The following is a 72,089-nucleotide window of genomic DNA, read 5'->3' as shown; positions in this document are numbered from 1 at the left end:
TAATAGTTGACCCAAAACATGACAGTTTATTTGGTCTTAAGTTAGTAATGTGTGCTTGTACATTATTCCGAAAAGTGCCAAAGGAGGGGGGATGAAAAGATTGGAATCAAATAATCAGTAGGTAGAGGTTGTATTTCAGGTGGTATTCCCTCCCTTATTAGTTGCATCAGTGTTATGTACAGTGTCTTTTCGTTTCTCTATGGTAGTCAGTGCAACAAACCGAAATTTTTGGATGTAGAGATTAATTGGGAGTCCACACTTCTAAATTTTCATTTCTGTAATTATGGAAATTGCCAGTATCAAATTTTCCACTTTTATGTAAAATGTCAATCATTCTAAATAGCCTCCATTATGGAATTTGCCAGTATCAAATTCCACACTTAACTTCATTCTAAATGGCCTCCATTCATTCTAAATAGCCTCCATTATGTAAAATGTCAATCATTCATTTCTGTAATTATGGAATTTGCCAGTATCAAATTTTCATTTCTGTAAAATGTCAATCATTCATTCTAAATAGCCTCCATTAGTCCGATTGTGAGGGTTAATGGAGCCACTGTTACATGAGCTATTCTTTTGTGTCAGGAAAGTCGGATGTGAAGTTAAGTTACACTGGCATAGAATGCTATTTGCACTGCTCTACACTGTATTTATGATTTGGCTATGTTGCTTTTCTGTGATAAGAACAGTGAATGTCTTGTTGACAGGGGTTAAGAATTGCAGAAAGCATTTTTCTTGGATGATTGGCTTGCAATTAATGAAATGAAGTAACTTAAATATACTCCATACCGTACAAAGTTTAAAAACTACATTTGAGAAAGAACCTGTTTATGCTATGCTGCAGGTGCATTAATATCAGTCACATGTTAAAGTTAAAGCAAGACAGATGCATGACATAAGTGAAGCTAGCTCTAATTTGCTTAATACATTGTAAAATGCAATTGATTGAGAAATTGCCCACCATCCTAATATATATTTTTGTTAAAATTAATGAATTTCATTGACATACATTACGAGTCTTAATTGGTAGTCATATTTCTAGCACACTATAAAAATGAAATGTTTTTAGCAGATTGTTATACAAATTCACGTCATTCCTTTGATTGTAAAACCACTGAGTAGCTTTATCTTTACTAAGTATGGGTTTGGAGATCATGGTTTTTGACTGGATATTGTAGTTTAGATTGTGAGTAGAGCATGTTAGATCTGAAAATGAAAGCATGCCTGCTTTTATTTCTTCACGTACAAACCCAAAAAAGTTAGTAGTGCAATCATTACTTCTCGCTGATGCATGGGCACAGAGATTTTCTTACCATCTGGAAGAGGAAATTCAGTGTAACACTATGATAACATTCATTGTACCATCCTTAAATTTTCGTTCTGTATCTGTCATCTTAATCAAATATCTAAATGCCTATTTCCTGAACCACTACTAATCACAAGATAATATTGGATGTAGATTCATGGCAAATCAATCAGAGAAAGGATTGAGAAATTGACACAGCAGTCATTGACTAATAGATATACAAGACGATCAGATAGCTCAAAAATAGAAATACTCAAAGAAATGCTTCAAGATGTGTGTCGTAAGATACGACACATAAGGGGTGAGGCGATGCTTTCAGAAAAGGTAAAAGTAATCATCAGAATCATGGTACTATACTCTTTATTGAGTACTGTCATCAGTATTGGCTATTATTACTGGACAACTTATTCTTTTCAGATTGAGATATGATTTACCATTCTGGTGTTTTTGGTTTAAACTTTGCAAGTAAAGTTCATGAATAAAAAGGGATTTTCTTCAGTTACTGGCAAATCATAGAACGTCCAAAGATTCTTGTCAAGATTCATGTTCTGCTTTAGTGTTTAACGTCTGTGGAACTGCAAAAATTGATTGTTGATATTGCTTTCTGGCTAATGTGGATAGCTTTGTGATTGCTTCTGCTATTTCCTATATTTTATACTGCACGTTCCATGAGTGGCTTGAGGAGAAGATTGCTCATTGTGAAATTATGAGAAACTAAAAAAATGTTCTCCATGATACACAGCAACGGCTTTTTTTATTTTCTTATTATTATTATTTTTTTCAACTGTCTGGGAAAACTATTTGGTGGTGCAATTTCCCAAACACCTTCGGCTAAAACATTCCCTTGCCAGGAGGCAGATCGAAGCCTAAAAATTCCTAATTATCAAGATGACCTATCCTAGATTACAAGTTAGAAACTACATTGCATGCTCTTACTCTATACTGAACGTTGCAGCTAGCAAAGCTTTACAGTCCCCGATGATTGCTAGAGCTGGGTGATGTGAATTGTTTCTTGGTCAAAAGTTCTACTGACAATTAGGAATCAGTTTAAAATTCAAGATTTTCACATCCATGTGCCATGCATGTTCTAGGCTTCGTCTGATGCCCCACATTCATGTAACATCCATCACTGAGCATATCAGTTATGCTCCCAGTTTATCCCAAAGTTTGTTGGACGAAATAAATTAGTTTGTCAAGAATTTTTTATATTCAGATTTCTATTGTCATGCTTCATTTGTGTAGGAGTTGCCTGTTGCATTTGTTACGTTCAGGTCTCGCTTGGGTGCTGCATTAGCTGCCCAATCTCAACAGCACTCAAATCCTCTAGTATGGATCACAGGAATAGCCCCAGAACCAAGGGATGTTCTCTGGAGTAATTTGGCGATTCCTTATCGACATCTGCCGCTGCATGAAATTGTTGTCTTCTTGTTAGCATCACTTCTCACAATATTCTTTGCCATCCCTGTCACAGCTATTCAAGGAATTGCAAAATTTGAAAAATTACGAAAATGGTTTCCACCTGCAATGGCAGTGCAATTAATGTAAGATTTCTCATCTTTGATATTTGTGATTGAGAATCCTGCTTGAAAATGGTTTTCAGAATTAGCTGATACAGTTAACCTAGAACTGCACATAGCAGACAGCTTAAGTTTGCAGCAAAACTTCTCTATCGCTACCCATAAAAGAAACTATGTGCTTCATTAATTGCTATGCCAGTATCTTATTCTCTGTGCACTATCATGTTGCTCTTCCTCTTTTAAGTGCAGGACAGGATAATGTACAAAATGCTGTCTCACCAAAATTGTTCTGCTCTTTTATTCTTTAATGATTACCAGGATCTGTTGCATGATAGAAGCAGGAAACAATGTTTTTAGATCACAATCAGAGAGGTTCAACTCTTACAAAATTGGGTGCAAATAGAATATCATTGGAACTTTAAATCTGTATAAATTTCTTTTCATTTGTCTGCATGAGAAAATTGAGATAGTAAAAGGGGTTTCAAAAGCTATACTTGTTTACAGAATAATCCTTGATGGGCTGAGCTGAAAGGAAGCTATTACTGCTATATGCTAAGTTTAATAAAGTAGAAAGAATGAAGAAATAATTTCACCTGTTCCTATATGCCCTGTGTTTCTTTTATAGTTATTCCTGCAGTATTTTCCTTAGCCTGCTGAAATATGTTTTTCCTATGTTGTTTAACATACTAAGGCACATGGACTTCGGCGATTCTCTAATTTCAGAACCTATCGCTAAAGAATCTATTGGCTTTTGTTTGTATGTGTTTTTCCTTTTTTTACTGTCTTATGCGCTAGATTCACCTGTTCCTATATGCCCTGTGTTTCTTTTATAGTTATTCCTGCAGTATTTTCCTTAGCCTGCTGAAATATGTTTTTCCTATGTTGTTTAACATACTAAGGCACATGGACTTCGGCGATTCTCTAATTTCAGAACCTATCGCTAAAGAATCTATTGGCTTTTGTTTGTATGTGTTTTTCCTTTTTTTACTGTCTTATGCGCTAGAGCCTCTTGTTTTCAAGAAATTGTGGCTTTGGTTTCTACCCTCATAAGAAAGGAGTTTGTAAAAATTTAGAATCTGGAATGACAATGAAAAGCATTAGCAGTTTGTATGTTGCAGTTGGATAAGCCCTACTCTCCTATATGTAATGATATCCTCGGAGAATACTCTGTCCTTTGCCTAAAAGAGAACTCATGTCACAAGAGGACTTGACAAGAAAAAAAATATTTACTGCATCAGGAATTCAATGAAAGGAAAGATCAAGGAAAGAAAAAAGAATACACCAAAATGCAGGTCCTGAACCTAAGCTGGTCCTTGTTATAAGTGAATACATTGAAAGAACAGCAAATGATGAATCACGAGATAATTTGTGACTTAATATGTTCATTTAAAAGTTTGTGCTTTCTAATTATGATTGTTTTCTCTTTTTAATCTTCGTAAAATTTTGTTAGGAAGGGGGGAGGTGACTGGACATCTTCCTAGGGACTCAGTCTTTTTTTTTTTTGTTGGGGGGGGGGGGGGTGTTTAAAGTTGATATCCATATTCTACTTTTGGCATTTCCATCCAATGTGATTGCATGATTTGAGTTTTTGGTAAGACCAGCAAAACTGATCTCTTTTTTTTTTTTTTTTTTTTTTTGTTTCTCTGACATGTACAATTTTCTCCAGACCAGGACTAAGATCCATTGTGACAGGCTATCTTCCAAGTGTGATTCTGAATTTTTTTATTTACATTGTTCCCTTTTGCATGATTGCTATGGCACAAATGGCGGGTTATATTTCAAGGAGTAAGAAGGATATAAAAGCTTGTAATATGGTCTTCTATTTTCTTGTGAGAAATGCATTCTTCTTGAGCTTATTATCTGGATCCTTACTAGACCAAATTGGGGAATCTTTCACTCATCCTAAAGATTTTCCCAGTCATCTAGCCAGTGCTGTTTCTGCCCAAGTAAGAGCAACTTTCTGGATATTTGCTTTCTATTTCCATCTCTTGTATGGATTGAACATGAGACAATACAAAAAAAGACCCTTACACTTGAATTGGTGGTTGTAAACATTGTTTGATTTAAAGAATTGTCTTGTTTAATCCTTGCTATACTTCTTTTGGTGTTTTGTTTCAGGCAGACTTTTTCATGACATACATCTTGACAAATGGGCTGTTTGGATTTTCTTTAGAGATTCTCCAACCAGGATTATTCATGTGGAACTACATAAAATCCCACACATGGCACCGCGGAAAGAGGAAAACTGCATATCTTAACTCAATACCTTATTACCGAATTATTCCTTTTGTTGCTCTCTCTATACTGATTGGCATGGTATATGCAATTATCTCGCCCTTGCTTCTGCCATTTCTAGTTGGCTACTTCCTGCTAGGCTATGTTGTTTTCATTAACCAGGTTATCTCTATATCCTTCAAGAAATCATTGAGAATCTCATACTTCTGAAATTTATCACAATTTGCATTCCTGTCAATTTTCAAATCATGTGATGGTCTATTTGTTACCACTGTTATAAACAGTTCTGATAATGCTTCTCAGTGCATTTGAAGTTGGAACAAAATCTTTTTGTGGAGTCTTGCATATGTGTGCACTCACAGACATGCTAAAAGTTGTGCCATGACATGCTATGATGAGTCTATGCATTACATGAATTCAATAGGTTGTTTTGCTGTAATAAATCTAGAATCAGATATGCTCAAAAAACCTGTTATGCACCAATGTTTTAAAAGGTAAGGAGGGCTGGGCATTTAATGTCTGGCTAGACAAGGCGAAAGCCATGCCCCACAAATTTTGACTTTTTTTATACATTTAAAAAGATAAAAATATAAGAATACTAATATATATATATATATATATATATATATATATGTATATATGTATAATAGTTACTAATAGAAACAAAATATTGATAAAGTTAAAGAAAACTACAAAACATTATAAGAAAAATCACAAACCTAAATTTAATACACTTTTGTTAGAAATTATGAGATTTCATGACTGCAAAGTGTTCAATTTATAAGGCTAATGCTCAATTGCTTGAACCTACAACCTATGTTCCTTCAGAAACAAAATCATTAAGTATCAAAATTTAAAGTCTAAACCATACATTAGTCATCTAGTCTTATTAGTAGAAGATAATAATAACTTGGCATCAACAACAAGGAAAAACAGTGTTAAAAACAAAGTCATAAATGCTTCTACATTGTATTTTTTTCAAAAATTTTGAAAGAGAAAACAGATGAAATCCATTTTTGAAGATCACTAAAGAAAAATAATGAGTTAGGAAACTAAGATAGGACGAAAGAAAAACAAATTCAAAGTTCAAACTTAAAATAAAAAGAAAAGAAAAAGAAAAAGCACCAAATGCCCAAACACCTAACGCCCTAAACACCAGGGTGTACGCCCTGTAGCATGGGGCAAATGCCCAGTAACACTTATGCCCCATTCAATCGCCTTGGGGCATTTGAGGGTCGCCCCACCCCAAGGACTCGCCCAGAAAACATCTTTGAAAACACCTATGCACAAAAAAGATGCATAGGTTGCTCTTGGTTTTACGATGTGGGCAACTGTGGCAAGAGTGCAACGGGCTGCTTCCTCTAAAGTAAGCAAAACTTTATGCAAATACCTTAAATCACTATTGTTCACAAGTTGACAACACTACATAGGCACTGCTTTGATTCATCGATGGTGGTTGTATTTACAAAATGTACCTTGAATTGAATAAACATTAATTATTTGTTAAAACATGGGTTGTGGGGTAAACATTAGGTACTATGTCAAATTGTCATCCATGAATTTAGTTGTATTGGACTTACTCGACATCCATGAATAGCATGTCAAAGACATACACTTTGATTCATCGATGGTGGTTGTATTTACAAAATGTACCTTGAATTGAATAAACATTAATTATTTGTTAAAACATGGGTTGTGGGGTAAACATTAGGTACTATGTCAAATTGTCGTCCATGAATTTAGTTGTATTGGACTTACTCGACATCCAAGAATAGCATGTCAAAGACATACATTAATTTCCTGCCTTTAGTCTACACAATGAAGCTATTTAGCACCTGTTTTGCTACCTTTATAAGCTTTCCTCGAGTGAGGAACATTTGTCTAATATGAATAGTTTGCTGGTGAATGGAGAATCTTTTTATCCTGAGGTAGCTTTCATCTATTGCTTACCGATGTCTCCTGCTTGTTTTCATTCTCATGGTGATACGTCCACTTTATACAACTAGCACAGTGACTATAATCTTGGAGTCAAAATATATTCATAACAGATGTCCTGCATTTTATGGCAGATTGAAGATGTTTATATAACTTATTATGAGACATGTGGTCAATATTGGCCATGCATTTATCTGTACATTCTTGTTGCTCTCATCCTAATGCAAATAACTATGGTTGGTGTCTTTGGACTGAAGTCAAAGCCCTCCGCATCCATTTCTACAATTCCTCTACTTCTTCTCACTTTCAGTTTTAATGAATACTGCAAGAGGCGGTTTGTTCCAACATTTCACAAATACTCTATGCAGGTAAGTTTGTTTTTCCAATGCTTGTGGTAAACTATTTGCTCTTCTTTCTTAATTTTCATTCTTAACTGACACGGCAACCTCCCATTTCTTTTAAGATTTCACCACTATACTGCTGCCACAATTTAATTTTTTTTTTTAGGCTAATGTAGAAATGCCTCTCATGTGAAATTTATATCTGCGAGGGACTTGAATGTAAGACTGTTACTTCAGTCATGGACATCAATTTATTGCAACACTCTTAAGAAAGACCTACCTATCCTTAATACAGGATATCCAGTACAGAGGATTATAATGAGGTTTGTTTGAGAACCACTATATAAATGGAAGTTGTTGCTTTCAATAACAGGCATGAGGTTGTCTTCGGTCATGTTTCTATGTCACCATAAATATTTCCCAGGTTGATAATCAGCCTGATAAAAGATTTCATGGATAACTTTCCTGCAATTGTTACGATATTTTATACATCTAAAGTTTTGTGTAAGAAAAAACTATCCTTGATCGATTAAGTTTGTCTTACATCTTAAGCAACAGTGTTTCTGTCACAGATTGCTAGATTGATACAAAAGAAGAAATGTGATGAGAGAAGAAGAGAATAGAATTAGACAGAGACAGAGAGGAGAGGATTTTTGTGTAAAATAAACATAAAGAAGTGTGCTGTCACTTACTTTAAATGTTATTAAAAGATATCAAGCATAACACTGTAGTACCTGAAAAAATATGGTAACACCCCTAACTCAATACCCTGGAATTAATGGACTTACTATCAGAAGCTGCAATAATTTTATGCCAACTCAAGCTCCTCTATATGTATTATGTACCTATTGTTTTATGCTTCGTTCTGTCATGTAAGACTGGGTTTTGAGCAATTTTCATTTATATTGGAAAGCTTATGGTCACAATTCAGACCTTGTCCGATAAACCTTGGCCATATTTTTAACAAATTTGGAAACGCAGGACAAGAAGCCCATGAGTCATAACCATTGTCTGCATCATTGATAGATTGAACTCTTAGGTGGCGTTTGGTTCGCACATCGGTATTGGATTCGGATTCGGAATCGGATATCTTGGGTTTGGAATGAGGTCATTCATTCCAATACATTTGTTTGGTTCAAGTACCTGGAATGCGTATCATTACTATAGTTGATGTTTGGTTCGTCGACTCTTTCGGAATGGAATATAATAAATATATTATAAACCCCATTGTAAATGATAGTTATTGGCTCTTTGTAAATGGGATATAAGAAATCTTCACTAATTAAATATATTAGTATAAATATATTAGTAAATTTAGTCTAACTAATTAATAATTTCTATTAGTAAACATGTATAATTATTAGTAGAATGGATAATATTAATTATATTACATAAATTAATATACATTATATAATACATATAAATAATAATATTATTATTATAAGTTTGTAACTAATTAAATTAAATATTATATATATAATTAAATATAAATATACAAATGTTATAATATAAATATATAAATATATAATTATATAATATATACAAATATTAATTATAATAATATTTTATATAAATATAATATATATTACATATTAAATATAGTTATTATTATATATTATTATATTTAAAATAATAATTATTATAATTATATAACTTATTAATATTACATACATGTATATATTATAATTATATGCACATATAATATACATTTATAAATATACATATATATTATAAATATAATATTAATAAATTTATAATATATATTATATAAGTATAATTATATTTAACTAAATAATTATAATATATAATTATATAATACAATAACATCATTATTATAAGTTTGTAACTAATTAAATTAAATATTATATATATAATTAATTATAATTATACAAACGCTATAAAATAAATACATAATTATAATTATATAATATATAAATATTAATTGTACTCATATTTTATATAAGTATAATGCATATTAATATTAGATATAGTAATTATTATATATTATTGTATTTAAAATAATAAATATAAATATAAATATAATTATATTTATTAATATTATATACATGTGTATATTATAATCATATGCACATATAATATGCATTTATAAATATACATATACATTATAAATATATTATTATATAATATTAATAAATTTATAATATATATTATATGAATATAATTATATTTAACTAAATAATTATAATATATATTTATATAATGTACTAATATTATAATTATAATATATTATATATATGTATATATTATAATATATAATAAATATAATAAATATATAATTATATCATTGTATAATTATAATATGTAATTGGATTTGTTTCTTGGAATCAAACTTGGGAATCGGACAAAACCCACCAAAATACTTGGGAATGGAGAAACACCAAATTTTTAGAAATCATTCCAAGATTTCAATTCCCATTCCAGTAAATCAAACACCATTTATGGGGTTCATTCCATTCCCCGAATCCGATACCCTCTTACCAAACGCCCCCTTACATCTTTTTTCTTGCTTCTCCATTTGACAAGATATTCCTGCAAGACAAATATTTAAACCTTTAAATTCTGTCTATCATCAAAGGACCGTAGGCAATCTGCTTTAACGAAGGCTTTCTACTTCCAGTCTTCATGATTAGAGATAATATTCCTTCTCTAAAGTCAGGGCTGTGAAGATAATGTTCCTTCTCTTAGTCCAGCTTTGATATCTAATGATCTTCATATATGAGGCATACAAAGAATATGCAGATGGTATAACTTGCAGTTGCAAAAGCTTTATTAATGCAGGTAAGAGAAAGATAAATCAGTCTCCAATGATCTTAACTACTCTTTTTTCACCTAATCACCATTATAAGTGTCATTTATTTTTATAACAAGATCTTTAGGTGTTACTCCGACTTGCTAGTTGCCCAACTGTACTTCCTTGCCTCTTTGTATGCAGCAACTTGAATGCTAAGATATTTATGTCTTTCAGCATCTCTGACTTCAATTTCCCCACCTAGGGACTTTCTGAGTATTCCCTTATGAATCATTCTGTATTAGAAACAAAATATCTAACAAACAATAAGCATAGTAGTTTTGGCCAAGTGCATGAACATGACACACTCTGGATGGCTCTTTCTAAAGCAAATCTCACCACTGGATTTTGGAATCTCCCAAACCTATAGACGGAGACTTTTATTTACTAGTGTAATTTGTCCTTATGAATTGAGCTGCAAAACCAGGTGACATCTTCCTTTGATTTCCCTTTTTCTTTTTCTTTTTTATGGGGGGGTTGGGGGTATTGAGATATAAACTTCTTCCGTCCCAGAAGATGTGTGAGTTGACTTTCAATTATTTTAAAGTCCAAGTTAGCAAAGAAGAAATGGTAGCCCCCCATCATAAAATTCCTTTTGCTCTTGGTGCTTCTCAGTAATCAAAGACGTGTAGCAACCGAACTAGTATTAAATCTGTTATTTGTCTATTCAGCTCAGTAGAACATCCATTTGCAACTGACTGCCGCAATGAAGTCTGCGAAGTGCCATTTCTTTCTGTCCTCTCACCTCTAGCATATTCCACGTAGTATCTAATTGCATCCTTTCAAGTTTCTGCAACAGGAATACAAAGCTTAAAGAAAGCTTAATTGGATACTGATGTGGTACCACAAAACCTGTTATCTGTAAGGAGAAAACATCATCTCATGTAGTGGGGGAAAAAAAGAAAAAGCCATCATCAGTAATCATTCCACATTCCCTAAATGCGATAGGAAGGCAACTAGTATTGCTAAGCAGCTGCAAGTCAAGAAACATCGGCTCATGTAGCAAGAGAAAAGCTGAATTAGATGAAGAAGTAGTTCTGGGGTGTAATTTCCACAACTTATTCTATCCTCCTTTGACGAGGAGATTACTAAAATATATCCTAGTCACTCTCTCAATTACTGCCTGCTCATTTCAGACTGCAAGTTTCCTCTTCTCCTACTTGGCATGAGCCTCTGTAGTAGGAGGATTGTCATTTTTCCTCACAATATATGAACCAGGGACAAGAAGGTACTACTGGACACTGTTGTCTCTGCCTCAATAATATAGTTACATCCCTCTAAAGATGTTTGAGAACATAAATATGTGGGAGATGATAGGATATTACATCTCTGTGTAGCAGTGTACCTAACAAATGCAAATTTTAAACGATATTGTTTCTGGTTTACCTGCCTGCAGCCATGAAAAAAATACACCCCACCAACCACTAGAGTTGGGCAAAGACATTTAAGAAAAATAGGAATCTTAAAATCTAACGTACTTTTAGCAAGATAAGCAGCATGAAGACAATTGCCTACTCAGATATGATCAAATCTTGTAGTCAACATATCACTGAGCAGCCTTAAGATGAATTTTGTTGCGCCTGCTCTGCCTTTGTGCAGGTATGTCTACTCAGGGACTTTTCTAGTTTCTTGGTTATCTAAAATGTACATAAAAATTTTCAGAACTTTTTGTTGAAAAAATGTGGTGCGGGAAAGATGTTTCATTCATTTACTACTAAAACTAGATATATAATAGACCTATTAGCTAACATTCCATTCCCGACTTTGTTAAGAGAAGATGCCCTACTTGTTTTATATCTGCACTTGAAGTTTTGCATTGCGTCCATTATAGGTTATGTTATACTTCCTTGAAAATCCGATTTAAATGCTATTACGAATAGTGAAGTGATTTTCACCTATATCGTCTTGTTTCAGGATGCAAAGAAAAATGATGAACTTGATGAGCAAAATGGTTTGATGGAGGCTAACTTACAAAATGCACTTGATGCTTATTGCCCTCCTTTTTTGCGACCTGTTGACTTTGAAGTTGAAGAATCTTGCTCGACACAGCCATTAATATCCCCAAAATGACTCACGTAGTATGCTCATTTTCCTATCTCGATTCATAACCATCTCTTGGATGCTTAATTCACAAGATACAGAATGCAGCTGCCATCGATTTCCTCGGTGTAAGAACATCTCGCTGTTAAAGAGCTTAAGTAGAGGTTGTCAAAGAATCTGTTTGATATTTTAAACACAACTACAGTTCAATCTTGTGTGAAGCGTTTCTCAGTTGTACTCGTCTACTTCATTTTGAAGAACTGGCGTCATTTTAGTGGATTCTTCCCCTGCTTGCTGATGTTTTCAGTTTCACTCGTAGTGTAAAGGTTTATATTTGGGACAGAATTGAGCCACCTGATTGATGTTTTAACTATAGTTCAGTAATCTAAACTATAAACACACTTTCGTCAATCAAAATTCCGGACGTACTTTCCTTGTAGATTAGAACTGGCATGCAAGGAGTTGACAATCTGGGCCCTTGAGTTTGTAAGAATTGAGCAAAAATTTATCTTATGTTGAGAAATATGCATAATAGAATCAAACATAACTTCAGCTTATGCATCCACTGGCAGCAGTTGCCGGACATTGACACAACCGCAGAGCCATGCAGAAAATACTCAGCCTGATATATGCAGCAGGCACTGCAAAGGACTGCGGAAATAAAATGCAATTCCTACTGGTATTCACCGTAATCCAAAACCAAAGTTGTAGTTGTTGAGGGGACATGAAAGCAAATTGATTCATCATACATTGATCTATCAAATTCCATACATTACAAAACACAAATAGGATTGTTAGTCATGACCAATAGTAACACTTTGCCCCAAGGAAAAGCAACTGGGAACTGCAGTCACAAAAGAAGTAATTTTGACAGCTCCAAGAATTTCAGGCAACCTATGTTCTAAGGGCAAATAAAAATAGGTCCTAATAAATATAATAGTAGTCTTTTTAAGTCTTAAGCTTCAAATAGCTACACCCATTCATGTTTCAAAACATTGTTTCTCTTCAAGCACTTCAAAAACTAATACCAAGGCCAGTCTCCACAATCACAAACGTCCCTCTTGATGCACTTCAAAAACTAATACCAAGGCCAATCTTCACTATCATAATCATCTCCACTCCAGTAAGTTGAGCTATCAGAAGGAATATTTGCTTTATCTTCTTCCCTTACGTAAAGAGCTTTATTCTCACCTTGAAGTTTAATCCTTGCGCCCCTGCCCCAGGTAATGAAATTTAAGAATCAGAGAGCATGCAACATATTAATCAAGGGCGACAATAGCTGATAAAAAAACGGAAATATCAACGAATGTTGACCTACAAAATTATCAGATTCTGTCAAATACATGAGTACAGAACTGCTAAGCAGGTAATACATATTCACTTTGCATTATGCAGCACAGTGTCTACCTGCAAAAGAGTGCAAATACTCTTCTAATGAAAGTCTTCTAAAGGAGAACTCGAACATTGTGATCAGTGATACAGTCCTTTATTCTTTTGAGAAGAAATTACTTTTCAAGAATAAAAATTAAATCGTTTATGCACTGCCAGTGTGTACACTTGTAGATCTAGATGCATACCACATATGTAAAGTTTGGTGTTTAAATTTAAATTTAGATCATGTGGCATGTGTCTAAACTTGTCAATGTAAAAAAGATTAATCCAAGAAAAAAACTACCATTCAAAAAAAGATACAGAAAACGATTGAGATATTACATGACCGCAATATGATAGATATCTATAACCATGCATATTCTTCTGTTTCTTATCAGCTAGAATGCAAAAGCGTTTAGAAAGAGTTCAAACTAAGCAGTAGGAGATGCTCTGGTAATGAAAGTTAATACGTCAATCACGCAAATAGAACAGTTCTAGTTGAAAGTTTTCAAGGTATCAATCTGCATAAAGTACATTGCCCTGAATGATCATTCAGGATCAGAAGAATGACAAAAAGGACAACTTTCTGAATCCAGAGACGTGTCATTTTGACTATATAATTTGATTTATCAGAAGCCAAATCGAAATCACAAAATCTAAGAACAAACTGTGGCCATGACATACTTCTGCCAAATATGAAGATCAGTTCCATGATTTGGTAAATCATGATATAGGAACATTCCTATTTGTCATCAACAGGCACACACACACACAAAAAAAAAAAAAAAAGTAGTTGCCAATTACTTTGTCATATTCATGATTTTAACGGACAGATGCTAGACTATTTTCTCTTAATTTTATTTTCTATTTTCATCTGTCTTCTTCCTTTCATTGGTAGAACAGTATAAAGCATGGAACTAGATAGAACGAGTAAGAAACAATCATAGACATGCCAAGAATAAATTTATTGTTACACAAGTAACATCAGAAGGGTGGCATTGCATCTAGATTTTTGAGTTTCAACAACAATAAAAAGAAAGTTGCTACCTCTCAATTCAGCTAGAAGTCTGACATCTACAAGTCCCTCAATTTGGTGGAACTAATTAGCAGCACATTTTGGATGGCTACCATGACTGCTCTTCAGAGGCATCATTATTGGCAAATTTCAAAATTTATATATTTCACCACAGCCAGGCTGAGAATATACTTTACAAACACAAAAACCAAAGACAGATGATATATAAAATCTGATGTAAGATCACATATAGGCATCCTTTAAGTTAATCAGTCACCTGATAAACTTACAATTAAGTTGAAGTTGCTTCTATCAAAAACAATGCTCATTTTTTCAAAGTGAAACAATAGGACAAATGCACTTATATGAAACTATAGTTTCCAACTTGTGCTCAGAAACTCACAAGGCTCCGTCTACCTATCTCCTGACAGCCTCTGCCACTACACCATGTCAAAATTCACTTGACACATCTAAGTAGCTATTACATACATAAACAAACAGCTCTTTTATTTTACTAACTCTGTTGTGACACTTCAAACTGAATAACATTAGCCACCTGGATATTCGACTTGAAGCGGATTCCCCATTCTACAGAGTGTCAGAAATATCAAAATCATCAAATACACATAATTATGTAGATACTAAACAAACAGAAGTGTGAAAGAGCAGGTATTCTCATGTTCTGAGAGATAATAAAAGTATATCAAAAGGAACTACAAATTATTAACCAAAAACATATATGAATCAACATCTTTAATGTATAGTTGTCTGCCAAAAAATGAAATTTAGGTAGTTTCAATAGGAAATCAAACAACTAGATTTCTTTATGGAAAACAGAAAGAAGGCACACTCTTGGGAAAAAAAAAGAGAATTAATGGTACTTAAATTGACATGTACAAATGAATCTCATGTATATAAGGAAATTAATGCACCCTTACAATGAACGGATGTTGAACACCCTTATATTTTCTTGCACAGCTTCCTTGAATGAGAAAAAGCTTGGAATCAGAGAAACAGCTTCACATTTCGATCTAGTCCCACAAACTTTAAAATAACTGCGTTCTTTGCTCTTCAGATCATAATGTATCAACATATTCTTGGGGTAATGAAAAATCAACAGTGATCCACATCTCAGGTAATCAATCGGATGGTACATATAATTATGCTCCCATGCTGACTTTCGGATCTTAGCCAATTTAGTCCAAGAATCTTGAACACCATACTTCTCCATCACCCAGAAGTTAATTGAATTATGACTAGCATGGCATAAAAATAAATCACCTCTTAACACACCCATGCTCATATGTCGTACATCACACAAGGCAAACTCAAAATTCAATATCTCAAACATTGGTGGTGGGAAGTTCTTGAAGCATTCCTGAGTAAAGTCAAAGGAAAGAATGATGGTTGAACTGTCCCAGCCCTCATGCAACCAGTGAAGATTTCCATTCAAGTAAGTTGGTGATGTTAATTTACCATAATAAGAAGGTGCATACCCAACATTTTCCCAAGATTGTGTGCCAAGTGTGTGTATTTCAGCCATTCTACTTGAATACATTTCTCTCTGTGCAATAGGGCAATCAATAGCCCTCTTAACCCCCGTATCAAATATTCTGATCACTTTATACAGGTTGGTATTTGGACAAAAGCCAAATCCACAATCCACAAAGTTTTCATAAGCCTTATCACCCTCTGGAATTTCTACATATTCACCAGTGACAGGATTGCATACAGCCACAGGTTCATTAGCTGAGGGTTCAGACAAACAGAGGAATCCATTGTAAGAGTTCACAATCCTGAACTTTTGATCTGTGAGTTTCAGTCTAACACGACGCTTCTTCTTCACAGCATCCATTTGAAGTGCGATTAGAGGATTGCGTAAAGGGATCCTCAGTTTGACATCAAGACTTAAATGAAGTTCTTTATCACATCCCAGACAAGACTTGAGATCCATTTCAGACGGATCAATCAGATAAAGCGTTCTCGGCACACATGAACTGTCCAAATTCCTGATTAGAAGGCTAGTCTGCGATCTTGCATAGTGTATCCGAGCAAAGTGAGGGCTCAAGATCAGGCGGCGCCAGGCTTTGCAAGTGCACTTGCAAACAAGAATTCCCTTGAGAGGCAACCTTAGGAGAATATCAATAAAGATATACTCAGGAATATCCATTATGGAAGCACTGAAAGTTCGACTTTGATCATCTGCTCCTTTAATGCCCTTCTCAATCTCTGCTTCCACTGAGTTCCTCCTCCTTTTCAAATCCATCTCTAATATCTGCAATTCAATCCAACAAGTAAAAAGCAAAACGAACCAAAAATAATGAAATATCAGCAGCCCTTTTCAATGAAAAACTAATTGCAAAATTCTCTGCAGATTAAAACTCACACATTTATCAAAAAAAAAAGAGATTAGAACTTCAATTTAAGCCAAATTTCTCTTAACCATAGCCATAAATCTATATCTATAATTGTTGAACTTGACCAAGATATTAGTACTAAATAAAATTAATAGATCAAAAGGGATGATGGGGGAAGACAGGAGTCACCTTGAAGGAGGAATTGTGATCAGAGTTGCATGGAGAAGTAATTGATTTGATATGCTTCACAATTGAACCAAGTTTTATGGTAGTAAAATTTGGCGGGAAGTTTTCCAGGGGTTGAAATGGAACAATGGCGGGAATTTTGGATGGCCAGTAACTGACTGACTGATAGAATGACATGACTCTTTGCGAACGGCTGCGGGTGCAATCATTTCAGAAAGCGGCAGCTATAGAGTGATTTTGCTTTGGTTTTTGGATCGATTTTATAATTTTTCTAAGTAAATTCATTTTCATTAACCACCAATTTTGCTCAGATATGACGACACGAAACGGGGTGTTTGCCACTGGCCCACTTCTTTTATAGTAGTAAATGTTTTGCTGATTAATAATTGGCAAATATATTGAGAAACATGAAAATTCCAATATCTATACTATATATCTATATTACATATAAAAGGAGAGATGAGGGATTGATGTAAATTATTTGGGTCATTCACGCTATCTTTCTGTACAATAATCTGATTATTAAATAAACAGAGAGAAGTGACATTTGGGATAAACATTTTGTGTCATTTTAAACTTTTAATTTTGTTCTTAAAATATTAATTTTTATCCCAACCACCAAATCACACGTGTCATAACTCTCTTAAGTAGTGTAACTATCAAATTAACTATAACTATATTAAAGAAAAAATTTACTAAAAAATTGCAAATTTTTAATGAAAAATTATATAAAATTTTGTAAAACAAAATTAATATATTCTTCAAAATTAATAATTATTTCTAAACTGCACATACATTAAGTGTGCCCTTAATACTAATATATAGATATTTATACTATATATAAAGGGAGAGGGAGGGATTGGCTAAAACTTTTGTGTCACTTTATGTTTTTTCAACTGTACTCTCATGAAATTCACTTATTACTTTATTGTCTAAATATAAATTGCTAAAGTAACTACCTATAACTATTTTAAATCATAACTCATCTAAACACATCTTGACAAAATGATTGACTTTAAACATTGTAATTACTAAAGTAACCATTATTTGATGAAGAAAAAAAAAGATTAAAATACCACCATTTGCTTTAGTACTTAAAATTTTATATAAAATTAATTTGTAAAAAAGCATTTCTGAATTGCACACACATCGCATGTGTAAAATTGTTTCAGAGAGAGGAGGGATTGGTATAAGCTATTTGTCACTTTTTCTATTTCCTATTTTACCCTCTAAATACACTAATACCTCTACAAATTAATACCCTTTGGACCATACAAATTCTATTAATTTAAAAGGTATTATATAATCAATAATTTATTAATTTATTGAGTGTATTTATAATTTTATCTAAGGAATATAAACCAATCCATATCTACTTAATTTGTAAGTATAATCTAATTCTTAATATCTTCAATTACGTAGTAACTGATATCATTTTTCTGTTACCAAGATGTCAAAAAGATTTAAGAATACTAAAAGATAGATGACAAACAGATAGATGTCCATATGCACGTGGGATGCTTTTTACTATACTCACTCACATAATGCTTTACGCATTGTAATCAGTCATGTTTGATTTTGGATGAGATTCAATTACATTTAAATTTTAAGAAAAATATAGACTCATATTTTAGAAAAGTATAATCTATAATTTGAGTGAATTATTAATTTATGATATGAATGGGACCAAAGGACCATATAAGGTTTTCAAGAAAAAAAATTATTATCTTACTATTTTATCAAAATTATTAATTTAGTTCATTAGCCCAAGTGGGGACTAGAAAAAACTATTATGTAATAGAGGTTATTAATTTATCGACTATTATTTTATGGAGGTTTTACTGTAAAGGACAAAATGGTACCATAATTTGCCAAAAATAAACACACACAAACATATACATGCATCCTCATTTTTCAAGCTTAATAATAAAAGGGAGAGGGAGGGGTTGGTGTAAACTTTTTTGCGTCACTTTATGGTCTTTCAATTTTACCCCCATAAAATTCACTTATTACTTTACTATCTAAATATAAATTGCTAAAATAACTACCTACAACTATTTTTAATTATAACTCATCTAAACACATCTTGACAAAATTACTAACTATAAATATTGTAACTACTAAAGTAAACATTATTTGATGAGAAAAAAAAAGGTTAAAATACCACCATTTACTTTAGTACTTAAAATCTTATATAAAATTAATTCATAAAAATCATTTCTGAATTGCACACACATCGCATTTGTGAAATTGTTTCTGAGAGAGGAGCGATTGGTGTAAACTATTCGTCACATTTGATATTTCCTATTTTATCCTCCAAATAAAGGACAAAATGGTACCATAATTTCCCTAAGATATATACATATATACATACATAGGGTGTGCTATTTCCTGGACTTGATCATTACTAGTGTCATTTAAGTTTTCATGCTTCACTTCCAAAGGTAACAAAATTTGTTAGCACGGTTTGGACTTTCTATGGGTTATCTGACAGTAGGTTATATTCATTTTAGGTAAGCTATTTGTTTACTAACTTATTAGAAAAGTAAATTACATAGAATTAATCATTCACTTTCTCTCATTATTATGTTTTCAATGTCTATATCATATGAAATAAAAACTAATACATATGTACAAAAGTTTAGAAAAATAACATCTTAAAATTAATAGAGGAAAAAAATTTAAAAATAACTAGAATCATTTTTAAAAGATTATGGTTAATCATTGTCTAAACGAACAAATAGCTTAATATTTGATACTAGTACAAAAAGGTATATGCCTAATAGTTGACAATCGTATAAGGAGAAAAATAAGGATAAACTTGACCCAAATAATTTTCAATATTCCAAAATAAACCTAGAAAGTCCTCACGATTCTGTGAGGGATAGAGTTTCTAAGAAAAAGTAGGAATGAGTTTTCTATAGAAAAAGCGCTTTCCAATTCAAATGTTCATAGGCTCGTAGCAAACTTGAGAGTGGAATGGATAAGTTAGAAAGGTTTTTCTATTTTAGACAGCTCCTGTGTACCAAATGAGGCTTAAAGGCAAAAAGTAATAAATATCTCTTTCCTCATCTCCGGGCCAAATTTTTCTCCTCACTGCCACTTTGGCATGAGGTCTTCTGTTACATTTTTGCTATTACACCTCTGTATACACTCTTTTTAATTGATAAGTGTCCCATTAGATAATGACCAAGAATCTACAGTTTTAGAGAATACTCGTTCAGTATTTAGTATTTACCTGTTAAGTCATCGACAACATAATAGAATGCCTCGATAAGGATAGCAGCGGGGGTGGCTACCCATAGGGGGAAAAAAGAGGCGGGCGAATATCTGGGGTAGGGGTATTTTCTCTTGCCGTCTTAGATTAAACATAAATATCCAAACCTTTAATTAAAATAACTTTTAACTAAACGGTCCTATCCTCACTCTCCTAAAACAAGAGAACATTGTTTTTATTAATTTAACTTTGACAAATAGGTCGATGGTGAAGTAAGCCTCCCCATCTTGGAAACAAGAAAAAAATGTTAAATATTTTATCATGTATTTATTCATTTTTCAACAAAAATTTTATTTTTTGTAGAATAAAAAAAATATTACGATTTTTAGAGAAATTCAGTAACTAGATAAAATATGGAAGAAAAAATTGTTTTCATGACCCTACAAATCTTATCAATTCTATTCTACTTAATTCTTCTCTCATAGCACAGCCACATATCTCTTCAAGCTAACAAATGGAAAACCTTTCTCTCCATACATGAATTCACTTTTCAAAATACCCAAAAAAAGATATCTTTTCCTCAACAATATTTAATTGCTCTGTTTGGATTGGTCATTTTTTCAAAAACAAATTTTTCAAATACAATGTTACAGTAATACACAATAATTCAAAAAATATCTCATCCATACAATATATCAAAAATTTCAAAAAATTTTTATGTAAAAATTTTTCATATACATTGCTACAGTAAGTTTTTTTAAAAACACCCCCAAAAACAGCTAATCCAAAGGGAGTTAATGTCTTTGCCATTTCTTGACTAGGAAAATTTTTTTATATAAATAGAGTCCTGTTCTACATGTCAATTAAGATGACAAAAAAAGAATCAACTGTTCAACTATTCAAATTTGTATCATAAGTTGATAGGCTATAGATACACATATACATATACAAATACATATATATATGCATACATATATCTATGTATGTATATATGTATGAATGTATCTATATATGTTTGTTTTATATAGACACACATACATCATGTATATTGAATTGGGGATACATAAATGATAAAATCGTAGTGGATTGGAGAAAATAGGTGTCTCCTATAGAAGATGGACAAGAAATAAAGGTAAAGCACTTTTTCAAGATTGGAATTGGTGTCTAATGCATTCAACCACCACATGCATGCATGCATACATACATACATATATAAATGATATATATATATATATATATATATATGTATGTATATATATATATATCATAAAACGTCAATTCTTTATATGATAGATTGCTAAGTTCATTATTTTAATTTTCTGCGAAGTGGACATTCTATCTACATGCCACATGAGTTTTTTAGTTTTTTTTTTTTTTGTGTGGTACTAATTGATTACAATCATTTTTTCACATTCTTATTTATGGTAAATTGTAACCTATCTATGAATAACTTGCATTTTATACATTCATATTATTTATGTGATTGATTTTTTTTAAAAAAAATCAACTCTTCCCTTTCATTTTTTTAATTAATTTCAATCATGTTCTGACCTCCTGTAATTGGTTTAAAAAAAAATCAACTCTTCCCTTTCATTTTTTTAATTAATTTCAATCATGTTTTGACCTCCTGTAATTGGTTTGATCATTTATTACCATTGTTCCTTTTATCTAATAACAATTAATTAGAAGCCTTTTTGGTCTTTCTCATTAATGGTAAATTTCTATCAATCTATTAATAACCTGTCTTACACACGTTTGTATAAATTATGATATTATTTCTTACTTATTTTTTACCTCAATCAATTCATCACTTTCCTATTCAAATTATCGTCAAAACAAAACTATATGATTAGTCTCAATTCTCATAAAAAGATTTGCACCAAAAGGTAGATTACATATAAAATCCTTATTTTTCACTTTTGCTGGTATATAATGATGTTGGGAAAGTAATGCAAATTGAGCTGCAGTTAAATGTGGACAAGGATTTAAAAAAAAAAAAGAAAGCAAAACAATGTTTTGAATAGTAGAATACAGAAACCAATCCATATCTATTTGATTTGTAAGTATAATTTAATTCTATTAGTATCTTGGATTAAGTAGTAATTGATATCATTTTTCTATTATGAAAATGTCAAAAAGATTTAGAGTCAAGAAGGTCAATGTCCATAAGCATGTGGGATGCTCTCTATTATACTTATACGTTGTTTGATAAACAAAAATTTAACATCTAAATTAATTAAGTGGCAATGAATTTTTTAGGCAAAACTTGCTCTCAAAATTAAGTGATAAGCTATTTACTTATCACTAAATATGATATGCACTCAGATGTATTAGATTTAATGCTTAACAATTCAATAATTTAATGGACTCAGACTTCAAATTTCAGATTTCAAACTTTAGTTTCCAGACTTCAATTTTATCAAATGCACCCTCAGTCACACAATGCTTTATGCATTTGATCAGTCATGGTTAATTTTGGATGAGATTCAATTAGATTTAAGTTCTAAGAAAAAAAAACAAAAATAGACTAATATTTTTGCTAGGTTTTTGCTTTCATGGCTGCCGTTGAGCAATCCGCTGGAGGGCATCCTAAATTTTCTACCAAATTCTTTTCTCAGCTGTTTTCTGATTCTTCTCCCTCTCTATCTCTTTGAAAACTCCTTCTTTACATAGGGGAAAATTGGCGGTTTGCTTCACCCACGAGGATGTCTCAAAATTGGCCGCTTCTTTCAAGTTGGCTTTGATTGGTAAATTCTCCCATAGATGTCTGAAGATTGATGAAGTTTGTAAATTTTTTGTCTCCGTGGATCTCCAGAATGTGGTACATGTTGGTCATCTTGATTCACACCATGTTCTATTGTGCTTTGTTTTTGAAGTTGATTTCCATCGCATATGGACTAGGGGTTTTTGGCACCTTGACAAATACCCCATGCATGTCTTTTGATGGACTCCAAGGGAATCTTTGTTGGTCCCGATTTGGGTCTTCTTGCCTAATTTCCCTATTCATTTCTTCATTAAACAGAGCTTGTTCTCTATTGTTTCCTATAGGAACTACTCTTTTCGTTGATGCAGCAACGGCATCACTCACGTGCCCTAGTATTGCTAGGGTTTACGTGAAAGTGGATGTGTCAAAACCCATTTGTTCGCAGTTTTGGATTGGTGTTGAAGATAGTGGTTTTTGGCAGATTATCAAGCCTAAGAATCCCCCAAAATATTGTAATAGGTGTTGGCAGTTGGGACATGATGAGGCAAATCGTTGTTCGGGGCAAGAAAGTTTATTCAGTCAATGACCAAGGAAACAAGTGCTATCCAAGGATCAAGTTGCTCAGTAGATTCAAAACTCTCCTTCTGGTTCAAAAGCCATAGAAGAAAACCTACTTTGCTCTCTTCCAAAGCCTAGGGTTGTTTTAGTCTCAACTATTGATTATCAACAAAATATTCAGGGAGTATCTCTTCCACTAGTGATAGATTCGGTGGTGGTTTCCTCAGAGGTTGTCACGTTGATATAGAGCCCAGGGTTGGTTTGTGTGATAGCCCCACTTTCCCCAAAGGTGAACTAGAGGGGGTCAGTAGACCGCCTGTCCAACTCTTGCCAAGACTCACTACAATCCATAGCAAGAATTACTTGAAATTTCTAAACTAACCAAAATAATATTCATTACACCCCAAAATAACATTTACATACATCCAAAAGCTATTACATAGGTTTGCGTACAAAAGATTCATCATTCGGCATCTATCTTAATTACAACCCAAAAATATATACACTACAGTCATTTCTACTAAAATAAAAACTTAAAATCTCTCAAAACATTCCAACAGTATTCTTGAACACTCTCGGATCCGAATCTTGTTAAGGAAAACAAAACGTGGGATGAGCTTACGCCTAGTGAGCATTCCAGGTAAACAGGCAAAATAAGAGAATAGCACAATTAATTTAACATGTAAGCACATTTTCCCAAGTAATATAGGTTCAGGTAAATCGATACTGAACTTTAGAAATTGGCAGTGCAGTAATTAATTGTAATAGGAATCTTTCAATGTAAAATACTTGATAAACATTAACATTTATGCATGCATTCAATCATTCGTTCAAGTAAATATATAAGGATGAACAATAATTTAAACATTAAAAGGATACGGAGCTCACAGGGAGTAACATTCACCTTATAACTGCCAATAAACAATCCCCTACATTTTACCACCTTATAACCTCCGAACTCCCACCTTATATCCTCCGAAAGATCAACAATCCCCTCATTTAACATTCACCTTATGCCCTCTGATAAATCAACAATCCCCTCATTTAATATTAAACATTCAACATTGTACTCAAGGCCTTTCGACAACGAGTTTTGAGCTTTGCACTTAACATTGGTAAGTTATAAACCCAGAGCTGTCCAGCTGATCGGACCTCGCAAATGGCGAGTCTCGGATAGGGTGCCAGCATAGGGTTAAACTCAGTTCAGCCGATGTGATAAAGTACACATCGGCCTACATTCTTGCACATTTATCACACATTCATGCAATGTGAACATGCGCTCATAGCAAATTAACAAGACAAGAAAATCACAAAAGTCATTCACTTATTCTCATGTCATTCAAAGGAGAGCACTTAAGCAAATAATAGCATTTTCTCAAGTCATGCATAATCAAATAACATGCATTGGAACACTTACCAATCAATTGCAACCCTTCACTTTAATCCTGGTTTGTCCTCTTGAACTCTCTTGAGTCCTGTGGTCATATATTATATTAAAATACTAGCAATACAAAGTCAAAATACATGAAGAAATTAGGGTTTCAAAACTTCATTTAGAAAATGCATCAATTTACAAGTTTTATACCCGTATAACCTATCAAAATATAATATTTTCTTGTTGCAATCGAGGAGAAAATCTCATGTGCTTACTAAATCAACGTTGCAAAAGTCATTTGGAGCACAAGAGCATCGATTATAGTCAAACGTATGAAGAAATTAGAACAAGACTTTCAAAATACAAAGTTGGAAATTGTCTGACCTAAAATGATTTGAAGAATCTCATTTCCTTTCATTTAAACCTCAATTCCACTCATAAAATCAAGCTCAAAATGGTTTAACAACTCCAACTTATAGTTGGAAATGGAAGCAAGAACAAGTTTAGAAAACAAAATTTTCTCCAGTTTTGCGCGACACTATTTGAAAAATCGGATCGCAAGCTTCTTAAGTTCAAAATTTATAAATTTTATACCATTGGAAAATATACTCAAAGAACTACAATTTTTTAGAATACATATTTGTAAGATTCTATCCATAAATCAGTCAAATTCCAGTCTCAAGTTGTTGCTTCATCAAGTAGAAAAACAGAGCAGGTGTGAAAATTCAGTCAACTTTGGAAAATCATAGATATTCATAGGAATTGATAAAATTCTAAAATTTTCACGGTAGAATGTACTCCGAATCTAGTTTCAAACGCAATAAGAAGAACTCAATTTGGATTTTTCTACACCAAGATATAATAGATTTTTCAAGACTGCTCAGAGTCTCCTGCAGGAAAATTTTCAGCAACACTTCTCCTTATTTTCTTAACTTTTCCATCCAAACTCAACACCAATATTTATAGCAATCCAACCTCAAACACAACCACAAATTATAGGATCTAAAGTACACTTGTTTAAGGCCACAAAACCATCTAATATAGCCAATTTCTAGCTCAAGAATCAACCACAACAAAGCTGGAATTTATAACCCTAGGCTGAAATTTTCCTCTACAATTGAAATTTTCTATAATCAAGCCAAAATAACATATAAAAGCTAGCAAATTCACATAGCAAAACTACTAGATCATGGCCAAGCTCAAACCATCATACCAAAGCTGAAATTTAACCATCAAAGCTGAAATCTCCAAACCACTACACAAACTATAAAATTTTCCATAGAATCCACCAAAAATCAAGCCTTAAATCCACTCAAATGCAAGTTAAAAGAGAAGAAATGGTTTCAAGCCATGATTACCTTTAATCCTATGAAGAAGAGCAACCAAAGCTTTCTTTTTTCCCCAAATTCCTCCACCCAAGGTCTTCCTCCTTCTTTAAAGTTACTTCCTATGGATTGGATTGCAAACTTATGGTGAATCTCAAGATTCAAGCAAGAATTTCTAGGTTGGAAATGGAGTTTATTTTCTCTCCTTTTCTTCTCCAAGAGGTCGGCCAAGAGGAAAGAAAGGGAATGAAATTTTTGGTCAATTTTTTTTCCAAGATGAAGACTAAAACTAGTCTTAGTCAAAGATAAAGGTCCAAAGCCTTAATGACAAATGGCATCCAAGGATTAATCCTCATCCTATTGTCTTCCAATCACTAAAATATCTAGTCAACCTCTAATTATCCCTTAACACCTTATAAAATAATATCCGTTTGCACAATACTCGTTCTAATCTTCAAAAATTTATCGCACGTACTTCACTAGTGGGTCCTACTTCCATAATGCATTAGGAACTTAATATGTACTAACTTATACAAGAAAAATGATTTAAAAACTTGACTCACTTGTAAAAATATCTAGGAAATGAATGTAATATGGTAAAGTAATGAAAATGTATTCAAAGAAATATAATAAAATAAGAAAATTTTCGGATCCTCACAGTTTGTGCACTGAGACTGCTTTGAGTGCTGGGGAGCAGTCTTGATTGCGTAATTTGGAAAGCCAGGCTGAATTGCAGATTGTACTTCCACCTGCCATTCCTTCTGTTGCATCCACTTTGATATCTCCAACTGCTTCTATTTTGGCTGGAGAAGTTGTTGCTGCTATTACTAATTTGTCAGGTTGTTAATCATGATATAGTGATCTCGACATCTCTTGCCTTGCACAAGGACGTTGAGTCTGTTGAGTATGTGGATGGGGAGTTAGTTTCTAATTCCGACGAAGAATGCAATGATTTTCAAGAGAGGAAGGGTAACTTATCGGCAACTGAAGCTGAATGTTCTGGACTAGATGCTTATAATTTGGATCCCATAGTGGGTTTTTCAATGCAAAAGGATGGGGATGTGGATGGTACTTTCCAACCTGTCACGCAAGGGAAGAAGAAGGGGGTACGGGTTATAGCTCCATCGGATCGTGAGCTTCATTCAAAGGTAAATTTGTGACGGCCCCACCTTCTCCTAGGGCGTACCCTAGGGTTCCGCGGGTCGCCTGCCCAACTCTCGCCGGAACTCACTTATACATCTCAAGTAAAAATAAATGAAAATAAGACCACTAGAACAAGTGTAACAATAGTTCCAAACTTAAAACATATACTTATATACATTTCCATCTCAAAAGTAGTACAAATCCAAATGTACAAAGGTTCTCAATTCTTCATACAACTAACCCTTGCCAAGCGCTAGGGCGAGAACCATTACACAAATGCAAAAGAACTAGACTGGGTTAGTCTGTACAGATCTCTCGTCCTTGCACGCATCCCCTGTTAAGGAAAACAAAACTAACGGAATGAGCTACAAGCTCAGTGAGGTCCCAGACACATAATCAACTAAAACAAAGACATTTATCATGTAATAACAAGTAATCCAAAAAATATTTACAATATGAAGCAATGATAACACATTCATTAAAAGGATACATGCTCACATGGAGCCTTTCGTTCTTTCATTCACCTTTCATTTCCTTATTCCTCCAATCATTTTAAAATGCATTTTGTAAGTGAAAACCCCTCCATTGACATTGTCACTCGTTCATTCATTTCATTTTTTCCCCTTCTGGACATTGGCCAGACTCCACCCGACAACGTGGTAATACTTGAGTATACCAAACTTTCACCCAGGGTCACCAAATCGCCCGACCGAGTCCGCTTCTGGCTCGAGTCGACAGGTAACAAAGGGCAATGGCCCAATTCAGCCAAACGGCTTACATTCATATGCAACTAGCATTAATCATGTAATCATTGAAAATTTCACATTTGTTTAGGTCGAGTACGATAAAGTACACACTCGCCTAGAAAATTTCATTTTAACAGTCATTGATAACATTGAACATTTAATCATACATCCACAACAAGCCACATAGTCAATGAAAACATAACATACAAAGAACACTCACCTATTTAAACAAAAGAACGTCCAAAGTATTCTTTCGGGTGATACCCTCAATCACCAAGGAACCCTAATATAATCAAAAGAACACATTATGCTTCAACCATCAAAGAATTAAGTGATTCAAAGAAAATTCGAATACGTACTAGTACAAAATATAAATATGATTTTGGTAGTGAAAATAGTACATTTAAACCAAAGGACATAAGTAAAATATTTGTAAAACTTATGGTCACTCGTAAAACTTTAAAATCTCCAATTTGAGTCGAAGTGACAAAGAAAACGTATTTCTATTAGTCGTAAATTTCATTTTTCCAAGGGTACAAGTCTCGACCGAATTCTAACTTATATACCTCGATAAAAGAAGACACAAATATCCTAGATGGTTCAAGTGGTATTCATCCTCAAGCCTTATTCGAGTCGCAAGTATATCTACCTAACCCTCGAGCGTAAATTTGGGCAGCACGCCCTTTGTATTTACCTATTTTCCAGCCATTTATGGCTTCATTCTTTTCCTCAATCAGTTCCAAAGTCATACACAAAATAATCTCATTTCAATAGCCGTTCAATAGACTCAATGTCATACAAGTACAAAATCAAGCTAGGAACATGTCCGGAAATGAAGTTAAGTCATAAAACAAAAGACAGATTTGACGCCGCTTAGCATATCGGACACAACCGAAGCTACGCTTATCGGACTGGTGTGCAATTTATACCATTTCGAAACTAAAATAAAGGGCTACAACTTTGATGAAGACCACTCAGTCCAGTTCGTAATGTATCCAGGTCAAAATTTCAAAGTATAGAACCAGAATCTCACAATCAGGTTAGTTAACTGCACTATGCGTAAACGACCATAACTCAGGCTACCGAGATCCGATTGAGGCGTTTTTAGGGCCGTTGGAAAGCTAAGACATAGCACTACAACTTTTGTGTTTTGGCCAAATGCTAATTCAGTACGGATCAGGGTGAACAGACGCGGTCAGGTTGGTGAAATGTCAAAACTGTCCGCAAAAACTACACCTATGGCAGTCAAGGTTATTTTTGTCATTTCACATGATACAGTGCTCAGAAATTTTACAGGCAGCTATAAAACATCATTTGCTACAACTTTCATGTTTTAACCTAAGGCTGATTCGGCCTCCATCATGGCCGAATGAAACTGGGCAGAACAGGGTAATACTACCAAATGAAAACCCTAAGCTGGAATTTATGCAAACCAACTAGAAATTTCTTTAGGCAAAGTAAACTAGCACCTAAATACAAGATTTTGCATACATCAAAACTAGTAAATCATGACCAACCATTACACTTCACATATGGACAGAAAATTCATGATAAAAACTGAAAATTTCCATAATATCACTTCCAACCATGAAATATTGCATAAGACTATCAAAGTTGGCTCCATAAGGCACTAATTTGAAATTATTTGAAATGGAGAAAGGTTCTTAGCATAAATACCTTAAAGCTTAGGCAAAGAGGCTATCCACACCTTTCTCTTCCCAAATCATTCCACAAAAACCCTTAAACTTCCCTAGAGACCAACTTCTATGGAGTATTTTGCAATATTATCGGTGAAATCTCAAGATCCAAGCATGGATTGGAGGATGAAGTTGAGGTTTTCTTTCTCTCTTTTCTAGCTAAGGAGTTCGGCCAAGAGGAAGAAAGGAATGAAGAAATTTTGTCCAATTTTTTTCCAAGATAAAGATCAAGAAAAGTCTTGGTCAAAAGTCAAGGTCCAATAGTTTTGTGACAAATGGTCCTTTAGGGTTTCAATCCTATCCTTTTGTCTACCAATGGTAATTTATCTAACTAACTTCTAATTGTCTCCTAGCACCTTGTACAGTAATAACACTTAGCACAAAAATCACTTAATTACAAAATCACTTAATCACCAAAATTTTATCGCACTAGCGGGTCCCACATCTATAATGCGATTCAAATTTAACGTACACTAACTTATACTAGGAAAATGATTTAAAACTGTACTTACTTATAAAAATGCATAGAAAATTTAATATTTTAAAGGCAAGTATAAAAATATAGGCAAAAATAAAATAATGCCTAGAAAATGTGAAAATTTTTGGGTTCTCACAAAATTCATCCAAGAACTCTTTCCCAGTCTTGTCCAATGAATAAATTATTTTTTTTGGAATATTAGGGGCATCTCTAGAGGCCCTAACTTCCGTAGATTGAAGAAGTTGATTCGATTGCATAAGCTTCACTTGGTGGCTATTTGTTAGTCGAAAGTTTCAGTGGATGAATTGCATAATTTTCAAATTCGTCTAGGTATAGATTCAGCTCTTGCTAATAATGATGGGTCCGTTTGGGTTTTTTCCAATAGTTTGGTGACATTTAATGTTGTTGGGTAGTCTGGGCAACATGTATCTTTGTATGTTTAGTGCTATTTATTTCCTTCCTCGTTTATCATGTCTTTTGTTCATGCTAGTTGCTCTGATAACGATCGTCTGATTTTATGGAATTTGTTGTTAGTTGATAATCTCTCTAATGTTCCTTGCATTGTAGGGGGGAGGGGGAGCAGATTTTAATGTTATCGTTGATTCGGAGGAAAAAAGAAGGGGTTGCCTTTTTCATCCATTGGAGGGAGTGGATTTTTTGTCATATATGTCAGAGGCTGGTTTGTTTGATATTGGTTCCATAGGCTCCCATTTTACATGGTGTAATAATCGCTAGGGACGTGCACGCATTTGGAAGAGATTAGACAGATTTTTATGTAATTAGTCTACGTGTTTGTTGAATTTGTCTTTTGAGGTGCAGCATTGGGAGAGAGATCCTTCTTATTACTCTCCTTTATTGCTTTCAGCGACTACACCCCTTGATAACAAACCTAAAGCCTTTTGCTTTCTTAATTTCTGGACATCTAATTCTAATTTCGAGGGCATTGGAGTAGTTCTTTTTTAGTACTTCCTTTGGGCAGCGAAGCTACGTAGTTTGAAGAACGTATTGCAGTTGTGGTCCAAGACAACCTATGGTGACATTTTTCAAGCTGTTAAAGACGCGGAGGCAGCTCCTGTACAAGCTGAGGCTAGGTTTGATTTAGGAGATGTTTTTGTTTCTGAGCTTAATGAGGTGAGGGCCAAGCTTCGCTATACTTCGAGCATTGAGGAAAAGTTATGGCAGCAAAAGGCTAGAATTAAGTGGCTGCATGATGGGGACAAGAATACTAAATTTTTCCACTCAACTATTGCAGAACGCCGAAGCAGATCGGTTATTCACCGTATCAAGAACTCGGGTGAAACTTGGATTTTGACAGGTTGGAGTCTGTACAATAATAAATACCTACTCAAGAAAAAAATATAACTTTAATATATAGCGATTAGCAAGGTCAAATCTACAGGGATTGGAGATAATTTATTTCTTTTCTAACTGAGATAAAAAGGGGGGGGGGGGTTTGGAGAAACTTGAAATTAACCAACTAAATTCAGTAAAATCAAATTAACACAAATAAAATAAAATTGAATCAATAATAGCAAAACTCTAGCCAGAGAAATAACTGTCAGACAAAGTTCATAAACTGATCATAGATGCAAGGATGAATTCAATTATTTATTGATAAATTAGTTTTAGCATAAAAGCCAACTCTTTCTTATTTTGTCGAATAGTTAAGGTACGACCGTTGATTATTTCTCTAATCAGGAAACAACCCTAGAAGTTTAATTTCCCAATTGCATGAGTAATTAGAAAAGTCTAATTCTAACTAATCGACACGCTACGGGGGTCTCTTTAAGTTAGATTATTCGTTCCCCTAACACAAACCTAGTTATGCCAGTTGCTACTAGGATTAAAACAATCTAACAATTACGGATTAAATCGCTTCAATTAAATCGACTATCAAGTCAATTCAAATACCGGGCCCTTTGATATTCGAATAATATAATAGTCATAAATACCAAAGAACAAATAGATACTAACAAATAAAAAAATAGTGTAATTGATTCGGTCTCACAGTTTGTAGAACAAAGTCTTCAAGCTATCCTCAAGCTAGAAAAAGAATTTAGCTAGGCATCCTTGAGGGAAATCCGCAAGACTCCATTGATAACAATTGCGTATCGTTTTTTTTTTCTCTGAAACTAACGAAAGACGAGAAGGTAAGAAAAAAGTGGCAGTATACTTCAAAGAGTCCTCCCAAAATTGTTGTTGGGCAACTCCTAATCAAATGGAGATCCGACTTTCCTAATTCCTCTTGTTTCCTACATAACCTCAACTACTAATAATAAGATATGTTCTCCAAAATAGAAAAAGGAAACTACTCATTGTTTCAAGTTTCTTAATCCAATACTAAGACTAATAATGAAAATTAAGGTCTTCAAAATCTTCCTCCAAAAACTGCCTTGAATTCGATTCAGATTTGGAAATTGATCCCTAACGCATCACCATCAAAGTAATTTTTAGAATGCTGAAAAATTGCTCCATTTAATCACGTCTCACATAATTCCCTACAATTAACACAATTAACCAAATATAATGTTTGATGGTGACGGGTTTATAATGTTTGATGGTGACTTGAACAAAAAATCGAGAGCATTAAAAGTTCAAGAAGATTACAGATCCATAGTGTAATTTCTTAAGAAAAATTAGACAGTCAACTTTTGTGATTATTCAACAGACTGCAGGTTTTCAAACTCAAAACCTTGTTATTACAGATACCTTCGTGCCTAAGGTCCTAAACATGTCAACAGAAACTCACAGACAACCAAACAAGATTCACAAACATCTTCATAATTTAAGATTGTGCCAAGCCTATTTCTCCCATTTCAACCCCGGTAGACAGGAATGAGTTATCTGAATTCTTAACCCAGCAATTTGCTCGAATTTCACCTCGAGTCCCAGTCAATACGTTCAGCTGCCCCATCTTTATCATTGCATCCACAAACTTCTCAAAAAAGAGTGACTGATTAACTGCAAAACTCGTAACAATTCCTCTCGTCCTACCATCAGTGTACAAGTCCTGGTCCGATGTGAAGAGACCTTGACGGTTCATAAGATCAACATAGTACTTATTATCAAACTTGTTTGGACTTCTAATGTCCATAATAGTTGTGTTATTTGAATCGTTGGTGGGACAAACCCCTTTAAGGTTGTTAGCAAAGGTTTTGTCCATTGTTGGATCTTGATTTGGATATAGCCTAGCAGTGAAGGAAGTGCAATGGCCCCTTCCGATCGTGTGTGCACCAGAAAGAGCCACAGCATCAGTTGCATCAAAATTTTTGGTTGCAAGAGATGTTAGGATGGTACTTGCATTAGCAAAGGGTGGAATAAGATTAGCTATGGTTGCATTTGCTGTAGCAAAGTTGAGTCCGTCCCTTCTTCCTAATGGAACATCATACTCAGGGCCACCAGTCTGCAATAACAAGAAAATTGACAACAATAGTTAGATGCAAAGCTCAAATTTTCAAGTGCACTCCTAAGGAGGTAATAGTACAGTATGTTACTTTGATTTTGTAAATTAGTTCTTTTGTTGTGTAGTCTAAATGGTGCCAGTTTTAGAATATCATAGGAGCTCGCCAATATGTTTTAGCAACGAATATGCCTCAATTTTTTCATCATAATCTACAAACAATTTTTAAATTTTTTTTTTATCAATTTGTTTTTGCAACTCTCCTTTCATGTAAATCGATCAACAAATCTAAAATATAAAGAAGACTTTTTAGTTGTTTGCGGTCAGCTACAACTACTTTTCCAGATCACCATACTTTTGTATGCTTATTTTCTGTACTATTTTCTGATGGCTCATTATTTATAGCATGCTGCATGCTACCAGATGATCTTTCATGATGAGCTCATTGGTTATAGCATTCTAATGATTAAAAAGAGTGTAAAATTAAAAGGAAAATAACAAAGTAAAGGCAAGCGCATGTCATGATTAGGTTTTAGTCCCACTTGGTCGTCATCTATTAATTTCTTATATCCATTTTTTTAATTTACCATCCATTCTTTGTATGATAATTATTAATTGAGATCATTAATGCCATATCCTCCCAGACGTACATCGTTTTCCGTCCTGACCAACTGCTTTCATGTTTGGACTAAAAACTGAAGTCAATTTTTATTTTTCATGGTGGTCATCGTTCATTCAGGAATTTATGTCAAATTTGAAACTTTGGTCATTATCATTAGCGGACCTGAATCACATGGGATCGTTAGTGAGTGCTACCTTTATACTTATACTTAGTATTTTATTTATTTAATTTATCCTATATACTATTTTTTTTTTATCCTTACGTGATGATAAGTGAAATTGACATTGAAGGATTTCAACTGGATCTGAATTGATTCCATATGCCTATGATTACTAATTCTTAGTGTATATATGTTACTGTGCGTGTAAAAGAGTGCATATAGGTGAATTTGGCACCCTCAACCAAAAAAGAAAAAAGAAAAGAAAAAAGGGAAAAGTGCATATGGATGAAAGTAGGATTATTTACCAGGTAAACAGCGTCCCGGGCAGCTAGAGCTGTTATATCAGAACAGGATACCACCGTACCGCACTCTTTCTGCACTCGACTACGAAGGTCATTGATGATTTTGAATGACTCAAGTCTCAAGGTCAAGTTTGGAATCGCTTGCTGTTCACTCGGCTTACCTGCCGATCCATCCAGCAACACTGAACCATCACAACCCTTACAAATTCATCAAAAGAAAATCATAGGTCCAGTAAATCAGAACCAAAGGAGAATTAATTATATAAACAATTTCAGTGTTGTTACAGCATGAATTTTGGAGAATATAGAAATATTATACCGCAATGGATGTATATGAAATTCTGCCATAAAACTGTTTTTGTTAATCAAAGTGCATTTGATCACTGTTATAGTTCTTTCTTTCCTTGTTTACAAACTTGACATATAACATTAAAGACAAGTTTGGCTTGACATTTGCTAAAGGGGATTCTCCAAGATTAGTGAACGGAGAATATAATCTACCAAAGCTGGGGGAAGTGACCTTTTGACAAATAGTGATTGAAATTTCATGGCGCATGAACCATGCTAAGATTAACAACCCAAGCTTACACCAAACTGGCTTAAGCGCTGTTTCTTGCTTGATTACCTGGACAAAGCAGTCATGGAAATGGAGGCGAAGCAAGCCAGCAGCTTGGCCAACATCGTCTTTGAATACCTTCTGGAGGCGCTTTCTGACTATAGATTCCAGCTTGGGGCAGCTGGAATCATAGAAAGCCCATGAAAGTCCATTCACTATCGGTGGGGTGCTTTGAGCTTTTGTACCATGAAAACTGCCAAGAAGCAAAAGTAAAGATGAGGTGATAAAAAGAAGAGAGGTCAAAGAATTGGTGCTAACTAAAGCCATAATCGAGTTAGATTTGTCTCCCAGACGGATGAACGAGACTCTATTTATAGAGTAGATAAAGTCACAGCATAATTTAAAAAAAGAAAAGAAAAAAAAAGAAGAAGAAGAAAAAACGAATTAATGGACTATTTCTCGAGCAAGCTAGGCTACTTATTTCGAGGGACCACGTGAAGGCCATATCTACTTTCGGTGTTCTCGTACAACGATATAAACTCTCAGATGCCATTATTGTAATTGAATCGTGTGTTCCTCATCTTAGCTTGTTTGATTTATGTCGTTATTTCTGAATAATTTTTTCCTTCTTGTAACTGAAAAAAGAAAAAGAGATTCGCAAGTATCTAATTCATCCGTTTGAATTGCTATTTTTAAAAGATTTTGTTAAAAAAAAATTTACAATAATTTGATATATATAAAATAAAAAAATGATTAACTAATGTGTTCGCAAAGGACGTAAAAAAATTTTTTGATTTTGATGAAACTGTTTTTCAACAATAAAATTTTTTAAAAAGTACTCTAAAAGGTAATCTAAAAATAGTTTAAATTTTTTTAAAATTTTAAAAAATATTTCAAAATATATTCTAGAAAGTTTTCTACTCTTAAATATCCTAAAATATTTTCTGAAAAATATCCCAAAATATAATATAAAAACTTTGTTACAGCAAAATTTTTCAAAACACTCCAAAAAATAGCTAATCCAAACGGAGAGATAATCCATTCAAGCAGTTTTTGCCCAGAATATTGTAAAACAAAATTTACTCAAAATGCATTGCGACAGGTTTCGTGAAGAATCTTTTGACAATTAGAGATAGAAAGTTCGGATGTGTTTGTACTAAAAGTGCGCAAAAATGAAAAGAAAAAGTGTTTGTACTAAAAGTAGATGTGAGAGAGAGATAGAAAGTTCGGATGTGTTTGTACTAAAAGTGCGCAAAAATGAAAAGAAAAAGTGTTTGTACTAAAAGTAGATGTGAGAGAAAAATGTGAAGACCTAATAAAGAAAATGTTTTTCAGTCTAATGTGTGATCTGACACGGGAATGGAAACCATTGAATTATCTTCCGGTAAGACTAGTTGCGTCCCAATGAAAGACAGAAGACGAGAGGTTAGCCCATAATTTCCCAGCAATTGCATCAACCAAATGTAGTACCCATTGCATTGGAGTCTTGAGTGGGGTTCATCATTTCGAGCTTGAAAAGCTCAAACAATTGCAATTCCACGTGCAAATGTAACATGATTACAGGACATGGGCTGGAGTTCACAGTAGAGGGCACGGTATGAACTCAGCTGTACGTACAATCTTGAAAGTGCTTCTTTCCACTGGAAAGGGGAAGGTGACGGAATACTTCGCATCTTCCACCGTAAAACCATTGGCGCCAATAATATGGACATTTTTAGCTCAAACTTGCTATGTGTTTAAAAGTGGCTGTGAGAAGACGGAAATTCCGAGTATTTTTCCTATTCTGCAACCAGCCACGTTTGCAAATTAATAATTGCAAACTTATTCCGACATAGATTAACATATCCATGCATCGATTTGTCCTAAGCACTTGGCAATTGTTGCTTCAACGTTTTCCTCTTAGTTGATACCTAATTCTGCCAAAATCGAGATGTGGTCGTACCTTGTTGGCTTATTGCATAGAATATGCAGTAGCACAACTGGCTATAGTGGATTGTGTTTAGATGATAAGCAACTTGTTGAAAAGTAACATATTTATGAAATATCTTACTCTTAACATCTGGTCACATTCTCACCTTCACTACCAAAAGAAAGAGAAAAAAGGTTAGAGAGTGTGGCTTAATGCTATCGGCAATTCAATCCCTAGCAGGATATACCGGTATTTAAGTATAGGAAGAGAGAACAAAATGGGAAAAAAGTGAGGAAAAGAGAAAAGATAAAAACATTAAGATGAAAAGGGTACATTTTATACAAATAGGTTACACGGGTAAAATGCCTACTAAAAAAGTACAAGCGGCTAAAATGTAACTATATACCCCCTATAGTTTAAAAACCTGTTTATAACCCGCATAGTTTGGATCACTGTTAGTTTTTTTGTTAAAACTAAAGGTTTTAGTAAAAGGTCGAAATCAAATTAATAAATTGACAAATATACATTTCCATAATTTTATTCTTTTTTTTTCTTTAACACACACACACACACACACTCTCTCTCTCTCTCTCTCTCTCTCTTGGGAAGAGAAGAGATGATTTTGAAAATTTAGGTTGTGTTTGGATTGCATTTTCCGTCATTTTTCATGAAAAAATTACTGTAGCGATTTGATATATGTGAGGGAAAAATGTGATAGGGAAATGTGATCACGAAAAACGACAATATTTTCCGACGGGAACAAGCAATCCAAGCAAGGCTTTATACTTTGGTCTCCAGAATCTTAATTTTCTCCAAATATGAAAAAGATGGAAGGAAAATAAAAAAAATAAATAAGAAACAAAAAAGATGGAAGGGATATGTAAAACAAATAAATAAGAAACACAAATATCAAATGTTTTTTGGCTACAAATATCATTATGGGTTCCTAAACCAAATATTTAATAGTATTTTCTAATTCTAATTTATCTATTTTTAATTCATTTTCTTCTTTTTATGTTTGGGGGGAAAAGGGGAAGTAATAAAAAGATAAATTTGTCAATTTATTTGTTTATTTTGACTTTTACTATTTACCATAAGTTTTAACGAAAAAACATTACCAAACCACAGGGGATAAAAGGTGATTTATCCTATATATATACATATGCATACACACACACATATATATATAGACACACAGACATATATGTACATATATATGTGTATGTGTGTGTGTATACATATACATATATATGCATATATATATACATATATATACACACACACATAGATATATATATATATATATAGAGATATGTGCCAATATATGTATATATACACATATATAAATATATACATATATAAACACACACACATACATATATATATTTTTATATACAAGTGTATGCACACGTATACTCGCATGCAAATTTAAAAAATTGCAGTTTTCTCATGAATTCACTTTTTAGTTTAAGAATTCAAAACTGAGCATGTTGAGTTCGCTGAGCGGTGGTTGAAACCTCAACATCACATCCCTTGATTTGTTTTGGCTCTTTACCGTATTGAACAGCTGAAGATGACTCGTAAAGAGATTTATAACTACTTACTATCATAAATTTCCAAGTTGATCACGTGAATTACTCTAGAATACGAAGATGGTGTTGACTATTGAGTGGCATTTTCTCACTTGTTCATGAAATTTTAAATAGATCATCGAGATGTCAATATATTAACGGTTAGTAGCCATGAGTCCATGACAGACGAAATCAAAAAATGGACTTGCTAATACATTTTCTTGGTTTAAACCCATGAAAGTTGACCTTTGTTTACTTTGGTTACCTACTATATTTTCTTTTTTGCTGCAAGCTTCTGGACTTTACACGTGTTTAAGGTTTCAGCCATTGACGAAGACAAACCCCGTGAGTCTTCCGCAAGGTTGCTTTGTCCTATCTCAGATTTGCCACACTTACTTATCAGCTTATTTATCAATTACATCGATGCAATCCAAAATTTTTTGTATACTATATATTTGTTACACCAGCGGTAACCCGAAAATAACAAAAGAACTACTAAATAGTAACTCAAAATGTTCAGTTTTTTTTTTTTTGTGGGAAATGATATTAGCACTTAAAAATTCTCAAAACACTTCTTAAACTTCATCTAACGCAAAAGAAGGGAAGGAGTGCTTGAAACTTTTTAAGTAGTGCTAATATCATTTCCGTTTTTCGTGATTACGATATATTATTCTCTTCTACATAAACTATTCAACATGGAACCGTGGTTCGTAAATTATGTCATTCGGTTTCGCTGCATTTGCCTTTATTCAGACCATAACATTTGCCCTGGTCCCATATTTGTAGTGAGTTAAAAAGTTCTCCCCCTCGTGATCTTGGACAATTCCTCTGACAAGTTGCCATTTCTTTTCAAATTTTTAGAAGCACTGCTTTAATATAATTGTGACTCTTTTTTTTTTCCTTTTCCTTCTATTTAATTATAATTTGAGAAGCAATTAAAAAAATCTAAATATTTCTTAAACAATTTAAACTACTAGAACAATTTGAATGAATTTCAAATATTTCATCAAATTCCTCAATCCAAACAAAGCTCAAAGTTATTTTCGGTTGTTTTTCCCAGTATGTCCATAGATTTAATGATAGAAACAGTCTTTTACATATATTTTCTTAATCTAAATAAAGTAATACTGGACTTAGTAACTAAGTAATACTAGTACTGTGGGTGTGTTTGGATTACAAGATTTTTTTTTAAAAATTTTAAATTTTGTTTTGCTTACGTCATGCACACAATTTTCAATCACTTTTTTATCTCACATGCATTACATCATAAAAAAATGTTACATTAATTATTTTAAATAAATATTTCAAATAACCTCAAATCCAAACAAAACTGCTTGTCATGCGTGTTTCTTGCGGATTTTTTTCAGCAGAAATTGGAGGTACTTCATTTATATGGCTAAACTATGCTTAGAAATTATATTTGAAGTGATATATATATATATATATACACACATACATACACACAAATATATAGCATGTATATGTATGTATATGTGCCTATATAAAATAATTAAGGGTTAATTACATTTACCTCCCCTAAGGTTTAGCCAAACTACTAGTCAAACCTTGAGATTTAATCAAATAATAGTCTAATCCCTTGACTAAGCAAACGATTATCAAATACCCCCTTGCTGTCCTAAAACGTTAGTTAAGGTATGATGTCAGTAACAAAACTATTATGAGAGGACAAAAATGCCCTTATAGACCCATGTGTCATCACTAATTTCTTTGACTTTTTCCTGAAGTAATAATAACATTTTTTTTCTTCTCTTTGTTTCCTAAAATATACTAAAAGAAATTGACAGCCCAAAAACCACAAAAGAAAAAGAAAAGAGTTGCAAATTTTTATGAAAGGTCAATATCACTAGTTGTTAACTCATAGGAAAAAAAAGAACAAAGAGAAATTAAATGAAAATTATTAAAAAACATAACAATAATAAAATATATTATTAAATGAAAAGAGGAGAAATTAAATGAAAATTATGAAAAAAAAAGAAAAAGAGACTATACCAAAATCAAGAAAAAAATGAAAGTCCTTTTGAGTTGAGAGCTTCACCTTGTAGTGGGTTTAGATTTAAATAGCCTTTTAATTTAATGGCTAGAGTTGAAGCTAGGATTGTCAATTGGGATAACATATAATTTGCTAGCAACCTTCGTTCAAAAGACTTCTTCAAAACCAATAAGTGTGTACTGGGTATAATTGGGATAATACCATGTGTTAGCTTTCAAGCACAAAAGGCACATAATTGCATGGACGATTTGTTACTTTTCTACCCCTATTGGTACAAATCAATAGTTGCTATATGCCCCATGCCAATTTTCTACATGGTAAATATGAGGAATTTGCGAATATAAAGTGAAATGGATTATTTTTGTTATTAGAGATCTATAAATTTAAAATGAAATGGGTTTCACCTCTTGAATAGAGTGATCTTGATGTTTTCTTGTTGACTTGTTGGCTGTTTGTGTTCTATTTGTCATGAACATTATTTTCATACAAAATTTGTAGAATGTGGTTTGAGTAGTGATGAGAATAGGAGATGCAGCTGTTTGGTTTTTATTCTATTTATCATGAATAAATTTTTCATAAAAATTTTATTTAATTTGGTTTGAGTAGTGATGAGAATACGAGATAAAGCTATTTAGACTTGTTTGGTGATTTTGTGGTCACTTTGGGCCAAAATTGATGATCAAATCATAATTTACACAAAATTTTAAGTCCCAGCTGCAAATTTGACAAAGATCCACCATTGAATGTTAGTAGCTAGCAGCCTTCGACTGCAGCTGCCATATTCAAGCTTTTGCAAGTTAAAGATGAAGAAGATTAAAATAAAAGGAAGGAATTATGATTTTCTTGTTCAGCTAATAATGCTTATGGTTATCTTGTCTTTTCACCAATTCCGTCTACGATACTTAACGGAAGTTACTAATAGGGGGGCATTTGTTATTTGACCAAACTTCAAGGATCATTTGGTAGTTTGGTCAAACCTTAAGGGAGGTAAATATAATTAACCCAATAATTAATTGGAGCAGTTGAGTAGATATTTAGCATTGGTCTTCGACACTTGGAAACTTGTTCTCTGCTTTGGAATTGTCAAAAGTGAGCTACTGTACAGAATTCAAAATTTTGCAATCCGTACACTTTCTAGTGATATATATATATATATATATATATATATATATATATACACACAAATATATAGCATGCATATGTATGTATATGTGCATATATAAAATAATTAATTGGAGCAGTTGAGTAGATATTTAGCAATGGTCTTCGACACTTGGAAACTAGTTCTCTGCTTTTGAATTGTCAAAAGTGAGCTACTGTACTGAATTGAAAATTTTACAACCCCTACACTTTCTAGAAAAGTTAGACCAATACTAGTAGATGAAGTGTGAACACCATCTAGGTCCCGCAAAATTAACACGCCCGAGACGGTATCAAAGACTGACAGAGTTGGTGAAAGTAGACATCAATAGCTATTTCGGGTCGATGGAATCGAAGACTGACAGAGTGGGTGAAAATAGATATCAATCCGTATTTTGGACTGAATTTTCTCACCCTCATGGATTTTTTTTTGGTGTTTTTGAACTGTGGATTTTGTGAATTCCCGATTTCCCTATTTCAAAAATGACCATGGAAAATGTCCCTGCTCATCACACAGTAACACAGTAAGACACCCATGGAAAATGACCAGCTCATCTCAAATGTGTTTGGATAGAAGATTATTTTGAATAATTTTAAAAAATATTATTGTAACATTTTTTTGATATAGTGTATGCAAGATAAAAGAATAATTAAAAAATATATTTATGATACAAGTAAATAAATTCGTGTAAATAGTTTACTATCTAATGCTAATTTAAGTTTTTTTTGACTACTTTTGTGTCTTTCTTAGTGAGAACGGTATGTTTCATCAAGTAGGCTTTGTCAAAGCATTATTAGAGAGACAAAAATAATTATTAGCTGAGATAATCCAAACTGTACCTTGTTTGTTAGAATAAAAATTAGATGCCATCTTTTCTCCCAAAATGTTCAGGAAAGCAAACTCATTGCTAAATCCATCACGTAATTGAGGTTGTTCCAGTCCATCCATACTTTATGAATTAATGTTTTCTACAAAAGATGAATAAATATAAATATATAAATATATATACATGTATGTATCTTCGGTAGAAAAAATGGATGAAGGGTACAATTTTTCATAAGAAGTACGAGGAGCTAATGTACATACCAACACTGAGCTAAAGTAATCGTTGCATGATGAAATCTGAAAAGGTTGAAGTTTTCTAGTCACTTATTTATTGATTTAGTTATTCATTTTTGCTAATAATCAACATTGAGCAATAAGCTCAAGTCCCCTTGTGATCTTGAACTGACCTATTTTCCTAGACAAGTTAAGAACTCATTTTATTTAATTATGATACATTCCCTCATTTTCTTTATAATTTTTACTTTTTTTATGATAACGATAATATTTTTATAACTTAATATATCCGAATCTACAAGGAAGGGAGTCTAAAGAGATTTATAATTTCTACTTGTCAAGCATGGATGTGGTTATGGTTTACTACAGAAAGTGTTAGTGGGATTAGTTTGCATAAGACTGCCAGTCATGCGTGACTGCTAATTGTGAGATATCTAACAAAAATTGCAGAATTCCAATTAAATGATTGAACTCTATTTTGGATTGTTAGAACTTAGAACTATAGTTGGTACAGTATCACAGAAAATAGTTGTCTTGCCCCACGAATGCAGGCACTAACCTTTACTTTTGAATTGTTAGAGGTACTCTGTGAGAACCCAGATTTGCCCTAATATTTTCCTAGGGTTTTTCCCCCCCTTAAATTTCATGTTTTCTGCATTTTCTGGCCTAGGAATATTTTCTTGGTGGATTTTATGAGCAATTATGGTTTTTAGATGCTTTTTCTAGTATTGGAGAATTTTTAGAAAATTAAGAATATATATTGGACGTGGGACCCACGAGTGCGAAAAGTTCGGAAAAATTCGGCCAATACGGTTAAGTTTCGGATACTGTGAAAAATTTATCGGGTGTTTAGAGATAAGTAGAGTGGGTGAAATGATTGATGTGAGAGGTAAAAGAAAAGATAGGATTGCATTTATGAGAGTGACAAGTGTCACATAGTTATTGGATTTGACTTAAGAAAGACTATTCACTATTTTGACTTTTGACCCAAGGAAGTAAATATCTCAAAAAATTCACAAAAAATTACCATTTTCTTACCTTGTGTTGGCCGGCTCTCTCTCTTGCAAGAAGGAAGGAAATTCTTCAACTTTCTAGCTTCCATTTCACTCAATCTTCCACAACTAATCACCTAGAATAGATTCTACTCCATAAAAACCTTTCTTCTAGTGCTAGTAAGTAGTTTGGTGGAGTTTGTTTGAAGAGCTAAGGTGTCCAACATCTCTCTCTCTCTTACTTTCTTGGTAAGTGATGCTTGAACACCCTACTACACCTAATGATGTTTATGTTATGCTTAGAAGTAGCTTGAGTGATGGTATATGTGATTTATTTCTTGGTTTGAAGTGATTTGGTTGAGTTTTTTATTTTTTGAGGAATTTTCTGTTTTCATATGATCTTGATGGTGTGGTTGTTTTTGATGGTTGGTAATAAGGGGCTTTGACTCTAGTGGGTGTGAATTGTTGATAAATGCAATCAATTTTGGGTTTGGAATGAAATGTGAAAAGTTAGGGTTCATGAACCCCTAATCTGTCCGAAATTTTAGGTCATAGATAGAGGCCGAATTGGACTTTGCTCAAAACATGAAAGTTGTAGGTATTGATGAGTATGAAGTGTCTGAAACATTTCAGGGCATTTGGAGTAGTATAGAGTGAGTTATGCCGTTTTTACTGTTGCTGTTTTTGGTGAACAGAATGTCCGAACTGCGATAGTAATTGCCTGTTTTGACTGGAATTGGTTTGGATTTTGTTGTTGGTGTCTTCTGATGAAATGTAGCTTAATGTCTTAGATTTCATATGCCTTTGGAATCAATGCATTTGGACCTGTGTAGGCTGAGATAGACTGATTACAGTTTTATGTGATTTGGGAACCTGCAATTACGGTTCTGGCTTGGTTTTCTGCATTTTTGACCTAGTTGTGCTAGGATTTGGACTGAGAGGCCTTCTTCATTGTTGTAGCCCTGTTTCATAGCTTCGAAACGGTGGGTCTTATACCCCCATCCGATAACCGTAGTGAATTTGACGCCATTACCGCATAATAAGGGCAAAACAGTTTTTCTATTCGGGGCCAAGGCTAGTGCTACTTCTAATTTCTGGTTTGCTTATGATGCTTGTTTATGTATATGAAACCCTATTGGGTTGTGATTAGTGTTGATTCATGACTCGTTATCGAGTCTTATGGTAATTGTTTACTCGTTCTAGGGCGTGACGGTGGTTCACGACATTCTCCTGACGGAAGTGCATGAAATAGCACTGAATTGATTGGTGAGTATACTACTCACTTAAATGTTACAATGTGGCTTTGGTATATGTGAATTTGATGCCTTGACGGCTAATATGGCTATTGAAAATGATTGAGGTGAGGGTGTACTTGACCGCCCTCACCCCCTTGTGATTCCATTCAGGACTGTTTACCGTTTTACTGAAATACTGCACTTGCTATATGAGATATTGAATTCCATTCATGGAAAACTGATTTGGTGTCGTTTGGACGAATGTCCAACGGCCTTACTGTATTACTGAGCTCAACCCCGTAGGTAGTCAATTGGATCGAGCCGGCGAGGGCTTGGTCGTGAATATTGACGTGCCACGGGGACTGTACTGGGGAATCTTGTAGTAATAAGACTCTTGGTTCCGGTATACTCGAGTATTACCAAAATGACTGATTGGAGTGCGGGCCCGGTTGGGGTATGTTTGGTGGAAGGAATGGAGTGAAGTGAGGTCTACGGTCGGGTATTCTTAAACATTGACGGAGGGTCAATGAGATTGGATCAAGAATGTAAGCGTGGAAATGGGCTCTTGAGAGCCATCCGTATCCTTTTACCGACTTGTTTTAATTCTTAATTGTGTACTCGAAATGAAAGATTATGCTTATATGATCCTTGTGCTTATGTGGTAGTAACTCACTGGGCTTAAGCTCATTCCGTTCCATTTGTTTTCCTTACAGGAAAATGACCACTTTTGGAAAGGTTATACTTGTTGGTTGTCAAGTTGAGCTCATGTAAATGCATCTTTTGGATAGCTCTTCGAATGAAACCCTAATGTGTTTTGGGTTCACTTTCTTTTGATTGGCAAACCGAACATGTATATTCGTAGTGAATGATTTTTGATATGCCGTTTTGGCTTGAAAATGTTACATTTCAATGTGTGTATGTTTGGTTGATATTTGGTTGAATTTTGGATCAACTCGTATTTCAAACGGCGAAAGAAAATTTTGGCTACTCTCGGCCTAGTATCTGGATTCTGACGTGTCCAGCACTATTCATCTTCGGCTTCGAATTTCGTTTTTATTTATTTTGTGATTTTGACATATTTGCGCACGTTGGTATGTTCCGGAACGTAATAGATCGACGTAAACTGATCCGTTAGTCCTGGCGAGAGCTGGGCAGGCAGTCCGCTAACCCCTTTGGTTCGCCTTAGGGGAAAGTGGGGCTGTTACATACTCCATTGAAGAATTCTATACATGCCCCTTTTCTAGAGAAAAGTTAGTCAAATACAATATGAACGCCATCCAGGAACTTACCTCCAAGGAAGTTTTTCTCATCTTCTAACCCTCCAACTTGAATCTTAAATTGACAGAATAGTTGAAGGTAGACATCGTTCCAAATTCCGGATTCAAATATCCAATTGATTGATGGTTCGTGTTTCAATCATTACCTATTGGTTTCACCATCTCCTTATTCTTTATTTCAAAGCTTTATATTTGGGTAAAGATTTATGCATTTATGAACGCTAAATTCATCTCAAAATGCCGAATATAAGTAAGCAATCCCAAGGCTTTACCTATTTTAGTGCCTTCCTCAGTGGTGATGCGCAATTTTCATCAAGTAGGCTATATCCAAGAAGTACTTCTAACATGTCTTGTTTGTTTTGCAAAATGATGGAGCCATCATCTCCCCCAAACTGTTCAGTCGAAAAAAAAGAATAAGAAAAAACAAAGAAGATAAAAATTTATAGCTTTATGCATACCAAAAAATTAGGTTAATTAACTAAAAATTCCATCAACTTTTGTGGTACTTTTTTTTTTGGTGTTTTGGTGGTTGAGTATTTTATAAGATGAATTATGCAATTAACAACTAAATAAAACTTCTTCGAACGAGAAGCCATTGGTCCTAGGGCTAAAAATGATATCAAAAAATTGGAGGTCTTGAATTTTCATTTTTCTCTCTATTTCTTAAATTTCACTATTACTAAAAAAGAGAAAACAACATAAAACCTCCCCTACCTCTGCTCCAGTGGTGCAGTTATAGCTAAAAGATTAAAAAGATGTTTGTTAATTTATGCCTTCCATTGCGTCAACTTGATCGACATTTTATGGTTAATATACTATAATGCACAAAAGCTGAGGGTGATGCTGGATGATACCAAAACTTTTGCAAATTGATCTGTAAGTCATCAATGCTGGAAGTGTAGAATGAAGATAGACATGTCCGATGTTGCTATCCTGTTTGTTGTATTCTATAAAGCTACTTCATTTTTAATGCTAATTTTCTTCTTCTTTTCAGGTGAATTTTTTTCAAGTTCACCTTTTTAGAAGATTTCATAAGTTTAATCATAATGATGAGTGAGAAATGGATGAGCTACTAATTACTTTAAGACGACTTTAATAGGAATGCGTTTTTGTAGTAATTGGACGTTGTACTTAATAATTCACGTCCCCAATCTGTGTTCCATGTTCTAAAGCATTTTTGTTAGAAAAAGGATAAAGAGGAGCAAAGATTAATAAAATGTTCTTTGAGGCACTTAATACAATGCCAAGCCTTTTAGCTTATGAAAACGAGTTTGATAGTTTAGCCATTGATACCGATCAAGCTAATTAATTGAGCACATATAATTTATTTATACCATACCTGCTACTTATTTTCCTTAGGGAAAAAAATCATGCTCCTTTCTACGAAATTGTTTTCATAGAAATTTGTTATACAGGTTGAAACATCAAGAGCTGTGTTATCAGTCACTTCAAGAAAAACACGGACAACAGTTAATTTTGTCTCTACTACAGTACTCACAAAAATGTAATTAAAACTCCAAAGAAGAACCAGGTGGAATATACTCTACTAATTTTTTCAAAAGAACTAAAGGAAAAAATTTGGTCATCATTTATATATATATATATATAAACCTTCTGGGAGTTGATAGACAAAAGAACATTCCACTAGCTCATTTCCTACAGAACAGAAGTAAATAAAGAACTTCTCTAGATTGTCCACATTTATATGTTCCTTTTGCTTTAGAATATGTAGTACATTTAACCGCGTGCTTTTGCACCCAGTATTCTAAATTCCTTTTCTTTCATAGGTGAATAAAATTAAATAGAATAGATCAATTTTGTCAAAAGAAAAAAAGTAGTTCAACATTAGGTTCTCATTTTTCAACTTTATGATAAAATTGCATATGTTCTCATTTTTCAACTTATGATACAATTGCTATCATAGCTTTTCCTTTTAGATCTAGGTGAAAACATCGACAATGATGACATGAAACTCAAAAGAACGTAGTTTGAACTTTGAAGTCATAAATTAACCACTCTTCATCCATAATTTTAGAGGAAAGGAGCCCATGTTTGTACGTCCCTGTTAAAACCATGTAGTAAATTAATCTTTTCAACATAATAAGTAGATAACGTCCCACCAGCATTCAGCCCAAACTTTCGTCGTCCTCTCACGTGCCCGGCATGTGGATTGGAAACATTCAGTCCTTCGCGCCTTGCGCGTTAGCTTCCCACCTGGCCTCGCTGCCAGTATCCCATGTGCTTCTGCTGCATTCTCTCTTCCCGCTGCCTTTTCTCTCTGCAGTTGCTCTCTCTGTCTTTCTTCTGTCATTCTTTTTCCTCTTTCCTCTTTCTCTTCTTTTGCCACAAATTCGGGTTTCCCTAATTTATTTAGAGGCTCGCAAAGCAACGGGCCGCAACATTTTTCATCATTTCTCCACAAAAGCCTCCACTTCCGTTTTATCTCCTTATCTCCCTAGGGTTAGCTGCACAAAATACAAAAACCTCTCCGCTGCAGCGCCGCTTCTCCTCTCCAAAATTATAATGCCCAAATCTTCAATACCCTTAAGACTCTTTGTTCTTTGCTTATTTTCTTCTAAGTTTGCGGCTTCCTTGCTCTAAGTTTGCTTATTTTATTTCTCTTAACTTTTGTCGGTGATTTTCCTTCTTCCTTTGATTTTGCTTTTCTCGTTGGCTTGTGAAGGCCACAGAATTTCTCATTTTCTCTTAAATGTGGTCTCAAACAACCTTTTCCATTCCAAACCTGGGTGGCTCCGCAGAACCCTAACCCACAGTAAGCTCTCAAACCTTCAGCCGCCGCAGCTTTCTTCTTCTTCTTCCCCGTGCTGCGCTATTCTTTATAGATGCTTGCAGATGGATAGCTGATTGTGATTTGTCTGTGAAATGTGCAGGTTAAGGAGGGAAAACGTAAGAAGAATCAGCAGCGATGGCGGTGCCTTTGCTTTCGAAGAAGACAGTGAAGAAAAGGGTCAAGAAATTCAAGCAACCCCAGAGCGATCGAAAAATCTCCGTCAAGGTATATCACCGTGATTCACTTGAAAAAAATTGTCCTTTTAAATTTTTTTAATATTTTAGGAAATGCACTATATAAGGCATTTGCAGATTGATCTTTATTTTCGTGTTCTATTTGCGAAATGGGAAAATGATTGTAGAAGCTTTAAAGAAAATGATAAGACATGTAAAGGAACTAGCTTGGAATCTTTGATTAGGTTTAAATTTTGTTTTGTGTTTTATGATTTTCTCATGGCTATTACAGATCCCTCATTCTTCGTTAGTTTTTTTTTTCCTAGAAAACTCCCTCTTGTCTGCCGCGGCAATATTGCTCTGCTGCTTAGGCAGAGGTTCTGAACCTTGGTATAGAATACTGTTGGGGTATCTGATGTAGGTTTCACATGCTTCCCATGTGCCCCTGTTTCCCTATTTTTCTGGTTCTGTTGCTTTTGCTTTCTTCCCACTAACTTCTCTTTCTTTTCCACTGGCAATGTTGCTCTGCCGCTTAGGCAGAAGGTTTTTTTTTAGGTTCCCGATGATCGAAAATATGTGGTCGTCTTGGGTACATGCTGTTTACAGTGCAAGGAGCATCGACTCTCTGCTCTCTCGCTCTCTGGGTTTGAGTGGTCTGAATCCTGTCCCGGCCGTTGCTGTTTTCCTTCGTTGTAAGTTTTTTCTTTTTTTTTTTTTACAATCGCATCCGTCATCTGTTTTACGAAGCTAGCCTGCATTCTTTCCTCTTTTAAGCCATTTTTTGTGTTTTAGATCTGTCGTGAGTTTAGCTGGTTTCAACTGGAAAGGTCTGCTATGTAGCTTATGTTCGTCAATGATGTGAACCATCTTCTTGCTCTTTCAATGCTTTCCTCTTTGCTGGTTTGAGAAGTGATTCTTGAGATGAATATGGGATTATGTACTAAATTTTAGTGAGTCCTAAAACTTTGGTAGTATATGCTCTTATTAGGTACAACAATGTTCACAAATGATAATGAAATGGGGATACTGCCTTATCTTTGAATTCTAGCTTCACTATAAGCTCTGATTTGAAATGGGGAAAAATACATCCCGTTATCTCTATCTTTAATCGGACTTGAAGATTTTATTCATCAAGAAAGAACCCTGACTTGTGCTTTTTCAAACTGATGCCGTGCATAGTGCTTGTCCCCTTTGTGGGAAGGTCTTAGTGTAGTGTTTTTTTAGCCTTATTAAACGTAATTCAAAAAAATTTATCTATTTATGTATAACTGCAAAGTAGCCTACTTATTGCAACAAAAAAAATTCTTCTGTCATTTGAAACTTTGCTAGCAAGAAGTCCTATATTTGTGATTTGCTAGCCTGTTTGATTTCATGTTGTGGCAGATGGCCATATACTGGTACGTCAAGTGTGTTTCTTTTTTGTCTCCTAAATAGCAATATCCTTATTGTAATTATCTGAGCAATAATATTTCCAGTTCAACATTCCTCTGATTCACTGCTTTCAGCGCTTCTCTTCCTCAAACTTCATCTATTTTCTCTCCCATTCCTACCTCTGTAATTCTCCTGCTTCTGCTTTCGCTTGTCCCCATCTCGTTGTATCAAAAAATTTTGGTATGTTTCTATCCATCTCATCATCTTCCCCTCTTCGATTTGAGTTCTGTTCTCTTCGATTTGAGTTCTCTTTTGCCTTTTAGATGGTTACATGAATTTTGATTATTGTTTGTATTTTTGTTATCAGATCATTCTGGAATGCTTAGCTTCCCTCTTTCTTTTCTTTTAATTTTATATTTTTTTCTTTTTAGTCCATAATTTTTCTTTTTCCTCTCAAATTTCCAGCCAAGCATATATGGCCAAAGAAAGGAAAGCTGGAGAAGAAGTTGCTCTAGAGAAGATACGCATGGACAATGAAAAAGAAGGGGTATTGTTATTCAACTCAATTTGTTATTTTCTTAGCTTGTGACATTTTAATTTCCTTAGTGGATAAATGGTTATGCCTGCTCTTTTCAGAACATTCATAATTGAAGCAACCACTAAATTCAGATTTTTTTTTCTTGTAGTTGCCTGTAACTGCCATGCATGAAATAAAAATTCCAAGGAAGCTGGATTTGTGCTATTTTGGGACCCACCCTTTGGTGTGTAGCTTGTGTTCTGAAAAAAACTATGGTGTGTGCCTTAAAAAATTTAAACTCTATTGTACTTTGTTGCTCTTTTCCTCTTTGTGTTTTGGGCTAGAGTTGTTATGTTGCTGTTTATACTAACCACTACAGTTAGGGATCTGCTTCATGAGAGAAGTGTGGGATTATGTATTACTTTTTGGTTACCCTTTGTAGTGCAAAGGAATGTATTGATTCCCTTTGGTTACCCTTTGGTTCCCCCAGAATATGTATTGATTACCCTTTGTAGTTAGGCTAGCACATCTAATTGCCTTATCTCTTTTTTTTTTAGAGACCGAAGTTTTAGAATGTACATGCTCTGCTTACCATTCCCTTCCCGCCAAACCCCCTTTGCAGGTCCCTAAATCTGGGATGAACTGAACTTGATTTAGTCGCACCTTACCTTTCATTTAGCTGTCACAAGCATATCTCAACTCTCTACTCCCGACCATTTTTAGTCAACGATAGAAATAGTGTAGCACGTCGCTATTTTATGCTTAAAAGTTGCTTAGTGATATGATTGCTTGCACATGTGAATCAGTGTTTTCATTCTGCTACTTCAATATCACTTGAAACGGTACCTTTTATTTGCCTGCAAAACTAAAGATACTTTCATATTGCAGCTACAGATCTTGTTACTCGATCCATTAGAGTAATGATGGATTTAGGGTGTGAAGAGGTATGTCACTGGTCCTGCTGCATTTGGAATTTGTTTTTTTTTTTTCGTTTTTTGCCTTTGCTAATGCATTATGGCTTTCTACTCTTCTTTGCAGTGCAAAGGAAATTGTATTGTTGGAAACTAAAAACAAAAGGGAAATGTAGGGAATATTACTGGGAGATGACTTTAGTAGTGGAAAACTATCAGCTTCAATTTAAGGATTCTCACTAAATTCTACCCGAGCAAGTACAAAGCTCGTAGTGTCAAGAATGTATTAATCCCGTGATCCACCTTTTGGCTTCTTAGGAGTGGAAGGGGGTGATTTTTAGCTACATGGTGCTTGTCAATCATCCCACTTGTCAAACCTCTATTATTTGACCGAGGCTAGAATAGTTAGGGCTCGTGGTAACCTTTTATACTGCAATCAAAGAATCGTAACCATACTCTACCCTCTCTTTGATTAATATACCCTTCTTTTGTTACTGCATGCTTTCCCTCACGTTTGCACAAATATACATAGACACACACTACACCAGTAGTGCTAATAGCTTTTTTGGCAACTACTAGCTTTGGATGGCGTGAGGAAGTTGTCTTATTTATTCAATTGTTGAGCTTATCCCAAATATATATATATATAGAGAGAGAGAGGGAGAACTGTCATTGGTTCCCTGATATAATTTTCCTTTTTCTGTTTTTAAATGGACTAATTGGTCATCTAGACATGGTTGTCAACACTATTGCAGATGCAAGCATCTTTGACAGGTTCCTTTTCTTTGTTGACTTGGAGGTTTCTTTACTTTGTTGACTTGGTTTAGGACAAGTCGAGCATTAGGTATATCTTGAACAGATGTCATGCACTGGTTTACATTAGCATTTGATCTGATATCAATGAAAAAATATGTTTGCATTTTGGTTGTTGATTTTGGCAGAAAATGACCATTAGCATTTTGGGTGAAAAGAGGAGGAGAGGTTTTTTTTTTTTTTTGGCTAGAAATTTTTGAGAGTACCGGACAATGTAACACAATCACTTTGTAGTTTTAAGTGGAAATAGCAAATCCATTTTGGATGAGTTTATATAGATGTAAACAATAATAGTTTTATTTAAACCCAAAGTAGTTACTAAAAAGTCTTTTAGACCCCTTGTTGAAACAAAATTTCTGCTATTTGCTTATATTGTGTTCTTTCTTTTTTATTTTGTTTTGTTTTCCATTGTGTTTGTTTATAAGCGTTTGTTCTTGGTGTTTTCAAGATAAAGTTCTTGATGTGGTTGCCAAATTTATAGCTACTCATCTTCTCAACAACAACTTGATTTCCCTCATCTTGCATTGCCTTTGCCAGAGTAGATTCAAGCAAAGGGTGGTATGACAAAATGAAAATTGGAATATGAGAGAGAAGACACTCAATTTATGTCGAGATGTAACAGAGTAAGAATTGTTCTCCATCTAGAAAAAATCCAAGGAGAAAAAGAGTACTTGCTCCATATATTCTTGACTGGTTCTTTTTGCCTGCATGTCTTATATTCGTTCTCTTCTTTTGAACTATCCATCTGCCTAATGTGCCACTTTATCCTCTATTGTAAGTCGTCCATTAGTTATTAAAAAATATATAATTGATATTTTTTCCCTTTCCATATATTCAGATGAGAGAAGCTATAAGTGATGCTGCTCTAACATTACCCTACTGGAATAATTACAACAAGATGCAGAATACAGATCTGAGGCATATCCTCCTAAATTCTTAAAATGCCCATCTCAATTTTAAGGTTTATGCACAAGTCTAAGTAAAGTCTATTTGGATGATTTTTTGAATATTAATGTTTGGCCTTTTGTTTTGCTGGGAGTCAGACTTGGAGTAGGTTTCATGAGAACGAACTTGTTGGATTTAGTCATTGCTTTATGAAGGCTAAAGAAGTGGTGTGAAAAGGGTAAAGAAGTTTTTTTCTAAATGACAAGCTTCTACCTGTTGATTAGCTATATATTCTTGCATTTGTCTCTCTTTAATTCGAGGTTGTTTACTCTATCTCTTTACCTCCTTAACCCCCTAAAGAAAATGGTGGGTATTATTCTTGTTGTCCTTAATGAATGAGTCCAATGTTGCGTTTTATAATAAATGTTAGTTATTTACTACTTTCTATTTTATAGGTGGATAGCAATTACCCAGTGAGTCCACCATGGTATGGTCTATGCTCCAATAGGATACACATTTGGAGCAGGAATGTTTTAAGATAGACGGCCTGAGAGGAGGTTCCCCTTATGGAGCAGGAGTTTTCTTAGGAGACCACACAAGAGAACCCACTGAAACAAAGCTCACACTGGTGGAGCACCTGGGAAAGTATATGGCATTGATGGCGAAGAGGTTTGCCCTGCCTCATTCCTTCACAAATGATCACAAAGACAGTAGCTAGCCCCTGCAAAAGCCGTTTTGGTTGTTATGCTATTGTATATTGTAATTCCATTTTTTGCCTTGTATCTATACCAATGGCACTTTACCTTTGTGATTTTGGAGGGTGTGAGAGCATACTCCTTGTGTGTAAATAGTTGACAAAATTGGTACTCATTCCAAAGCGGATCGGTATTTGTGCATTCTTTGTTCACAGGAAGTTCCCAAGTATGCAATGTAGAAGACTCCATGAAACAAGGACTCGTTGATTTATTCCCCATTTTAGAATTTCTTTTGCTGTTATTTTCGTTAAGAGGAAAGGCATATAAAATTTTACTCCTGTTGTTTTAGCTTCAGAATTTATCTTTAGTCGGATTATGTAAACTAAGAAAGTGCACCACAGCATGGTGATTACTGATTTTTATATTGTTAGATAAAATTTGTACCCGTCCCTTCATGATTTTCCTGCTCTCGGTATATTTGAGTTCTCGTATTTTTCCTGCTCTCGTATATTTTATCTCATATGAATCACGAAGATTTGGGATAGGGTCTACTTTCTGCACTTATAGTTCAAAAATTATATTAATATAAATGTTTTCACTATTTTGAGAGCATGAAAAGATAACAAAATCTAACTCTGGATGATGTTTACAAGTTTAAGTAGTTGCATCATTGGAAAATTGATGGATCTTATAACTAAATCATAATGCAATCTAGCCTTGAGATAGCAAACGTCGATGGCAATTTGGACAAAATTCTCTAATATTCTGATATTTTGTTGAGAATAGTACTTACTATTTTTTACATGATTACATACTTAGGAGGCTTGAGCTTTTATTGATCAAGGATGCAGCCATCCTCAATAGTTAACCTCCGCTGGCTTAGGGGTGCCCTCGTTGTATTAAAGTTTGCTCTAATTTTGGTTTATCTGTACCATTAATGGATCTATTTTGGATTAAGTACAAATCATTTTACTGGACTGGGCATCTCCATCTATTTTTCCCACCGTGCGTAGCACGGTTTATACCTCCTAGTTTCTATGAAATAAGCCACCTTGTGATGGTCGTCTTGGCAAAAAGATTGATTAAAATGGAAGTGGAAAAAAACGAACCACTCTTTTAACTACAATCGAAGTCATACTTTGGGTAAACGTTGAGACTGCTGGAGGAAATGATTGATGGAATATGTAGATGAAAACACAGATCATTTTAATGTTTTAGACACATGCCCGATTAAAAGGCCAGCATTCACGTGGGAAAAAAATACGCTCACGGAAGAAGCTAAATAATGATTCCACAAATTGAACACTAGGAGTCTAATCTCATCATTACTTCAATAATCCAAATTGACTCTCAATATGGAGAATTTAAAACGCGGAAGGTTCGAGTGTTCGCTGCTACCTGAACTAGAGGCAAAGTTGATGAAGTTCCTGCTCTGCTGCATTTCACTTGCAAAAAATCCAAGTCGGCTGACTTGCCCTAATTCTTGTGAGCTCTTTTCTCTCAATTTTTTTGAGGCTGTTGGAGTTAATCACATATTTGCCTGTGTTATAATCCCTATAATTAGACAATCCAATCTGGCATTCCAATTACACCCGTCCGGCCTTGCAAAATACATAACATGTGGTGGCGCCAATGTATAATTCCTACATTGAAACTGATAAATTGTTTGAGGAATAAATTAGTGAAAAAAAAGTCATGTAGAACTGTAGACACCAAATTTATTTAAAAAATTTTGTTAATTTTTATTATGTCTTTAGCATTGTTTAAATAATCATTTTATTTTATTTTGTAGGATCAAAGAAAAGAAAAATGGAATTTTCATATTGGAAAAATAGTAGAGGTTTCCTTTGTTTTTAACCCAATAAAAAATTCCACTCAAAACCCAACCAAAAATCCCCAAAATCCGAATAAAACCCATGCCAAAAACCCAAGCCAAAAAACCCAAGCCAAAAGCCAAAAATCCAAGTCAAAATTCCCAAGAGCCTAGGGCCAAACCCAACCAAAAGCCTAGAAAGAAAAGAAATAAGAAGAGGCCCAATTGGCCCATTTCTAATTTCTTTTTTTTTTTAAAAAAAGTTTCAGCCTCACACCCCGCGTGCGATACACGCACACATTTCTTCTTCTTCCATTTGCAACGAACCAGCAACAATAAGAAATAGCTGGATTTTTTTTTAGCAACCAAAATTTGTTTTTGCTTCCTGTTTTCCTTCCCCTCCAAGATTAATTCGTACCGTGGACACCTTACCACTCAAAAATCTCAAACAGCAGCTGTCAAAAATCAATCAAAGGGATGTGATATAACCCACAAAAACTTGGCTTCATCCAAGCCTTTGTTCTTAGGGTTTTACTCGGTTTTGTTTCATTTAAAAGGCTAAGAGAGGGTCTTTAGGATCAAAGGAGAAAGTGAGGAAAGTCAGCTAGGCATGAGAGAGAGAGAAAAAGAGAAAAAAGGAAGAAAAGAAATTTTTTCTGGAAACAAAAAAACTGAGCTAGGGCTGACCGAACAGCCCTATTCGTCACCTTATTCCAGCCAATTTTGACGTCCTTTTGATGAAATTATTTTTTCTGCACTATCTCTAGTTGTAGGAGAAGAGCTTTTGTTTTGAAAATTTCCTGAAAAATCATCATTAAACCCCTCAAATTCAAGCTCGAATTTGCAGCTTCGTCAGCACATGGACCTCTGCAACAAGAACTTGTTTGATTTGTTTTCCGCATTTGGCAGCATTTTTCTTGAGTTTCTCCTCGTTGGTTCGAGTCCTCAAACATCGTTAGGTAATTACAACCCTTTCTCTTGGTTGATTTAACATTTTTCATGAGATTTTAAGCAATTACATGAGTTTTAATAGGTTTTGCACCTTATATTTCATTTTTCTCTTGATTTGTGGTGTTTAATGGTATTGTTTGATGTTTAAATTAACTCATGAGGCTGTAAGGAGCATATTTATATCAAAATCTAGCCTTAAATGCCCTTAAAAATGGATTCCGACAAGATTCTGGCGGGGTTTTCATCCTCCTCCTTCTATTTTTTCTCATTTTTTGCTTTATTTTGTTGTGGTTTGATCTTCCAAAGTTAGTTGGGCTGAAGTTATTGTGTTTGTGGACTAAAAATTGGATCAAAATTTTATTTTGTGTTGGGTTTCATGTTGGGTTTGTGCATGGGTTTTGATGTTCAAACTCAACATTTTTATTAGGTTTAGTTTAGTAAAAATAAGTTGAGCTGATCTGTTTTATTCTAACAAAATAATTCGCTTATTTTCCCTTGGCAGAAGCGTGATGGCCCAAATATATGGAAATGGCCCAAATGTCATTTTTCCTTGTGAAATCAGAAACGAATTTTGCAATCTGGCCCCTGATCTTTCAAGTAATATTACTGTAGCACTAAAATTTTGTATTTCTTTCACTTAGATAATTAATTTAATTATATTTTAATCCCTAAACTTTATTTTTACTTGATTTTGACCCTAATCTTTTTAAAAATTATAATCTGATCCTAAAAATTTTTAATTTTTTGCAATTGAGTCCCTAATGGTTTTGATTTCTTAATTACAATTGTTCATCTTTTTTAATTGTTAATCATGCTTCATTTAAATGCATTTAATTAGTAAATTTTAGGAATTTTATGTTTATTCATATATTTTTTTAAAAATAATAAAGTGAATTTGCCATATGTTTACATTTTCTTTTAAATTGTTAATTAAATTGGTGCTTTGACCATTTTGTTGGTTTTGAGTATAAATAGAACAAACTCTACCTCATTTAACCATTGTTTTAAGGGAGGCGCCCTCTATTATCTTTAAGTTCTTTTTATGTGCCGTTATGTGTTTTTATTTATGTGTGATTGCATGTTTTAAATGCCTTTTCTTTTCTTTTATTCATTTTTTAGCTTTCATTTATTTTATTTAATTTTTGATGATTATTTGGGAGGCATTTGAATGCTAAATTGTAATAGATAGGTTTCATCCTTTTGTCCAAGAAAATGTATTTAGATAGGCTATGTAATAGATATATTTTAATTTTGCTAAAAATGTAATTAATTAGATAAACGTAATAGATAGGTGGATTATTTTCAAAATCTCCCTTTGAGATTGTAGTTAGGACTCTCAAATGTAATAGTTAGGTTTTGTTTGCTAGCATACTTGTGTGTTTGTGTGCTTATGTATTTTTTCACTTTTTTAGGGTTTTGTATATAGATCTTATGCTTACGTGTTATGTGCTCTATATGCTTTTATGTGTTATTTGCTTTATTCATGCTTTATATACTTTATTTATTTATTTATAATGAGTGCATGACGTCACCACACTAGTCCAACTCTAGTTGTGATTTTTCTTCCAATTTCTCACTAGTCCAACGTTAGTGAGAAATTATAGAAATAGGTTAGTCTAATGCTAAACCCTTTAGGCCATTCGCGTGCTAGATTCATAATTTGTATGATGTTTATTGCATTTCATACATTTTTTCCATTTTTAGGTTATTTCCATTTGCATGGAATATCCTCTATATTAATCCCTTTATTCTTATATGTGCAAATCATACCATTTAGACTTGCATTTCATTTAGATCATTTAGTTCATTTACTTGATTGGATTAGGAGAGTCACCCTCCGAATATGGAGAATGAACAAGTATGACTTTTTAACCTTAGCACGCTTTTGTCCCCCTCTATAAGAAGGAAAATTGTGTCACCAATTTTAACTCCTCGCACCCATTATATTGCATACCTCCCTTCTTGGATATATATATCATAATTTTCTTTTTTCGAGTCTCATATTTTGCATTTCTTGTGACCTCTTCAAAGAATCGTTCTTGAATTTCACAATTAATGTGATTAGTACTAATTAAGTTTTGAAGAGATATTTCATCCCTCCCGATAACCCCTTGGTCTAGGTTTGCATTCATATAGAAGTATTCGGATGTGATAAGTTTAGAGGCTAGATTAGGAAAATTTTTGACTAAATCACGCAACTAACCTTGGTTAGGTTGAAAGGGTGCTTTAGATTTGATTCGATCAAATTTTTGCCTTCCCTTTTTTCAAATATGACTCCCAAATCATTTTCTCTTGTTTTCGAAGACTTTGAGTCATCTAAAAGGGTTTTATTTATTTTTATTTTTTAGAAAAAAATATATTTTAGGTGAATTGGTACATCTAAATTCAATACCAAATGGCGATTCTCTTTTTCTAAAATATCCTTTTTAGACTATTATTTTGGGCCCAAACTGTCGCATTTTCTAAGTCCCATTTAAGGCCTTTTTTTCTTCATTTTCTAAAATAAAAAAACTTATTATTTTAAATTTATTTAAAAAATGGGGCGTGACAAGAACAAAATTGATTTTAGTAATAAAGTTCAGGGACCAATTTGGCAAATTATCCTAATTTCAATGCTTGCTTTGTGATCTACTTGCAATCTAATGCTAATTAAGTTTAGCTCCTATCCAAAATTAACTTTGGTTGGTTACATAAGGCTTCCTCATGATTTTGGATTAATCAAAGTGCATTTTGAGTGAATAGTGGCTAATTCTTTTTTTTTTTCAGGAAGAGATCATTTTATGCATATCACTTATTAGTCTTTTCAAATATATCTTTTCTCGGCATATAATGAATGATACCTTTAACAAGAACTTAATAGTAAGTTTTACAAACTTATACGCTGCTTCTCACAAGTTGCCACTCTAACGTATCTAAAAGAAAGTCTTTCACATGTATACTATAAATTGCTATAAATGACAAATTCTTTTTACTTGGTACTAGTGACTAGGGATCTTGTAAATTTCTATGACCAATGCACATTATCTCATTTTTTGTGCGAAGTTAATTATTTTTATTTTTGTGAATAGCGGTATTAGCATTCTGAATTTTTATGACTTTTTCAACATTTTGGAGAAGAACATTCCAACTAGTAAAAGAACCGCTCATTTGTTGGTTCCCATTGTTTTATTTTATCATAATTTTTTGGGTATTCGAGCATATTTTATCCAATTAGCATATTTTTTCAAATAAGCATTTAACATGTAATCTATTAGTTTGAATAGGAGGAGAGATGGGTGAGTGGAACAGGGGGACAGAATGTAAGTGAGCAGTCCTGAGTTCGAAATCTTTGAATAGATCTTGATCAAAGTGGATTTGAGATCTGGAGATGAAATTAACTTATTTGGAACAACAGAAATGAGTCATGAGGGAAATTGTCTATTTCAAAATGTTATGATTTTTCATTATTTTGTATTTTTTCTTATTTTATAGATTGTTTTGAGTTTCTTCTTCATCAAATTTTTTTTGTTTGTGTTATATATTTTTGCATTAATCAACTAATTGACTACTTGTTGCACAGAGCCAATGATGCAAATATAAAATGTTATCCAAAACTTATGGGGGTATATTTCAAATAACTTACCTTGTGATATGATGATCCTATTACTCTATTAAAAGTAAGATGAGTCTTGGTATTGTAAGTTGTATGCACTTTTTGAACTTATTTTTTGTTGTGCCATATTACCCATCTTTCAATTAGAGTTATTGCATTTTAATTGTAGTTGTAATTGAAAATATGAAACCATCCACATGATTAAATCCCAATAATAATGGCACTTAAAATAAAAAACTCCAGATTAAAACTATTTAGCGACCCTTATGCTCCATCCTCAATGCTTATGTGCATCAAAGTTTCTTATCTGAAGCAATTTCTTACTTGAAATAGTGTGATCAATTGTGTTAGCCACAATTTTAAGATTGTAAAAAAATTTTAGTATAAAAAAATAGATGCTCTTAGAAGAAAAGAAAAATATATAAGAAGAAAGTAGTTCATATTCATCTGGAGAATCTTGGTATGAATATTACAAGATAGATGTATAATTATGCATTTTTTATCAGTATGAAGAAATACTAAAAGAAAAGTAAAAATAAAAGAATCTAACCATTTTTTTCAATTGAATGCCAATTGACAACTAAATAAGCCCATTGAAGATAATTAAACAATATAAATCATTTATATTCTTTCCTAACCTCAATAACACTTTGTTTCTGGTCTTAGTTACAGAAGTATTCCATTAGCATTTACTTTGGATTGAAATTCATATTTGTACCATGAAACATGAGGTTTTTAGAATATTAATATCGTTTTTTGGTCCGATGGATAATAGGTGAATTGTACTGCCATTTACGTTGCCTGTCGGTTGCTATCTTATTGGCCCACTGATGCTTGATGTTCCAAATTTCCAATTGGTTTCGGGGGAGGAATCTATATATAGCTTTAAGGTGAATAGTTAAGTTCCAGCATTTGAAGTCTCTTTTGGGTTGATGTATAAAAACTAATATTGTTGTTACTATTAAGTTTAGAATTGATTAAATGGTGCAAATTAATTGATTTTTGCGTGCTTTTCATGTCTGTTTTTTCTTATGATGAGTGCTAATTGAATCTTGGCTCTGCTTGCTTTGATCAAATATAATATAGAGTTGTCAGTCCAAATTCACTTTTGTGTTACATTGCACTTATTTTATTATGCTAAGTACTTACACATAACTTGCAGTAATTTTTAACTGAATGTTGGATAATACGAATGTGAGATGATTTTAAAATGAATTGGTTATGTGCTTTGTGTATCATTTATTTTCTTGAGAAGACTACATATCAATCCAGATTCATGGTTAAACTTTTGCTTTCCCATTACTAATACCACTTCAAATTAATAACAATAATGACGTTTAAGTGCTGATATTACAATTTTGAAGTTTTGGAGTTGTACCAATGTTTGTTTATTCAATTTGTCCCTTTTTTTCTTGTAAAAATTAGTGAATAATGCAAACTGAAAATTATTTCTGAAGAACAAAGTACAAAGCACCTCCTTCCCAAAAACCACCATCTTGAGACCATGTTTGCATAAAGTCTAACGCTTGCCTATATGCTTGTCATTTTTGGAGTTTTTGTTCTGATTGTTCTGTTTCTGAAGAACATGTCACATGATGATGTTGGAGTTTTCATTTAGTTTGCGATTGGCTGTTTGATATCCTACTTTGATGTAGGTTGCATTCCAAAATCCTCTTACTTGACTCCTGAGACCTGCTCTCCCCAAACCTGCGGCTTTTCTGTATTAAGTGTGCATATTCTTGCCCAAATCAATATGATTGAAATCAGTTCAATTTGTCAAGTGTCTAGATACCTTGCCTTTCATGAAGACTATTAGTCTAGATAGATTCTTACTAGAAGTCCTTTGAATTGATAATGTGTACATGACTACCATGACATCATTATATGTTTTGCACGCTTGTGGCAAAAACATGCATTAGTTATTCACAAATATTTAGAATACCTTGAACACCAATCTGCTTGAGCATTGTAAGCTAGTATACTGGTTTTCTACTAATTATTGAACCTAGAAAAACATAAATGGAAACTTGATTTGGTAGGACAATAGATAGAAGATGAGAACATCCATGTATATGAAATATGTGCCATTGAACATCAAACGAATTTTTGAAGTGGCAAAAAGCACAAGCTATCCTTTGCTTGTTTAATTGGGGTCAGGGTCACTGTCGAAGTCTTTATCTCTAAGTCCCAATTTTGTCAGTGATTGGCTTCTTATGATCAGCTATTGCAAAACTTGAGATCTCATTAAAAAAACTGATATTGCATGAGTTATTTGATTTAGGAACTAATGCATCTGAGCTTAATTATTGTCATTTGTTTATAATTAGGCCTTCTATTCACCCCTTTTGCTATATTGTTCAGTTTGGCTAATTTTAGTGAGAAATTTTGGGCTTACTAGTTTGTTGCATGTTTTTTGATTTTATTCAGTAGATAATTTCATCTATGGAACATTTCTTAGTGATCATGCTCAACAGTATGACTACTATCCCTTGCAGATTGTCAAAAATGATCAGGAATAAGTTATTTGACAAATGTATTCATTTCATGATATTCATTCCTAAGAAAATTCACTCCTTGCTAACATTAAAGCTAGAAGTTAGCATAAGTTCTTCATTTGACATACGTATGGATTTTTCTGGTGCATATTGCCTTTCATTTTTAGTTCTATAATGCAGTGGCTGTTGAATCTGTTCTTAAGAACATAACATTGTGATATTTTTCTGGTTCATATTTGCCTCAGATATGGCATCTGAAGCAACATCTCGGTCAAAAGGGAAAGGCAAAGGGTATTTCACTTGGACTCCTAAAATGGATTGCATAAGGGGCACCTGTTTTATTGACCAAATGAACCAAGGAAACAAATTGGATGGCAAATGTGCATGGAAGATAGGAGCCTACACTGCAATATTGAACGCTTTATCCGATAAGCTTAATATATCTGTGACAAAGGCTAATATTAATCTCGTTTCAAGACATGGGAGAAACACTATGACATCCTATACCCTCCAGTAATGTAACTTTGGGTTTGAGATAATATGGGACTACTCTAGAGACGGAATGCTCGAGTAAGTGAGAATCAAAAAATTCTTCCTTATAAAAAAAAATTGTGGTTGAAAATTGGGAGGATATCTGCACACTATTTTCACAAAATCGTGCAAATGGACAGGGTGCCCAAACTACTTTTGAGGCCAATGCTGAAATTGAGGTTGAAACGTCTGTAGACACCAAATTTTTGGTGTAATTTCTTTTACTTTTTATTCTCATTTGTCGTGGTTACTTTTAGTTTTTTTTTAGTTTCTAGTTTCTATTTTTTATTTTTTAAGTTTTAGCGTAGAAAAATCATTAAAAAAAGGGAGAAAAAGGAAAATTGTTCACAAAAATACATTCAAATTTAATTTTTTTGGCATTTTGGTTTATTTTTGTTAATTTATTTTGAAAAAAAAATGATGATGAAAAATGATGAAAAATGAAAGAAAAGATCGAAAATGGTAATTTTGTTATTTTTAGTTTGTTTATTTTGATGTGTTTGTAATTAAAATTGTTGTTTTTATTATTATTTAATTTTACTATTATTTTTGTTAAATTATTAAGTTGAGAAAAAATCACAATTCCAATTCCGGCCGGTTCCACTTCCCACTTTTCATTCCAGTATTTTCCATTTGCTATTGCCGACCAACTCCACTCACAACATCACCCTATATACATTACACTACTCACACACTTGATGATGATTCTGAATTCACCACAATATCACAACTTCAGTTTCTTTTCTGCCGTGAGCCGTGATGGAGCAGCCTTGGAATTAACGACCGAGAGTGAAGAGCCGAGCTTTCCATTTTAGCAACTTCAACATTTCCACAACACCATTCCCCTTCACCTTCTGCCTTGGTATCATCGACCAAGAGAGAGAGAGAGCTGCACTCTGCAAACCAAGAGTGAAGGTGAGAGAGAGCCGAACACTTTGCTTTGTTTTTCTGTCCGTGAGCTAGAAAAAAAAAGGGGTGAAGCCTGCTATTCTATATCCATTCCAACCGTGAATTAGTGAAGAGGACTGAGGGCTAAACATTCACCATCCTAGTCGCAAGCTTGGACAAGAGAGAGGAGGAGTGACGGGCTGCATTTCTGGGCTGACCGAGAGGGAAGAGTTTGCAGCAGCTAGCCGAGGGTGTGAGCTCCATTTGAGGTAACTTCTGAACTGAAATTAGTTGGTTATAGGCAAGTGAGGTCAGCTATGGACTTGCATGTGGTGTTTGTGAGGTTAGATGAGGAATTGTGACTTAAGAAATCTGATTTGGAAAAGAATTAAAGCTGTCGAAAGTTTGAAGCTGGAATTGCAGCTTGTTTCTGGAATATTTCGGTTCTTACTTTGCTAGCTGTGACCATCTGAGTACCCAAGTGTAATTAGCCGAATGAAAACCTGATGATTAAGATGTCTAGGACCTTGCATGTTAATTCTATGTAGCTGATTGATGAATTAAGGAGCTTAGGAAATTCTGTTTCGATGGAAAATTTCTGCCGAGAGTTTGTCTTGAATAATGTAGCTTCATTTAGTTTAATCTTGTTGCTTTTAAGCTTATAACCATAACTAACTAGATAATAACAAGATAAATGAGCCTTGCATGTAGTTAATTAATGGGTTTAAACCAGAAAAATTAAATGAGATAGAAATCTGCTACATGCATGATCATCCGTGGCTTGTTGGAAGATTTCTGGAAATTTGGATGATTTTTGTTGTTGATCGAATCTGAGTTTTGAACTAGAAATGTTAATCAGTTAGTTAAGTAATTGCATGTTGAATTTGAGTACTTAAATCACTGAATGAGCTGAGGAAATATGTGATTTAAGACTAACAAGCTGCTGGAATTTTTCTTTGGTAACCCAAGAGACTTGAGCTGGAAATTTTAGATGACTATAGTTGTTGTTTGCATATGATAGTGAACTGGAAATGCTAATCCGTTAACTAAGTGTTTACAGGTCAAATTTGAGTAAGTAATACTACGTTTTAGCCAAGAAAATATTGGATTTATGAACACTTAAGTTCTGGAAAATTTTGATGGCCGTGAGTTTGAGCAGGGAATTTCGGCTTTAGTTTGTTTGATGATCTGAGCTTAGTCTTGAACCAATTTGATAAATAGCCTTTTATTTGGTATTTGCTACGGTGAAAGGGATAGAAAATCATGGCAGAAAATGGCAGCAAATGAAACATTTCAGAAGCTGAAGTTTCTTGCCATTGCACGCATGCTTTCCAGATTTTTTTTATGATATTTGGCTGAGTTTTGCTTGTTTGGATTGGGATGTTTATGTGGTTAGTTCCTTAGCCTAAAACTGTGATGTTGGGAACGAAATGCAGCTGGTTTCTTTCTCAAATTAGTTGCGGAGGCCTGTGTATAAAATCTGCTGCAATGAACTTGAAAGTTGTCGGCTTGTTGCAGCAGCTTTTCCTTGTTTTTTTGACAATGAAATTAGCTGCGTACTGAATGAGGTTTTGGGTTTGTTTGATTTGCTGATTCGTTTGGCTGTTTGAGCATATATATAACTTGTAGCAAGTGCGAAGCCATTGCAATCTACAACATGGCAAGCCCGGTCATTGCAACCATAGTATTACTTGAATTTCTTTTAAAACACTTTTTGCTGCATTTTTCTTGACTAGCTGTTTTTTTTACAATCTTGGGAATGTGCAAATGTATTTTGTTTAATGGTAATAATGGATTGAGGTTTTTACACCTGAGTTTTGGTTGAAGTCACTTTGCACAGATACGTTTCGGTCGAAAAAGAAATCTCGCAGAAAGAATGGTAGTTGTTTTTGCGTCTACCTTGCTGCACATTTCCTCCATTTTGGTTCTTCATTGGTCTTCATTTGATTTTCTGTGGTTTAGTGTTCATGTTTGGATGTCCAGTTGTCAAGTGGTGCTGAGAGATGATCTTTGTTAGTTTTGTTTGGAGTCTTGGTAGGAAATCTGCATTCGGAAGATTGAAGTTGCTAGAAAGCCTCAAATGAATGTTGCATAAGAAATTTCCTGCGTAGCATGCATGCAAAAGACTTCAGAAAATTACATTTTGGCCCCCAAGTCTCCCTTTGTTCCGTTATGGCCCAAATAATTGGGAGAATCAATCAATTTGACCCTTCAAATTTCTTTTTCCTTTCAATTAGGCCCAATTTGGCAAACATAGGCTGTTTAAGTTATTTAAATGCTTGAACATCTATGTAATTATTTGTGATTACTTGACCTTTTCATTACTTATGAGTTTTGAAGCTTCCCAAAAATGTGTTAATTGAGTTTGAATGATTGGTCGATTTCGCAATTGGGGCCTTGGTAGTTTTTCCATCTTAAAAGTTTGACCAATAGCTTTTACTTTCTCGGAAGTTATGCATTATTTGATTGCTTTTAGGTTGCAATTAGGCGGGCTTTGCTGATTTTTGCTTATACTTTACTATTAAATTGGTGCCTTGACCATTTTATTGTTTTGAAGCCATTTTTTCTTCATTTGCTTACCATTGCGAGGAGGTATAATTTCATTTACCTTTTTTGTTTCTCCCTATGTGATCCAATGTGCTAGATGAGATTTGCATGTCTACTTGGTTTTTTTTAACTTTCATTAATCTATTTCATTTATTTACTTTTGTTTTATTAAGTTTTTCTTCTATTTTATCTTATTTTATGGGGTATGTGTACACCTCTTGGCTTGTAAGTTTTCCTTTTTATTTTATCTGATGGGGTATGTGTACACCTCTTGGCTTGTAATAGAATAGGACTTGAAGGAGCATTGGATGAAGACCTATTGAAGACATGTGCCTAGCTAGCAAAATGTAATAGGTCCATTAGCTTGATTGTGTGTTTTCGTTGCTATGTGTTAATTTGCTTTATTAGGTTTTTGCATCTAGTCGAGCATGCTAAGTGTTACGTGCTACGTGTTTATGAGTTGTTTTGGCATGTCTACTCGCTTTCCATAGCCTGAATGAATGTGATGAATGAATATACGTTTCCACTAGTCCAACGCTAGTAGGAATTCCTAGATATGGGCTAGTCCAACGCTAGACCCTTAGGGACCCTCCTCGCTATTTCACATTCGCATGCTCCACTACATTTCATGCATTTTTTTAGTTTTTATGGCATTTGGCATGTCCCTATAACCTTTTCCCTTTCATTTTAGGCCTTTGCATTTCATGCTAGTTATAGGGTCCATTTGCCTGAGAAACCCCCTTGGGTAAGGGAAACGAGCGAGTGTGGCTTCAAAATAGCCTTAGCACGCCAGTTTTTCCTTCTAATCAAAGGGAAAATTAAAATCGCAAAAACTAGAGGTCATTCCCGTACCCGACCTGATGCATCCCTCTAGGATCATGCACTTTCATATCATTTTCTCATTATTTTCCTCACTAATTATATATTGTAATTCACATGCCATATTCACACACTTCTTTTCCTTCTTTACTTTCTACCTCACACTTTGCACCCATTTATACCTATATATTTATATTTTCATCCATTTGCACACTAACACTTATATTTTCATCCATTTGCACACAAACACTTTTTCTCAAATTGCACACATGCACTTTTCTACACCTTGCACACTTACACTCTTATTTGAGTCCTCATTTGCATCATTCGTGATTTTCTATGAGGTCTTTCCTTATTGACCTTCACAATTCATGTGAATGGGATCAAAAGCCTCATCAGAGACATTTCTTAGACTTAAGATTGCATTTCTCATTCATTAGTCAAATCCAATTTGCAATACATACTTTGGGTAGAAAATATAGGAAAATAAGGGTTAAATCACGCAACTAGCCTTGGTTAGGTCGAAGGGGTGCCTTGGATTTTTATCCTTGCCTTCCCCTTCGTCAAATGTGACTCCCGAACCTTTTTCTTTGTTTTACGTGGACTAGGAGTCGTTTAAAAAGGGTTTTCTTACTTTTTTTCTTTAAAAAATTCATTTTTTTTGGGTGACTTGGTACACCCTAACTCTATACCAAGTGGCGACTCCATTTTTCATATAAAAACCCTTTTTGAACTATTTTTCTTGGGTCAAATCGTCGCATTTTCAAAAGTCCCATTTAAACCCATTTTTGTTTTTATCAACAAAATTTATTTTTCCCAAAATCAATAAATTCACAAAAAAAACAATCATTTTATTTTTTTAAAAAAGTGGGGCGCGACAGTTGGCGACTCCACTGGGGACTTCCTAAGTGGGTCCAAGCATTTGATTTAGCCATTCTTTTCCTTTTTTCTACCCTCTTTATGTATAGCATTTGGATATTAGGATTGCATTTTTCATTTTTAGGACCTTTTGTCTTATGTACGTAGTCAAACCAATCCCTCGACTCACGAATGTATGTTTGAATGAATGTTTACTTGTTATCTCGCGCTTGCATTGCATTTTGGGAGGTATGGGTCACCCTAGAGCCTCGCGTTGGTTCTTGACCCTTCCCCTCCAAACAAGCACTAGCATACGAGCATATGCTTTACTTCTTTTATCCCTTTTATTTTTCTTTAGTGGCTTGTCACGCCACTCCACCCTATTAGGATTAGGTGACCCACTTGGACGTGTGATCACGACACGATGTGTGTGTAGCATGATCCGATGGGTCACTCAATCTTCCGCTTTAAGCTTTAGGTTAATAGCCTTTAGCTTTTAGTCGAAAGTTGAGGATTTTTGATAGATTCACTCAAACACGTAGCCGTGACACGATGTGTGCGTAGCGGTGTTTGGGGAATCGCTCGAGCCACCGACAAAGAATCTTGGGATTGATGACCCTTGATTCCTAAGTCTGAAGGCTCGAGGACCTGAGCTTATCGAGTCTAGATGCATTAGCGAACCTCAACCTCATGCATCCATATTAGAATTGCCTAGGATAAAGTCGGCCTTATCCTGAGTTAGGGACACTATCCACGAGGGGAGGGGTCCAACCCCTTTCTCCCTTTATTGCTTTATTTCTTTGTATTGATTTCGTTGCTACAATGTGTTATGTGTATTTATCTGGCTGAACTAACTTTTCTTGGTTTCGTGTCCCCATTGCATTCACAAACCCTAGCAAATAAGAGGTCTGGCATGACCTTCTTTTAGAACCTACCCTCGTAGATAGGTTATTGCACGTTTAAAGATTTTGGGATATTGCATTCATAGATTAATAATTGCATAGCATTCTAAGCCTATTTTGGCGTAAAGGGTCCCCTAGGTCATATTGCATTTCAAATTGCATCTTTACTGCTTTAATAAAATGGCATCATGCATAAACCCTAGAAAGGGAATGCCACATAGGGAATCCCGTGTTTAGGAATAAGCCACCTTATGTCTCGGATACTTAATCCAGTGAGACTTGCACGTTTACATTTCCTGTACCATCCAAAGGGATAGTGCACAAGGTAAGGTGGGATCCGATCATTTTCATAAAGCGATCCTTGGAATATGAGCATCTAATAATCACTTTTTGGCCATTTTATCAAAATTGGTAAAATTCCCTTGCGCAAAGGACATTAATTTGAAGAAATTCACAAATAATCTCTCCTATTGAGACGATAAATAAATCAAGGCCAAAATTTGATTTTAGAAGGCTCATATGCTAATGCATCGCAATAGAATTTTGAAACTACCAATGGGTAGACAATTCAACCCATATTTCAATACATCAATTCCATTCAATTCATTTGACTAATTTACCCTTTTTAGGGTTATCCGATCAATTTTCAATAAATCATCAATTCATTTGACAATTTACCTTTTTAGGGTCACCTGGTCGATTTTGAATAAATTGTCAATTCATTTGACCAATTTACTCTTTTAGGGTTATTCGGCCGATTTTTGAATAAATCACTAATTCAATTTCATTCATTTGGCCAATTTACCCATTTTTAGGGCAACCAAGCCGATTTTGAATAAATCAAGTTTCGTTTAATCTATTTGATCAATTTACCCTTTTAGGGTGATCTGATTAATTTTGGATAAATTAAATTTCATTCAATTCATTTGACCCGTTTCCCTTTTTAGGGTAATCCGCTCGATTTTTAAATAAATTGTCAATTTCACTCAACCCATTTGACCAATTAGGGTTTCAATGTCAATTTCAAATTGGGAAACTTAGTCGGTTTTTGAGAAAACCATCCAGACATTTGATCAGTTGTCCCGTGCTTCACCGAGAAAATTTTGTCAACGAATTCCAATCTCTTCGATAGGAAGTTCGTCAAAGTCAAACCCTTGCGTTTTTCGATCAAAAAGTGATCAATCTATTCGGACGTTGACCTCATTTTGACACATATCTCTCGTCACTCCAGTTGACCAATTTTTCAAAATTATTTTTCACTCAATGAGTTGATCAGATCCATCAGGTATGGTATAGTGCCTACCTCAGAGGATTGCATTTTCATGCTAGGCTTACCCTTGGCACAAAAAGGGTTCCCCCATAGGACATGCATCCGAATTTTCTGGATATCTACTAACTCTTGCCTTTTTCTTTTCCTTTTCTTTATTTTCTTCGGAATAACTAAGCGAGGGTTGAATCTAAAGGCAATTCCTTTCAAAATTCTCAGGTAATATTTAAACATAGCTTCTTGTCGAAGCCCCATCATCCCGTAGCCAAGCTCAAAGGAGTTGTGTAAACATGAGTTCACAACCGGAACAATCAGATAGGTCTGCTACTACCGCTCAACCCGAGACCATGAGTTTGGGGGTTCAGTTGACTGAGATGCTCACTAAGTTCGGTGAGATGACCACTGAGATGGCGGCCCAGAGGAAATTAATCGATAAGCTTATCAGCAGTGGAGTTCAACCCGAGCCCGTGCCCGGCAGGCAGCCTGGGCCAGAGCCATTTGTCATACCTTCGATTCAAGCCACTGTTGCTCCATCTTTCCCTATTCCAACCGAAGGAACTTTCACATATCCCACCATACATTTGCCATACACTTACCCTCCTGATCCTTCATTTTTCCCTGCTCACATGCAAGGCCCACAACCCCAAATCACTTCGGATATACCTCCTAAGCCGCATACC

At 34.1% G+C, this 72,089-nt stretch overlaps 3 protein-coding genes and 1 long non-coding RNA gene across 4 annotated transcripts in view; 2 read left to right on the top strand and 2 right to left on the bottom strand.

Moving 5' to 3' along the window:
- LOC113763514 (CSC1-like protein At3g54510) overlaps nucleotides 1-12,495 on the top strand; it is an 18,340-nt gene extending 5,845 nt beyond the window's left edge. The window contains exons 5-10 of the mRNA XM_027307346.1: nucleotides 1,460-1,630; nucleotides 2,549-2,847; nucleotides 4,490-4,769; nucleotides 4,942-5,220; nucleotides 7,128-7,361; nucleotides 12,058-12,495. Coding sequence (XP_027163147.1) covers nucleotides 1,460-1,630; nucleotides 2,549-2,847; nucleotides 4,490-4,769; nucleotides 4,942-5,220; nucleotides 7,128-7,361; nucleotides 12,058-12,213 — 1,419 coding nt within the window. The 3' untranslated portion in view covers nucleotides 12,214-12,495. The remainder of the gene's footprint in view (nucleotides 1-1,459; nucleotides 1,631-2,548; nucleotides 2,848-4,489; nucleotides 4,770-4,941; nucleotides 5,221-7,127; nucleotides 7,362-12,057) is intronic.
- A 487-nt stretch (nucleotides 12,496-12,982) lies between these two features.
- On the bottom strand, nucleotides 12,983-16,675 carry LOC113763839 (F-box protein At3g07870-like). The gene is made up of 2 exons (XM_027307799.1): nucleotides 15,508-16,675; nucleotides 12,983-13,397 (listed from the first exon to the last, which is right to left on the bottom strand). Exons 1-2 carry the CDS (start codon nucleotides 16,521-16,523, stop codon nucleotides 13,262-13,264), a joined length of 1,152 nt encoding a protein of 383 aa, XP_027163600.1. The 5' UTR covers nucleotides 16,524-16,675; the 3' UTR covers nucleotides 12,983-13,261.
- A 16,266-nt stretch (nucleotides 16,676-32,941) lies between these two features.
- On the bottom strand, nucleotides 32,942-35,728 carry LOC113760940 (peroxidase 12-like). The gene is made up of 3 exons (XM_027303694.1): nucleotides 35,465-35,728; nucleotides 34,843-35,037; nucleotides 32,942-33,758 (listed from the first exon to the last, which is right to left on the bottom strand). Exons 1-3 carry the CDS (start codon nucleotides 35,720-35,722, stop codon nucleotides 33,141-33,143), a joined length of 1,071 nt encoding a protein of 356 aa, XP_027159495.1. The 5' UTR covers nucleotides 35,723-35,728; the 3' UTR covers nucleotides 32,942-33,140.
- Nucleotides 35,729-54,510: 18,782 nt separating this feature from the next.
- Nucleotides 54,511-55,017, top strand: LOC113764040. The gene is made up of 2 exons (XR_003467447.1): nucleotides 54,511-54,720; nucleotides 54,871-55,017. It is a non-coding gene; the product is annotated as an uncharacterized LOC113764040 (long non-coding RNA).
- Nucleotides 55,018-72,089: the final 17,072 nt, after the last annotated feature.

This window comes from Coffea eugenioides, chromosome 2 (assembly GCF_003713205.1).
Source record: "Coffea eugenioides isolate CCC68of chromosome 2, Ceug_1.0, whole genome shotgun sequence".
NCBI classification, from domain to species: Eukaryota; Viridiplantae; Streptophyta; class Magnoliopsida; order Gentianales; family Rubiaceae; genus Coffea; species Coffea eugenioides.
Note: the sequence above shows the minus strand (reverse complement) of the source record. Positions and strands in the feature narration are given on the sequence as shown.

Coding starts and splice junctions, on each gene's coding strand:
- LOC113763839 (XM_027307799.1), bottom strand. CDS start 16,523: ATGGATCTCAAGTCTTGTCTGGGATGTGATAAAGAACTTCATTTAAGT. Junction 13,398..15,507: donor GTGTTCAACATCCGTTCATT/GTAAGGGTGCAT, acceptor TACCTGGGGCAG/GGGCGCAAGGATTAAACTTC.
- LOC113760940 (XM_027303694.1), bottom strand. CDS start 35,722: ATGGCTTTAGTTAGCACCAATTCTTTGACCTCTCTTCTTTTTATCACC. Junction 35,038..35,464: donor TCCATGACTGCTTTGTCCAG/GTAATCAAGCAA, acceptor TGAATTTGTAAG/GGTTGTGATGGTTCAGTGTT. Junction 33,759..34,842: donor CCCGGGACGCTGTTTACCTG/GTAAATAATCCT, acceptor TTGTTATTGCAG/ACTGGTGGCCCTGAGTATGA.